At 55.3% G+C, this 67,837-nt stretch overlaps 4 protein-coding genes across 11 annotated transcripts; 3 read left to right on the top strand and 1 right to left on the bottom strand.

Annotated features, from left to right (window-relative positions):
• Positions 1-7,305: 7,305 nt before the first annotated feature.
• Positions 7,306-12,838, top strand: FURIN (furin, paired basic amino acid cleaving enzyme; the record flags this gene model as incomplete). 2 transcript variants are annotated; one of them, XM_080693077.1, is made up of 15 exons in its annotated part: positions 7,306-7,482; positions 7,804-7,902; positions 7,979-8,074; positions 8,365-8,493; positions 8,598-8,674; positions 8,926-9,014; positions 9,481-9,653; positions 10,109-10,321; positions 10,626-10,726; positions 10,825-10,928; positions 11,010-11,127; positions 11,209-11,388; positions 11,744-11,868; positions 11,977-12,087; positions 12,258-12,838. In XM_080693077.1, the coding sequence occupies 15 exons, from the start codon at positions 7,306-7,308 to the stop codon at positions 12,836-12,838; spliced, it is 2,373 nt and encodes a 790-aa protein (XP_080549203.1). The 2 variants fall into 2 exon arrangements, with proteins under 2 accessions (XP_080549203.1, XP_080549204.1); XM_080693078.1 differs by having other exon boundaries at positions 11,977-12,083; positions 12,258-12,365.
• Positions 12,839-15,731: 2,893 nt separating this feature from the next.
• On the top strand, positions 15,732-26,285 carry FES (FES proto-oncogene, tyrosine kinase; the record flags this gene model as incomplete). Of its 4 annotated transcripts, XM_080690980.1 has the most annotated exons (18): positions 15,732-15,944; positions 16,070-16,243; positions 18,308-18,404; positions 18,542-18,725; positions 20,293-20,430; positions 20,514-20,633; positions 20,771-20,893; positions 21,012-21,198; positions 21,320-21,403; positions 22,130-22,339; positions 22,647-22,769; positions 23,562-23,615; positions 24,092-24,210; positions 24,454-24,548; positions 24,633-24,756; positions 24,939-25,096; positions 25,191-25,313; positions 26,143-26,285. In XM_080690980.1, the coding sequence occupies 18 exons, from the start codon at positions 15,732-15,734 to the stop codon at positions 26,283-26,285; spliced, it is 2,469 nt and encodes an 822-aa protein (XP_080547106.1). The 4 variants fall into 4 exon arrangements, with proteins under 4 accessions (XP_080547106.1, XP_080547108.1, XP_080547107.1 ...); XM_080690982.1 differs by lacking the exon at positions 22,130-22,339; XM_080690981.1 differs by lacking the exon at positions 16,070-16,243.
• Positions 26,286-38,747: 12,462 nt separating this feature from the next.
• MAN2A2 (mannosidase alpha class 2A member 2) lies at positions 38,748-55,915 on the top strand (the record flags this gene model as incomplete). Of its 2 annotated transcripts, XM_080692432.1 has the most annotated exons (23): positions 38,748-38,888; positions 39,752-40,009; positions 40,080-40,224; positions 40,331-40,502; positions 40,826-40,953; positions 41,022-41,195; positions 41,551-41,737; positions 43,065-43,242; positions 43,464-43,666; positions 43,806-43,988; positions 44,099-44,213; positions 44,410-44,477; positions 44,591-44,756; positions 45,515-45,751; positions 46,442-46,564; positions 46,797-46,911; positions 47,375-47,508; positions 47,621-47,762; positions 48,982-49,115; positions 49,423-49,497; positions 52,568-52,762; positions 52,870-52,980; positions 55,763-55,915. In XM_080692432.1, 23 exons carry the CDS (start codon positions 38,757-38,759, stop codon positions 55,913-55,915), a joined length of 3,528 nt encoding a protein of 1,175 aa, XP_080548558.1. The 2 variants fall into 2 exon arrangements, with proteins under 2 accessions (XP_080548558.1, XP_080548557.1); XM_080692431.1 differs by lacking the exon at positions 49,423-49,497 and having other exon boundaries at positions 38,757-38,888.
• Positions 55,916-63,889: 7,974 nt separating this feature from the next.
• Positions 63,890-65,403, bottom strand: HDDC3 (HD domain containing 3; the record flags this gene model as incomplete). 3 transcript variants are annotated; one of them, XM_080693462.1, is made up of 4 exons in its annotated part: positions 63,890-64,020; positions 64,644-64,809; positions 64,994-65,049; positions 65,292-65,403. In XM_080693462.1, 4 exons carry the CDS (start codon positions 65,401-65,403, stop codon positions 63,890-63,892), a joined length of 465 nt encoding a protein of 154 aa, XP_080549588.1. The 3 variants fall into 3 exon arrangements, with proteins under 3 accessions (XP_080549588.1, XP_080549587.1, XP_080549586.1); XM_080693461.1 differs by having other exon boundaries at positions 64,644-64,884; XM_080693460.1 differs by having other exon boundaries at positions 63,890-64,116; positions 64,644-64,884.
• Positions 65,404-67,837: the final 2,434 nt, after the last annotated feature.

The raw sequence follows: 67,837 nt of genomic DNA on the forward strand, positions 1-67,837 counted from the left end.
TTATTAGGTGCCTAATTGTGGGTAGCTTGCCCGAGTATTAAAAACACTGCAGAAGACACGGAGCTGGCCAAGGAACGCCATTAAACCAACAAGCGCCTGGGATGCGGTGGAGCCAGATGGTGAAAGGTAAGTGCGGACCCACCCCAATAAACGGGCCCTGTTGGGATCCAGTCCCAGCATGACCCAATATGTCACCACCAAATCATTCTGGTCTCCAGCTCCTCCCCCCACCCACAGCCGCCCTGGGTGCCTGTCATATAAAGGAGGCTTTCCTGAAGTCCTTTAGCCAGAACTGGAAGGGACAGGAGTCCGCCAGAGGCACCGTAGCCAGAGGGGGAAGCACGGCGGTCAGGATGGACCCCAGGTGTTCTGGAGCTAGATGGTGACGTATGGACATGCTTTATTCAATTTTCCATGACTTGAAGGCTTGGTTGTCGCATTAAAGAGCTACTGTAGATGTTCCTGGAAATGCAGGTTAGCTGAGAGGAAGACAACACAAAGCTCTCGATGCTCGTCCTCAGAAAAGCACCCTCCAAACTTTGTCCTGCACCCTTCTCTGCCTGCACGGACATTTTGACTAATGCCAAGTGTGCTGCTGCTGCTGCTGAAGGATTTGTTTGAGGTGGGCAAGAGGTTGGAGGGATGGGGGCTGTCACAGCACCCCAAGGGGACAATGCAACTGGGTGAATTTAGGGCCTTGGTTACTCTAAGGAGCCCCATAGATTAGCCCCAAATCAAGGATAAAGAAAAGTCTAGCAGGCTGGTCCCTTCATTCTAGATACCTGTGGGAAAACCAGGGAACCTCCTGCCCAGGCTGTACCCACCAGACTCTGCTTCTCCCATATCCGGCTTCCAGAGTCCCAGGAAAGGCTGAGTACGACTGTTAATGCCCAAGCAGAGGACCCTGGGCAACTAAGGCGCTGGGTCCTCAGAGTCCTGGGCCTCAGAGGTAGTTTAACTTTCTAAGCCCTTAGGCCTCACTTCAATCGTTGTGGAGATAAAGAGGACAATACCTGCCCACAAGACTTGTTTCAAAGAGATAAAGGCTGAAGTCCTGAGCTGGGGCAGTTGGATTCTCTCCAGAGGTGTCTCAGAGAGGAGAGAAAGAGAGAGGCTTCCAAGTTCTTTATAGCAGAACTGTTGCAAATGCAATCTTCTGGGAACCCCATAGTGTGCTGAGGGATGACGCTCTGGGCCAAGCAGACAGGTGCTCACCTGCGTGGCCCCTCCCTTTCCCGCCCCCTCAGTGAGGCACCTCTGAGCACGCAGTTTAAGGAATTCTGCCCTTATTCCAAAGGCTCGATCCTCGTGAGGGGCCGGCTGACGGAATTAGGAAGTTGCACAGCCCCGCCTCCAGCTCCCTCCAAAGCCCCCAGGGGCTCCCCTGGGGCCAGCCTCCAGCCATGGGTGGGTCCGCAGCCTTGCTTTTTTTTTTTTTTTTTTTTTCCTTTTCCTGGGCTGACCTTTCTTCTGGGCCAGAGGACAGGTGGGAGGAGCCACGGGGCTCCAGGCAAGGTGGGGCCAGCCCTGTCCCTATTTCCCCTCAGTGGGTTCTCTTGCTCACAGCCTAGGAAGAGCCCTGACTCACTTCCGGCCTCAGTCTCAGGGCAGTATTGTTCTATACTCCAATGTGGTTGGGACTGTAGGGGCCACCCCGGGAGATACCTCCCAGACCTGGCTCTTTGTGGGGGAAAGTGCCCGGTCTGGGGGTGGCCAGCTCGACTTAATGGACTTACCTCTCAACTTGGAGGACCCCGCATTCTTCCAGCTTCTGCTGGGTTTATAAAGGTCCCCCAAAAGTACTGGATCCCACAAATTGGATATTATCTCCATTTGACACAGAGGTAATGGAGGCTCTGGGACATCAAGGAGGCACGATACAAACAGTGCCGAAGGGGCTTGAATCCAGGCTCGCCGCTGACCTTTCAGAGCCTCTCTGGGCCTGTTTCCTCCTTTGTAAAATATAGACGATGCATAAAAGCTACCTAAATGGCAGCCGGACACAGTGGCACACGCCTGTCATCACAGCTGCTCAAAAGGCCGAGGGAAGAGGATCAAATAAAATAGAAAGGGCTTGGGTGGTAGCTCAGTGGTAGAACTCTTGCCTAGCACGTTCAAGGCCTGGGTTCAATCTCCAGCATTCTTAAACAAAAGCTCCTATTGGAAGACGTCCTGTACCCATCTCACGGGGTCTGTGGTGAGGATGAAATGAGCTAACACACAGACGGGCTCAGGAGGGTGCCCGGGTCCTAGGAAGCACCTAGCGCATTTGTTTTTAATCATTATCCGGGAACCTTTAAGGTGCCGGGATGGCATGACGCTGCCAGGTCTCACGGGGAGCGGGAAGGGACGGGCAGAGGCTGCTCGGCGACCTTGGAATAACCCAGCCTGTGAAGCCCTTGGCCACGTTTTCCCTCTTTTCTTTCTCAGTTGAAGCGGTGACCTCGGCCAAGTAGCACAGACGTTTTCTAGGGCAGGGACCCAGGGAGGGAGAGCGCCTGGGCTGGTACACTGCAAGTAGCTTGGATTCAGCCTCTGCCAAAACCCAGGTCTCTTGCAGGCTCTGAGGCCTGCGACAAATTATTTAAACTTAATGCACCTCAGTTTCCTTATCTGAAAAATGGGATTAAAGATGTTAACCCGAAAGGATTATGTGGCTTAAAAAATGTACGTAAAGGAGGAGATAACGTCGGGCGACCGGCCAGGTGCCTGGCATTTGGTTGGCTCGGGGGAGGGGGGGGGTGCATTTAAGAAATTAAAAGGAGGGGGCTACTTCTGCTGATATATAGCCACCTGTGTCCACGGAAGCAAATAAGACCGAGACTCCTGGCACCCTACAGGAGGCCAGGAGCTTCCCGGCGGCTGTGCCTTGGACCTCGGAGCGGGTACCCCAGGTGGGCCGTCCCAGGGCTCGAAGCCGGCCATGCCCAAACTCGGGCGGCGGGGCGGCGGGGCGGGCTGGGACGCCTCGGGCCGGGCAGGGACGCCTCGGGCCGGGCTGGGACGCCTCGGGCCGGGCAGGGACGCCTCGGGCCTCCCTCCCCCTCCGCGGCGCCCAGGCCAGGCCTCCAGCGCCCGGCGGCCCGGAGCTCGCGGCGCCCGAGCCGAGCCCGGGCCTGCGGCGGCGGCGGCGGCGGCGGCGGGAGGAGGCGCCGGGGGAGGGGCGGCGCGGAGGAGGAGCCGGGCCGGGCGCCGCCGCCGTGACAGCGGCCGAGTAAACAAGCCCGCGCCGCGGCCGGCGCTGCCCCCGCCGCGACAGAGGCCGCGCTCCGCCCGCCGGCCAGGCCGCGGTCCCGCCGGCCAGGCCGCGCCGCCGCCCGGGAAGCGTGGCCGCCGGCCGCTCGGTAAGCGCGGGGCGCGGGCGGCGGGCCGGAAGGGCGCCCCCTGCCCGGCCGGGCGCCCGGCCCGGGGCCGCGGGCGGAGGAGGGGCGCCGGCCGGGTCGGCACCTGCGCGGCGGGCCGGGGAGGCCGGGGCCGGCGGCCGGGGGCGGGGGCGGGAGCGCCGCCCCGGGCCCCGGGCCCGCGCTACCTGCGGCGGAGCGGCGCGGCCGGGCCCACGTGACGTGGCCGGGGCGGCCGCGCTGCCGGCCAGGTGCGGACCGGCGGCCAGGCCCCGCGCCGGCTCTCCGGTCCCGGGGCCTCCACCGAGATCTGCTGTGCTCTGGAAGAGGCTTCTGTGGCGGGGGAAAAAGTTTGCAAACCGCTGGTCTAACAGTTCTGACCACCGAGGAAACTGAGGCCCAGAGAGGAAGTGACTCGTGTAAGATCACACAGCAGATAGTAGCCGAGCAGGAACTAGGAGTCAGAATTTCGTGGGAGCCTCCCAGAGCCTGTAACAGGACCTGGCTTCGGGTCTCTGCCCGAGAGAGAGACCTGGCCGGACTTCCCAGAGGCCCTCAGTGGCTTGCTCTGTGGCTGTCTCAAAGCCCGGCGCGGTGCCCGGGAAAACTGCCTCACCTGGGGTAGGTACAGTTTGGGTGTCATGGGGTGTCTGTGTCCAAAGGGTCTGGGGCTAAAAAAAGAGTTTTGCCCCAGAACTCTGGCAGGAAGAGCACTCAGAGCTCCCTGCCTGGCTGCCGGGAGCCGGGAGCCGAGTCCTGTGTAAGAGCCATCACAGGAGGCTAGAGGTACAGCAAGCCTTGGGGTTTACGACAACTGGGACTCAGAGGGTGAGTCAGAGTCTGGGATGGGGGTGGGGAGAAGCCCATCCCATTCATTCATTGTTCTCCCCTCCTGTTCTTTGTGTGTGTGTGTGGGGGGGTGTTGGGGTGCTCCCTCTGTCCTGGATGCTGAAGCAGAGCTGTCCAAGGGGTATCATGGGGCTCTGGAAGCACCTCTCACCATGGCTTGGGACACTGGGTAGGGGAGGCGGGCCTTCTTTCTTGGGGGACTGTTCTGTTGTGCCTGAAGTCCGCTTTCTTTCTGGGTGCTGCATGGTAATTAAATAGTTGGTTAATCATTTTCAATGCCAGGCAGCTGTGGTTCCATCGAGTGTCTTGGAACCTGGGCTAGACTCAGAGGAAACCTGCCTTGATCTGGAGGCTCAGAGCACTGTGGTCAGGGGCTGTGTGGATAACATCTGAGCCCAGGAGATAGTAGTGTGGCAGGAAGGGGAAGAGATCCCAGCTCTTTGGGGAGCTGAGGCTGAAGGATCACAAGTTTGAAGCCAGCCTGGGCAACTTCGTAAGACTCTATCTCAAAACAAAAATGGCTCAGTGATAGAGCGCCCCTGGGTTCCATCTCTAGTACTGCAAAAAAGAAAAGAAAAGAAAAAGGTGGAGGGGAAGGAGGAGAGGCCCTGTTCCCATATGGCTCTGGGCCCCAAAAGTGGGACTTAGGGTCCCTTTGTCCCCTAGGGCTGGTGCATCTGGCTGCCCATCCCCAGCCGGCCTGGCGCCCCGTGGATCTGCCCATCGGAGCGTGGGGGAGTGGGTGGACGTCTTCGCCATCAGCTGTCAGGTTATTTTGGTGTAAACTGAAAATACTCCAGGAATTATGCCCCCCCCACCGGCTGAAGGGCGGGGCCGGGGCTGCCAAGGAGGCTGGTTGTGGCTGAGGGCATCCTGGAGAAATGAGGGGGGCCTGCACCGGCCTGCCTGCCAGGCAGCCCTGGGCTTAGTAAAATGGGGTGCCTTCATTTTGCCATCAGCACAGTGGCCTCCTCTGAGCCTGGGCCAAGAATATTGGGGGGGTCCTCGGGGCTCTGTGGGCGGCTTGAAAGTGGCTGGAGAAGTTTGGCACGGAGGCAGGATACCTGCAGCACCCAGGCTGGGACACCCCAATACCACCCACTCCAGGTGCTTGGCTTCTGGCTAATCAGGGGCCCTTTGTGGGGACAGTTATGTGGCCCCAGGCAGAGAGGTCTCCGTGTCTGTTTGCTGAAGGAGGAATAACAACACAGACTATTGATTCAGCCTCACCTTGGTGCTCCTGGCTCAGCAGCCCTGTTTGCCCTGGTTGCCCAGCTCAGATTACGAAAGGTGGGCCTGCGAAGAGGGCCTGGGCCCTGACTCTGCAGATGGCAGCTCTACCAGCCCTAGAGGGGGGAAGCCCTGGGTCCACTGTGCTCAGCGCATGGACACCAAGCCGCGGCCGGCTCTTTCCTCCCAGGGCAGCGGGCTTTGCAGATCACTCTGTGTGGCTGAACCTGTTTTGCTGAATCAGGAAACTCCTGAGTTGGGTAGACCCTGCTCACTTGAAAGCCTTTTAAAAAGCCAACATTTAGCCGGGCGTGGTGGCGCAGGCTTGTAATCCCCGCGCTTGGGAGGCTGAGACAGGAGGATCTCACAGGTTCAAAGCCAGCCTCAGCTACTGAGTGAGGCTCTCAGCAACTTAGTGATACCCTGTTTCCAAATAAAGTATAAAAAATAGGTCTGGAAGCCGGGCGTGGTGGCGCACGCTTGTAATTCCCGCGCTTGGGAGGCTGAGACAGGAGGATTGTACGGGTTCGAAGCCAGCCTCAGCTACTTAGTGAGGCTTTCAGCAACTTAGTGAGACCCTGTCTCCAAATAAAATATAAAAAAGGTTTGGGAGTATAGCCCGGAGGTAGAAAGCCTCTGGGTTCCACCCCCAGTACCACAAAAAAAATATATATATACATATATATATATATATATATATATATATATATATATATATATTGGTCTAGGAGTATAGCCTGGAGGTAGAAAAGCCCCTGGGTTCCACCTCAGTAACACACACACAAGCCAACATTTTATTCCTTTATAAAACATACCTAGTATCATAAACAATGTACAATGATACAAAAAAGGAAATAATTACTTGTAACTGTCACTATCTTGAGAGAACCATTGTTAACATTTTAGCGTGTGTCCTTCCAGATTTTGTTTTGGGTTATGTATAAACATACATATGTAAATAGATTTTTTAATGGGACATATATACATACTGTTTTATAATGCTTTTTTTTTACTTTGATGGCAGTGATTTAGATTTGTTGTTTCTGATATGAAGGGGCTCAAGCCTTGAATTTCTTCATCCTATGTCTGTTACACTTGCCTCCCTGGTTGAAGGCTGAGGAGGGAGGTGTCAGGTGTGTGTGTCCATCCATCCTGCTGACTGTGGAGGCTAGACTTTTTTTTTTCTCGATACTGGGGATTTAGCCCAGTGCCTTGTGCTTGCTAGGCAAGTGCTCTACCACTGAGCTACACTCCCAGACTTTTTATTGTTTATTTCAAGTCAGGGCCTCACTGAGTTGCCAAGTTTGGCCTCAAACCTGCAGTCCTCCTACTCAATCTTCTGAGTAGCTGGGATTATAGGCATAGGCCATTATACTTGACCTTATTATTTTTTTGCCTGTGTGTGTGGTACTGGGGATTGAACCCAGGGGCAGACTACCTCTGAGCTATACTCCCAGTTCTATTTTATTTTTTATTTTGAAACAGGGTCTTACTAGGTTGATGAGAGTTTAACTATTCACTGAGGTTGTCCTCAAACCTGAGATCCTCCTGTCTCAGCCTCCCAAGAACTGGGAATATAGGCATGTGCCAGCACTCCCAGCTTTTCCCCCCTTCACTCCCTCCTCAGAGCATCTTTGGGCCCTGACTAAGGGGTGCGGGAAGAAAGGGGCAGCTTCTGCGCATAGCTTGTGGGAGACTGACTCTCCCCGTCTGTTTCCTCTCAGAGCTGGCAGCTCACATTCTCCCTCTCCAGCCCTGCCCGCCTGGCTCCATGCCCCCACCAGTCAGCCCGGGGCCACAGGCGGTGAGCAAGCACGTGGAAGCCGAGGCCCTGTGACAAGGCCAAGGACGCGGGAGCTCCGGGGTCCCGGCTGCCTGCCCCCCCATGGAGCTGAGGCCCTGGTTGCCATGGGTGGTAGCCACAGTGGGGGCCTTGGTCCTGCTGGCAGCTGACGCCTGTGGCCAGAAGGTCTTCACCAACACGTGGGCCGTGCGCATCGCCGGAGGCCCTGCCGTGGCTGACAGCGTGGCCCGAAAGCATGGGTTCCACAACCTGGGCCAGGTATGTGTGCACCCTGGCCGAACCCAGGACATCACCTGGGGCGGGGCCAGCGAGGGCAGGTATTCTGGCACCAGAGAGCAGAAGCTGTTGGGCTGGCCCCCGGGCCTGGGTAGGAAGCAGGTGCTGAGTGGCCAGAGGGACAGGAGTGGTTGGCTTGTCCTGCTCGTTGGCCTGCGGGCGAGTGCCCCTCTGTGCCCATATGTTTCTCTGGGGTGGGAGAAGGAGCAGATGCCCCACCCTGCCGTCAGGAGCCTTCCCTCGTGGCTGGCCTCCCGGGGACCGGCAGGTGGAAAGCCCATCTCTCCTCCTGCTCCATTGCAGATCTTCGGTGACTATTACCACTTTCGGCATCGAGCGGTGACAAAGCGGTCCTTGTCGCCTCACCGCTCGAGGCACAGCCGGCTGCAGAGGGAACCTCAAGTGAGTGTGGCTGTGACCCCATGCCGCTGCCTCCCCTGCCCTCGGGCCCCTCCTGCTCACCTCCCCCTCCCCCCAGGTGCAGTGGCTAGAGCAGCAGGTGGCAAAGCGGCGGACCAAGCGGGACATATACCAGGAGCCTACAGACCCCAAGTTTCCCCAGCAGTGGTACCTGGTATGTGGCCTCTGTGGGCCCAGCTTCCGCTGCACCTGCACCGCCCACTCTGAGGTCCTGCGGGTGGGTGGGTGGGGCTGACTTGGAACCCTTCTCTCCTGCTGAACAGTCTCTACCGTTCTGCCAAGCCCGGGGCTGATCTCCCAGAGGCCTTTACATGTCCACAGAGGCCAGATAACAGTGGTGGCACTTCAAGGGGTGGGATGGGTGGGTGAAGAGCTTTGGGGTGGGGAGGGGTGCCCTAAGCTCGTGCAGCTCGTGATGTGACGCACGGGGTGGTGTGTCTGCAGTCTGGCATCACTCAGCGGGACCTGAATGTGAAGGAGGCCTGGGCCCAGGGCTTCACGGGGCACGGTATCGTGGTCTCCATCCTGGACGACGGCATCGAGAAGAACCACCCGGACTTGGCAGGCAATTATGTGAGGAGGTGGGGGAGGGGCCGTGGCCCCTGGTGTGGGTGTCCAAGGGCCGTCCTGTCCTGCCGGGGTAATGCCACTCCTGACAACGGCCACATTCTTCTCAGGATCCTGGGGCTAGTTTTGATGTCAACGACCAGGACCCTGACCCCCAGCCGCGGTACACACAGATGAATGACAACAGGTAAGAAGTGGGGCCCGGCTGCTTCTCCCTTCCCTCTCTTCCTGCAGGGACACGGGGCTGATCTGGAGGCCCCCAAAGGGATCAGGTCTCTTCCTGCAGTCCTGGTTCGGCTGGACTCAGAGCCGAGCTGGCCGCCAGCCCTGGGGAGTGTGTGCACAGGAGGGGCTCGTGCGTGGGTGGGCCGCTGGGCAGCGTCGGGCGCATCTGCTGGGCTCTGTCCACCCACTGATGCTCTGCTCCTGGTCCTGCAGGCACGGCACACGGTGTGCGGGTGAAGTGGCTGCCGTGGCCAACAACGGCGTCTGTGGCGTGGGCGTGGCCTACAACGCCCGCATTGGAGGTGGGTGTGGCCCTTAGCCCCTCCAGCTGGGGTGGAGTGGGCGCCCCTGGGTGGGGGAGCTCTCCCTACCTGCTTCCCACTGTGTGCCACGAGGATGTTCTGTAGGGTGTCCTTAGCGACTCAGAGGGCTGGCCCCTGGTGCTGACGCCGTGGCGTGGGGTGCGTGTGTCTTAGAGAAGTCTCCCTAAGTCCTACAACCCCGTCCGTGTCCTTGTCTGTGTCTTGACCAGCTCATTCCTTGGGGACCTGAGACTTTCTAGTTCAGGATGTGTGGCTGGGGCAGAAGGTGTTGCCTCTTTTCCCCTCTGGGTCTTGTCCTGGGAAGGCAGAGACAGGCAATACTTAGGGGCTCAGGGTTTCCCTGCACCAGCTTCCACCCTCCCTTGGGGTGCAGGGCTGGGCATGTCCCCAGAAGGGCCCTGGCAGCGGGGCCCATAAGCATCCCTCTTCGGCCCCCTCTGGCCAGGGGTGCGCATGCTGGATGGCGAGGTGACAGATGCGGTGGAGGCACGCTCGCTCGGCCTGAACCCCAACCACATCCACATCTACAGCGCCAGCTGGGGTCCCGAGGACGACGGCAAGACAGTGGACGGGCCAGCCCGCCTCGCGGAGGAGGCCTTCTTCCGGGGCGTTAGTCAGGTGAGGTGGGGGCCTGGCCCAGGCCGGCCTCCGAGGGCTGACTGGTCACTGTCCTCTCCTAGCTCTCTCCCTGGTGTTTTTCTGTTTTATTTGCTCTTGTATTTAATTTTACATAAAGCATGTGTACTAAAACATCAAGGAATGAGGGTTGGGGTGTAGCTCAGCATATGGTTTGCATGAACAAGGCCCTGATTTGATGCCAGCCCCCTCCCCAAAAAAATTAAGGGACAGAAAGAGTAAAATAAAGATTGCCTATAACCTCGCTCCCCAGAGATCACCATTCTGAGCATTTTGGTGGGAGATCCTGACCTATCTTGATTTTGTGCATAGAAATCTAAGAGGCAGACACAGAGTCCCCAGAGAACGAGGCTCCAGGCTTCCCAGTCCGCAGCAGTATCTTCCACTGGGCCTCTCCTGAGTCCCTATCCCGAGTGACCCCAGCCCACTGTCCACAGGGCCGCGGAGGGCTGGGCTCCATCTTTGTCTGGGCCTCAGGGAACGGGGGCCGGGAACATGACAGCTGCAACTGCGACGGCTACACCAACAGCATCTACACGCTGTCCATCAGCAGCGCCACACAGCTCGGCAACGTGCCCTGGTACAGCGAGGCCTGCTCGTCCACGCTGGCCACCACCTACAGCAGCGGCAACCAGAATGAGAAGCAGATTGTGAGTCCCCTGGGGCTGCGCACTGGGGCGGCGATCTCGGGCCTTGTGGAATGCGAGCTGGACGCTAAGACTCCTGAGCCTGGAGAACTCGACTCTCCCTAAAGGCATGCCTTCTCTCCCACCTCTAATCGAAGCCCCTATTCCTTGGGAGGCTGAGGGCCCAAGAGGCTGGGACCCAGGTGTCTGGACCCTGGCTCACCTTGCCATCTGCGGCACCCAGAGCCCGCCGGCCGAGGGACAGCGGAAGGGTTGCCCTCCGGCCCCCTCCCCCGACTCAGGCCTGTGCACCATCATCCCCTGGCAGGTGACCACGGACCTGCGGCAGAAGTGCACGGAGTCTCACACGGGTACCTCGGCCTCTGCCCCCTTGGCAGCCGGCATCATCGCTCTCACCCTGGAGGCCAAGTACGTGGGTGAGGGGCAGCCCCGTGCCCACCAGCACTCTGCAGGGTGGCCCCTCCCCAGAAACATCAAACCCTGGCCTCTCCCTTCCTCCTTGGCAGTAAGAACCTCACCTGGCGAGACATGCAGCATCTGGTGGTGCAGACCTCAAAGCCAGCCCATCTCAATGCCAACGACTGGGCCACCAATGGTGTGGGCCGCAAAGGTGAGGCCGTGGCTGGGCCCTGAGGCGGGCGGGCGGCTCCCCCGCCCCACCCCGCTAACCCTGCCTTCTCCCGACGCACAGTGAGCCACTCCTATGGCTACGGGCTCCTGGATGCAGGGGCCATGGTGGCCCTGGCCCAGAACTGGACCACGGTGGCCCCCCAGCGGAAGTGCATCATCGACGTCCTCACAGAGCCCAGGTGAGGACAGGGCCGGGGCCGCAGGGGGCTGCCGGCTGCTCTGAGCCAGGCTGACGTGCCGACATGATGCTCTCTACCCAGGGACATCGGCAAGCGGCTGGAGGTGCGCAAGACTGTGGCCGCGTGTCTGGGCGAGCCCAGCCACATCACCCGGCTGGAGCACGCTCAGGCACGGCTCACCCTGTCCTACAATCGTCGTGGTGACCTGGCCATCTACCTGGTCAGCCCCATGGGCACTCGTTCCACCCTGCTGGCCGCCAGGTGCTTGCCCTGCCCCCTTTCTGGCCCTCAGCCTACATCATTCTGTCCTTTACCCACACACCCTGACAGTCATCATGGAACACCTCGGAGGCCCTGTTGGTGTTCTTGGAGGGTGGCGTGATCCTGTGGGACTGTTCAGACCGCAGGAATCCCGGCCCCTAGTTTAATGCTGGCAGTGTGTGTCTCTGTGTGAATTACCCTTGTGCCTCTGAGTGCCCTGGTTGGGAATGTTTGTTCCCCTGGGAAACAGCCGAGCCAGTAGGCGTTTCCAGTGCAGCGGGGCCGGGGCTGCGTGGTAGGGAGGGTGTGTGCCTTGTGTCATTGGTCAGCTGGACACGCTTAACCCCTCCCCCAGGCCACACGACTATTCCGCAGATGGGTTTAATGACTGGGCCTTCATGACAACCCATTCCTGGGATGAGGACCCCTCTGGCGAGTGGGTCCTGGAGATTGAAAACACCAGTGAAGCCAACAACTATGGTACCGGGGGTCCTTCAGCGGGGGTGGGTGAGGAAGGCCGCAGGATCTGGGAGGCCAGGTGAAGTGTGGGTGCCCTCTAACACTTGCTCTTCCCCCACTCTGCAACAGGGACGCTGACTAAATTCACCCTTGTTCTATATGGCACTGCCTCTGAGGGGTTCCCCACGCCACCCGAGAGCAGCGGCTGCAAGACCTTGGCATCCAGCCAGGCCTGTGTGGGTCAGTGCACAGTGGGTGCTGTTGGGGCTTGGGGGCGGGGGGCAGTGGGTGCCTGTCTGAAGCCTAGCTCTAGGAGAAAAAGGAGTCTCTGGAGACGTGGGCACTGTGGGCTGCTGCAGACCTGCCGCGGGGCGCTCAGCCCACCCTCGCCCGCCTTTTCCTGCCCACAGTGTGCGAGGAAGGCTTCTCCCTGCACCAGAAGACCTGTGTCCAGCACTGCCCGCCAGGCTTCACGCCCCAAGTCCTCGACACACACTATAGCACCGAGAACGACGTAGAGACCATCCGCGCCAGCGTCTGCGCCCCCTGCCACGCCTCATGTGCCACATGCCAGGGCCCAGCCCCCACAGACTGCCTCAGCTGCCCCAGCCATGCCTCGCTGGACCCCGTGGAGCAGACGTGCTCCCGGCAGAGCCAGAGCAGCCGCGAGTCCCCGGAGCAGCCGCGGCCTGCCCAGGTGGAGGCCGAGCCCCGGCTGCAGGCCGGCCTGCTGCCCTCGCACCTGCCCGAGGTGGTGGCCGGCCTCAGCTGCGCCTTCATTGTGCTAGTCTTTGTCACCGTCTTCCTGGTCCTGCAGCTGCGCTCAGGCTTCAGCTTCCGGGGGGTGAAGGTGTACACCATGGACCGCGGCCTCATCTCCTACAAGGGGCTGCTCCCTGAAGCCTGGCAGGAGGAGTGCCTGTCTGACTCGGAAGAGGACGAGGGCCGGGGCGAGAGGACCGCCTTTATCAAAGACCAGAGCGCCCTTTGATGCGCCCACTGCCCGCCCCACAAGCCAATCCCTTCCTTGGGCACTTTTTAACTCACCAAAGTATTTTTTTATCTCGGGACTGGGTTTGGACCCAGCTGGTGGGTGAGGGGCAGAAACCACTCCCCCCCATCCTTGGGCCCACCTGGCTGCCCGAGGTGGAGCCCCAGGACAGGCAGGGATGGGCCTCACCTCACCAAGCGCCCCTCCACGTGGGGAGGAGTGAGACCTTTAGGGCAGCTACAGCCTCGGCCAGGCCAGTTCCAAGGAGTGAAGAGGGGCAGCCCTGCTCGGTCCCCAGGCCGGCCCGGGTGGCAGCCCTGCCCTGCCCTGTCCCTCTAAAGCAATAATGGCCCCATCAGGCAGCAGGGAGGCTGGCCTCGGCGGCATTCGGAGGCGGCGGCCACCTCACTAAGGGCTTTGGCATTCCTAACCCGGTCCTGCTCCTCTGGGAGCCTTGGCAGAAGTGGCAATCACAGGAAGGACCAAGGCAAGGCAGGTGCCTCCAGGGGCACACGCACCCCTGCCTGCCTCCAGCTGCAGGCCCAGCACAGCCGCTGCCAGGCCCGCCAGGCTGGCACGGCCCAGGCTCTGCGGAGCCCATGCTGGCATCCTGACCACTCCTCTCCAGCACCTCCCCGCCCGCCAGGGCCCAAGTCCCTGTTTTCTGAGCCCGGGGCCGCCTGGGCTGCTGGCGCTCAGTCCCAGAGCCCCTGGGTGGTGGTGGGGGCCACGGCCCGGACAGCCTCTCCCGCCCCCACCCGTGCTGCTTTCCCCTGTGGGGATCTCAGGAGCTGTTTGAGGATATATTTTCACTTTGTGATTATTTCACTTTAGATGCTGGTCTTTGGGTTTTTTTTTTTTTTTTTTTTTGTATTTTTAATGGGGGTAGCAGCTGGACCACTTACCTTCCGACATCCATGTCCACCCTGCTCTTCCCCGGCTGCCCAGCCCTGAGGCGTGGGGCTGCAGTCGTTCTGGAGTGAGAAGTAACTGAGCCCCAGGCCCTCATGAGCCAGCCCAGCCAGGCGGGCTCTAGGAAGGGGGTCACGCTGAGAGGGGCAGGCTGGCATCTGCGTTTCAAATGGGGTTTGTGCCAAGGGCTGATGGGTCTCCAGTTCTCCACATGCCAGGGGTGGGCAGGTGGTGGCACCAAGCCCTTCCAACACTGTGCCCTGGTGGAGAAAGCACTGACCCGTTATGCCCAAGCCCCTCTTCTGACGTGCCTTTGCACCCCTCCCATTAGGACAATCAGTCCCCTCCCACCCGGGAGCCCCCTTCCTTCCCCCTACCCTATCCCTTCCATCCACCGGCCCAGGGGCGCCCCCTCCTCCGCCCCTCCACTTCGTGGCCAGCCCAGCTGGTTTTGTAAGATACTGGGTTGGTACACAGTGAGTTTTTTTTCCTTGTAATTTAAACAGGCCCAGAATTGTTGGTTCTATTTAATGGACACGAGATGATGTTAGAGGTTTTAAAGTGATTAAACGTGCAGACTATGCAAACCAGGCCTGGTCTCCAGTGTGGTGAAACTTCTTGGGAACAGGGGTAGGGACTGGGGCTGGTTAAGCCTGGTTTTGTCCTGGCTGCCTGTCAGAAAGCCAAAGTCAGTGTCCAGGGGTTCTAGGGCCTCCCGCAGGGTGCGCATGCCCCAGCCCCCGTGGAAAAAGACAGCAGCTGCAGACAAGCCCCAGGGTGAGGCGAGTTACCCTGGACCTGAAGCTGACCAGGGTGGACAGTGAGTGAGCCAGTGTCCATTACCCAATCTCTCCCTGGCCTGAAGTGTCCTATGTCCTGACTACCAGCTACAGGACTGAGGCCTAAGGTGGGTCCTGACTGAACCTGGATGACACATGTGCACGCGTGTGTGTGTGTGTGTGTTGGGGGATTATGTCCCACGTAAGAAACGATACCTCCACTCCCAGCCCTGTTCCTTGTCAGCCCTTGCCCAGAGGAAGGGGCTGGAGACCATGAAACCAGGCCTGAGAACAGGCCTCTCAGGACATTTACTTGGGAATTTTATTCAAATGGAGGCTGGTGTGGCTCTCCTTAGGGAATCCGTGGGGTGGGGTGGGCTGTACTGGGCTTTTCCCCCTTCCTCTTGGGGGCCGCCCTGGCCCCCTGGGCTGGACACCTGCCTGGGGTCTCACCCCATGTGCTTCCCAGCTCCAGGCCCCTCCCTGCGCTCCCAGGACTCCGCTGACCCTGGGGAAGCCTGGTGCGCAGGCCGCCCTCCGCACAGCCATTCTTCCCCAGCTCCCCCTCCCTTCCGTTTCCGTGGCCGGAGCCTGCGGCCCAGCGCGAGCAGGGGGCCGTCCTGCCCGCCCCTTCCCCTCTGCGGGCCCGCCCCAGGGCCTGGGCCAACTGAAACCGCGGGAGGAGGAAGCCCGGAATCAGGAACTGGCCGGGGGGCTCAGGGCCTGAGTCGGTCCACGGCCGCCCGTCCCGGGGAGCAGCTACCTGTGCTGGTAACTCGAGGCCCAGGAGGCAACGACCACGCGGGGAGCCGGGGTGCAGTGGGTGGGCCTGGTCTTGGGAGCCCCACACCCGTCCTGGTGGGGAAGGCCACGGTGGAGCAATGGTGGGGGCCCCTGAAGCTCCAGCCTGGGCCTTGGACCCGTCGAGGGCCCTGGCGCACCCTCTAAGGGGTGCTGGGGGAAAGAACCCAGGCCCAGGACTGGAAAGGGGATGTAGAGCACTAGGGCTTGGGCTGGGGCCTGGGACGCTCTGGGGCTCTCATCCAGGGCCAGGCTGCTATCCCGATCCAGTTGCTTTTCCACCGCCTCCCACCAGTGTGCAGCTCCTCCTGCCCTGCAGCCAGCCTCTGCCCCACCCACCCCTCCGCCTCTAGCTGCTGCTTTGCCCCCAGTCATGGGCTCTTCTCTGTCCCCAAGACGCTATGGGCTTCTCTTCGGAGCTGTGTAGCCCCCAGGGCCATGGCGCCCTGCAGCAGATGCAGGAAGCCGAGCTTCGCCTGCTGGAGGGCATGAGGAAGTGGATGGCCCAGCGGGTCAAGAGTGACCGGGAGTACGCAGGGTTGCTTCACCACATGTCCGTGCAGGACAGCAGTGGCCAGAGCCGGAGTGGCGTCCCCGACAGCCCCATCAGCCAGGTGGGCTTCTATGGGGCTCCCGGCCCTTCTCTCCCAAGGCCGTCTGGGCGAGGCTGTAGATTTGGCAGGCCTCGGTGTGGGAGCCACAGACTCCTCTTCCCTGCTTACCCCATCCTGTGCCATAGTCCTGGGTGGAGATCACCAGCCAGACCGAGGGCCTGAGCCGGGTGCTGCGGCAGCACGCAGAAGACCTGAACTCGGGGCCCCTGAGCAAGCTGAGCCTGCTGATCCGGGAGCGGCAGCAGCTGCGCAAGACCTACAGCGAGCAGTGGCAGCAGCTGCAGCAGGAGCTGACGAAGGTGGGTGCGGGCCGAGGGGCGCCGGTCACTTCTGTTGCAATGGGCAGCCTACTAGCGGTGGTTTTGCACAAGAGCCCCTAGGTTCACAGGGGAAGTGGAAGTTCCTGATAGCAGCCTCCCACTGCCACTTCCTCCCGCCCCTCTTGGGCTGGCCTGCAACCGGGCCTGTCCATGCATTGTCTGGGCTGGTCACAGAGTGCAAGGATGGGTGAGGCCCATCATGCCTCCCTGGAGCTCAGGATCTGAGCCCTGCTCCCGCAAAGCAGTGCCTAGCTCTGGGTCTCAGAGACAGCGAGAGGCATGCGCCCCGCCACGGCCCCACCACCTGGCAGCGGTGTGACACCCGACAGGTGAGGTTGGCCGGCCAGGATCTGAATTCCACCAGCTCCTCAGTTAGAGGCTGTGCTATTTGGAGCTGCTATTTCTGCTTCAGCCAGCCTCCTGGCAGCCTTCACCAGTCCCCAGGTGGAAGCCCTAGCCACGGACCCACAGCGACCCCTGGTGGCCAGTCGGCCCTCACTCTCTTAGAAGATAGTTTTACCGGAACACAACCTTACCTATTTGCTGTTATATCATCTAGAACAGCAGTGATTAACTGGGTAGTTGTGACAAAGATCTTGTGGTCTGCAGATCTAAAATGTTTACTATCTGGCCCTTTAAGAAGACTGCTGTAGCCGGGTGTGGTGGCACACGCTTGTAATCCCAGCATTTGGGAGGCTGAGACAGAAGGACTGGGGTTCATGGACAGCCTCAGCTACTTAGTGAGGCCCTTTGCAACTTAGTGAGACCTGTTTCAAAATAAAAAATAAACCTAGGCGTGGTGGCGCACACTTGTAATCCCAGCGCTTGGAAGGCCGAGACAGGAGGATTGCAAAGGTTCAAAGCCAGCCTCAGCTACTTAGTGAGGCTCTCAGCAACTTAGTGAGACCATGTTTCCAAATAAAGTATAAAATAGGTCTGGGAGTATAGCCCGGAGGTAGAAAAGCCCCTGGGTTCCACCCCCAGTATCACCAAAAATAAAAGAATAAAAAATAGGACTGGGGGTGTAGCTTGTTGGTAGAATGCCCCTGGGTTCCATCCCCAGTACTGCAAAAAAAAAAAAAAAAAACAAAAGAAAAGAAAAGAAAAAAGACTGCTGTAGTCTCCACATTTAACTCAGTTTCTGAAGTTCAGAGGAGCAAGATGAAGCTTGCCAGGCACATTCCAGCACCTAAACAGATAAATGGAATGAGAACTCTGGTTTCAGGCTGCCATCTATCCTTCCTGTTGCCAGGAACATAATTTGCCAATTCAGTGCAATATGGAAATGTGGGCCTTTTTTTCAAGTTCAAGGCTGGGCTGTACAACTTAGCAAGACCCTGTTTCCAAATTAATTTTGAAAAAACAAAAAGGAGCCAGTAGTGGTAACACACGCTCATTATCCCAGTACTTGGGAGGCTGAGACAGAGGATACCAGGTTTGTGGACTGCCTCGGTAACTTAGGCCCTCAGCAACCTAGTGAGACCAGTTTCTAAATAAAAAATAAAATTGGGTTGGGGATGTAGCTCAGAGGTAGAGTGCCCTGGATTCAATCCCCAGAACCACAAAAAAGCGAGGCGGGGTCTGCGGATGTAGCTCAGTGGTAGAGCACTTTCCTAGCATGTGCGAGGTCCTAGGTGTCATCCCCAGACTGAAAAAGAAAAGAAAAGGAGTTTCAGAATGGCAGCAGCCAAGTGTGAAACCAAGTACAAGGCCCTTCTGTGTGTGGAGCCCCATGCAACCACACAGGCTGTATGTACCTGAAGTGGCCCCTCCTGCCTCTCCGGGACCACTGTCAGGCTACGGAGAGACACCTGTAGCCCACCCAGGGTACCACTCAGCCTCCCCAGCGGCCTGTCTGTAGCTCAATTCCTCTGAGCCTAACCTGGACAGCCAGCTTCTCCACGAGGCTCCAGATCCTCCCAGGAAGATGGGCTGGAGCGTCCTGTCTGCCTAGACGGGAGGCCCTTCCCAGGGCTTCACCTTGAGCAGCAGTCTCCTGTGCTTGGGGACCTGCCTGCCCATAATGGTCACCTCTCTCCCCAGGCCCACAGCCAGGACATTGAGAAGCTGAAGAGTCAATACCGAACCCTGGCACGGGACAGCGCCCAGGCCAGGCGCAAGTACCAGGAAGCCAGCAAAGGTCTGTGGCTCCCCTTGCTGGCAGGGAGGGAATCCCACACTGGTGCTACCTGCCCGCCCGCATCCAGGGAGTGGGGACTGCCTGCACGCATGTGCCTGGGTGCATACGCACGCACCTCCCTCGCCAACCCCCTGCAGACAAGGACCGTGACAAGGCCAAGGACAAGTATGTGCGCAGCCTCTGGAAGCTCTTCGCGCACCACAACCGCTACGTGCTGGGTGTGCGGGCCGCGCAGCTGCACCACCAGCACCACCATCAGCTCATGCTGCCTGGCCTGCTGCAATCGCTTCAGGACCTGCACGAGGAGATGGCGCGAGTCCTGTAAGCCCCCTGCCCCACCCACAGCATCCCTGACCCCCTCCCCAGGCCCAGAATATTCAGTCCTGTAAGAGGATGAGAATGGCTGGACATGGTGGCACACACCTGTAACCCCAGGACTTAGGAGACTGAGACAGGAGGATAGCAGGTTTGAGGCCAGCCTCAGCAATTTAGGGAGACCATCAGCAAGACTCTGTTTCAGGATACAAAATAAGAGCCAGACGTGGTGGCGCACTTGTAATCCCAGCATTTGGGAGTCTGAGACAGGAGGGTTATGGTTCACAGCCAGCTCAGCTACTTAGTGAGGCCCTTTGCAAATCAGTGAGACTTTGTTTCAAAATAAAGAATAAAAAATAGGGCTGGGGGTATAGGTCAGAGGTAGAATGCTCCTGGGTTCCATCCTCACTACCACACACACACACACACACACCAAAAAAAAAAAAAAATACAAAATACAAAATAAGTACTTTGGAGGCTGAGACAGGAGGATCACAGGTAGCTTCAGCTACTTAGTGAGGTTCTCCACAACTTAGTCAGACCTTGTTTTAAAATAAGTAATAGAGCCGGGCGTGGTGGCGCACGCTTGTAATCCCAGCATTCGGGAGGCTGAGACAGTAGGATCGCGGTTCGCAGACAGCTTCAGCTACTTAGTGAGGCCCTTTGCAACTCAGTGAGACTCTGTTTCAAAATAAAGAATAAAAAACAGGGCCGAAGGTGTAGCTCAGAGGTTGTATGCTCCTGTGTTCCATCCTCAGACCTGCAAAAAAAAAAAAAAAAGTTAATAAAACAAGTAATAAAAAGCCAGGCTTGAAGCCCGGCATGGTGGCGCACGCTTGTAATCCCAGCATTCGGGAGGCTGAGACCAGAGGATCGCGTTTCGTGGACAGCCTCAGCGTGAGGTCCTCTGCAACTCAGTGAGACCTGGTTTCAAAATAAAGAATAAAAAATAGAGCAGGGGCAGGGGGTGTTGCTCTGAGGTCAAATGCCCCTGGGTTCAATCCCCAGACCCGCAAAAAAAAAAAAAAAAAAAAAAGCCAGGCCTGGTGGCGCATGCTTGATATCCCAATACTTGGGAGACTGAGACAGGAGGATCTGGATTCGCAGTCAGCCTCAGGTACTTAGTGAGGCTCTCCGCAACTTAGTAAGACCCTGTTTCGAAATAAAAATAGAGCTGAGGTATAGCTCAGAGGAAGAATGCCCCTGGGTTCAATCCACAGCACCACACACACAACAAAGTAATTAAAAAAAAAATAGTGCTGGGGGTATATAGCTCAGAGGTAGTATTCCCCTAGGTTCAATTCCCAGTACTGGGTGGGGGGGAGCCTGCCACTGGGTTTAACCCCTAGTAACCCAGCCCATTAAAACAGAAATAATTGCCAGCATGGCCGGCTGGCACACATACCAGGAAGTAAAGGGTCAGGAAGAGGTTAAACAATTTCCCTAAGTTCACACAGGAGATGAGGTGGAGGCCAGCTTGGCACTGCCCCAAACCTAGTATCCTAGGTCAGCTGCTTGCCCTGCCCTGCCTGGTCAGCCTAAGGTCTCCATGACGGGGGACTCCTCTGGGCAGGAAGGAGATTCTGCAGGAGTACCTGGAGATTAGCAGCCTAGTCCAGGAGGAGGTGCTAGCCATTCACCGGGAGATGGCTGCAGCTGCTGCCCGCATTCAGCCCAAGGCCGAGTACCAGGGCTTCCTGCGACAGTATGGGTAAGCCCGTCCCCACACCTGCTGGGCGCCGGGACCTGTTCCAGGGTGCTGGCCTGTGCTGACAGCGCCCTGCCCACCTGCAGGTCTGCCCCGGATGTCCCACCCTGTGTCTCCTTTGATGAGTCGCTGCTTGAGGAGGGTGAACAGCTGGAGCCCGGAGAGCTGCAGCTGAACGAGCTCACGGTGGAGAGCGTGCAGCACACGTGTGTGGTGGCGTGGCATGGGGCCAGGCGGGCTGTGGCAGATCTCGGGTGTCTATGTGGGCAGGGTGGGCTTGCTCGGCTCTGCAGGGATGCCTATGGTGGGCATGGCTCTCATAGGGCCCTTTTCTTGGGTGCAGGCTGACCTCTGTGACAGACGAACTGGCAGTGGCCACCGAAGCCGTCCTGAGCCGGCAGGAGGTGGTCTGTCAGCTGCAGCAGGAGCTCCAGAGTGAGGAGCAGAGCACCCACCCCCGGGAGCGGTGAGTGGGCCCACCCATCGCGGCCTCGGGGGCCCGCTCTGATCTGCCCGTCCTGTCCCGTGGCAGGAAAGTGAGTCCAGGTGTCTCTCCCGCCCTCCTCCGTGCCTCCTGCCCGCAGGGTGCAGCTGCTGGGCAAGAGGCAGGAACTGCAGGAGGCGCTGCAGGGGCTGCAGGTGGCACTGTGCAGCCAGGCCAAGCTGCACGCCCAGCAGGAGCTGCTGCAGACCAAGCTGGAGCAGCTGGGCCCCGGCGAGCCCCCAGCCGTGCGGCTCCTGCAGGACGACCGGCACTCCACGTCGTCCTCAGTGAGCCGCCCCCCGCTGCCCCTGCCCGCCAGCAGTGCCCGCCCGCAGGGGCTGTGCTCCTCATTTTCGCCCTCCCCCTCCCCAAGCCTGGCCACCTGCTGACGTCTGTCCCTGGCCTCAGGAGCAGGAGCGAGAGGGGGGAAGGACGCCCACGCTGGAGCTCCTCAAGAGCCACTTCTCTGGAATCTTCCGCCCCAAGTTCTCGGTAAGTGGCGCTCAGCCTAGGCATGTCGCGGATAGGTACCCACACCAGGGGCCCAGCTATGCTCCCCAGGCCCCATTTTTGTGCTCCGGGCCAGTCTCTGAGGGAGGAAGCCCTGCTCAGCTTGCTTTCATTGGGGTGTCCCTCTTTTCTGTAGGATTCCAGGATGCAGATGCCCCCAGACTTTGCAGTGCCCCTCTGCCCCCTACCTGCTACAGCTTTGGCCACTCTGTGGCTTGTCCTGTTCCAGAAGTAGTTAGGGGCCGGGCGTGGTGGCGCATGCTTGTAATCCCAGCATTTGGGAAGCTGAGACCAGAGGATCGCGGTCCGTGGGCAGCCTTAACTACTACTTAGGCCCTTTGCAACTCAGTGAGACCCTGTTTCAAAATAAAGAATAAAAAATAGGGCTAAGGGTGTCACTTAGAGATGGAATGCTCCAGGGTTCCATCTCCAATACTAAAAAAAAAAAAAAAAAGAAGAAGAAGAAGAAGTAGTTAGGGGCCTGGAGCCTGCAGGAGAGAGCACTAGCCTGGTTGGGTCGGCCAGCCCAGGATCCCCATCTCAGCTCTGCCCAGAGGGAGCCCGGCCAGTCCACTGCCCGGCTTGGGCCCCTAGGTGCTGCTAGGTGCCTGTCTGGTGGTTTTGAGGACTGAGAGCCGAAGGGGGGAGCCTGGTGGCCTCCCCCAGGAGCCTCTGAGTGACCTGCTTGTCCCTTCCTGCCCTGCCCAGCTCCCCCCGCCGCTGCAGCTAGTCCCCGAGGTGCAGAAGCCCCTGCACGAGCAGCTGTGGTACCACGGGGCCATCCCGCGGGCAGAGGTGGCCGAGCTGCTGACGCACTCGGGAGACTTCCTGGTGCGGGAGAGCCAGGGCAAGCAGGAGTACGTGCTGTCGGTGCTGTGGGACGGCCAGCCACGCCACTTCATCATCCAGTCCCTGGACGTGAGTGGGCCAGGACCCAAGCCTCCCCTCCATTCCTGCCCCTTCTCCCAGGGGGAGAACCTAGAGATGGTGACCTCAGGTTAGGAAGTGGCTGCCCTGTCATGGATGCCTTCCAAGTCAGCTGGAAGCAGCCAGAGATCACCTACGTCCCCCCAGCTCCCTGGAGGTGCCCTGTGCCACACACGGTGCCTTTTCTCCAGATCTCCCTCCTCTCTGCCCCTGCTGCTCCTCCTGTCCTCCCAGGCCCAGGTCCCCCACCCCCACCCCCGGCATGGAGGAGGCTGATCCTAGTCCTGCTCCCCTGCAGAACCTGTACCGGCTAGAAGGGGACGGCTTTCCCAGCATCCCCCTCCTCATCGACCACCTGCTGTGCTCCCAGCAGCCTCTCACCAGGAAGAGCGGTGTAGTCCTGTATAGGGCCGTGCCCAAGGTGAGCCTGTGGGCACCGAGGGTCGGCCCCCTGAATCGGAGCAGGAAAGGCTTCCTGTGACCCCTGTCCATGTGCAGAGCCTGGGGTGCGCCCTTGCAACACCTCCTTCAGGGTTTGGAACATCAAAGCCACTCTGGTTCCATGGGCTGTGCACACAGGGCTGGGGCTCACCCAGCCAGGGCACCTGCCTGTCATTGAACAGTGACCCCGATATCACCCAATCCCATGAGATGGACTGACACACTGAGACTCCAAGAAAAGACAGGATGGTGGTGGCGGATGCTTGTAATCCCAGTACTTGGGAGGCTGAGACAGGAGGGTCACAGGTTCCCAGCCAGCCTCTGCTACTTAGCGAGGCCCTTTGCAACTCAGTGAGACCCTGTTTCAAAAGAAAGAATAAGCAGGGAGTGGTGGCACACGCTTGTAAACCCAGCATTTGGGAGGCTGAGACCCGGAGGATCGCAGTTCGCGGACAGCCTCAGCTACTTAGTGAGGCCCTCTGCAACTCAGTGAGACCCGGTTCAAAATAATGAATAAAAAAATAGGGCAGGGGGTGTAGCTCGGAGGTCAAATGCCTCTGGGTTTCATCCCCAGACCCGCAAAAAAAAAAAAAAAAAAAAAAAAAAAAGAATAAAAAATAGGGCTGTGGTGTAGCTTGGAGGTAGAATGCCCCTGGGTTTCATCCCCAGACGCCCCCACACACAAAAAAAGCATCCATCATGGGAGAGCCATTTATCCCTCCCCGGGTGTGGTGACCAGTGACCCTTCTCTTCACTGGTTTCTCTTCCCTAGGACAAGTGGGTGCTGAATCACGAGGACCTAGTGCTGGGCGAGCAGATTGGGCGGGTGAGTGTGGCCTCCCCCAGGCGGAGGCCCAGCCAGCCTCCCCCGCACCTACCCGTTCTGCCTCTCCAATTCCCAGCTCTACCCAATTCCTTGCCCAGCCTCTGCCAGGCACTGTCCTCCAGGAAACAGAGGACTCTGCGCTCTGCTCCCCAGGAGACAGTTCTGCCACCGGCACCCCCTTGCCCCAGCTCCTGCCCCCTCAGAGGGCTCTTGGGTGTATTTGAAGAGGCACCCCATTACTGTGAGCTGTGAAATGCCTGCTGGGGAAGGAAGTCACATGCCTAGAAATCAGAATGCTTTTCACACCCAAAGAAAAGTAGCTTTGGATTCTCCATGTCACTTTCCCTGCCCATCCTCTTGCTTCCCTAACTAGGGGGCAAGCTCCCAGAGAGCAAGGGTGCTGTGCCTGGGGGTGGGGACAAGGTGGGCCGTCTCTGAGTAGGGGAAGCTCTGGTTGGAGCCCAGGACCATTTCAGGGGAACTTTGGCGAAGTGTTCAGCGGCCGCCTGCGAGCCGACAACACCCTGGTGGCTGTGAAATCCTGTCGAGAGACACTTCCACCTGATCTCAAGGCCAAGTTTCTGCAAGAAGCAAGGTGGGTGGCATAATAATAAAGGTGACATGTAAACGGTCCCCTGTCCTTGAATCTTCCGGGGGTCCTCATACCAGGGCAGCACCTCTCTCCACAGCACCAAGGGGCAGAGGCTGGCTGCCAGGTCACACATCGGGGCTGCTGGCCTCTGAAGGCCAAGCTCTCCTCTTCTGTCTTCCCTGGGGCTCCTGGAGGGAGGAGGGAGGTGGGTCCGGGCCCTGGAGCCTGAGCAGCAGCGCCCCTCAGGATCCTGAAGCAGTACAGCCACCCCAACATTGTGCGTCTCATCGGCGTGTGCACGCAGAAGCAGCCCATCTACATCGTCATGGAGCTGGTGCAGGGTGAGCGAGGTGCAGCCCCCGGGGGGACCCAGCCTGGCCCCGGCGGCCTCCACCCAGGAGGCTCCAATCTGCCCCCACCTCCAGGCGGCGACTTCCTGACCTTCCTGCGAACGGAAGGAGCCCGGCTGCGGGTGAAGACCCTGCTGCAGATGGTGGGGGACGCGGCCGCCGGCATGGAGTACCTGGAAAGCAAGTGCTGTATCCATCGGTGGGTGAGCCGGGTGCAGCCGCAGTCAGGGGCGCTGGCCCGTAGGCCTCTCCTGCCAGCCGGCAGTGGGGAGCAGGCATGCCCGGGGCAAGGGCACTGTTGGTGGCTTTGTGTGGAGTGCTTGGCAGAGGCCGGGTAGGTGACATTGGCTGAAGGAGACCCCTGCCCTGCTGCCCCCCCAGCGACCTGGCTGCTCGGAACTGCCTGGTGACGGAGAAGAACGTGCTGAAGATCAGCGACTTCGGAATGTCCCGGGAGGAAGCCGATGGCATCTACGCAGCCTCCGGGGGCCTCAGACAGGTCCCCGTCAAGTGGACCGCACCCGAGGCCCTCAACTACGGTACCTGGTCCTCGCTGAGCCGGGGTGCGGGGCCGGGGGGCTTTCGCTCTAGGGCCAGGGCCAGTTCTCTTCCATTACCTCGCCGCCTCTGCAGGCCGCTACTCCTCTGAGAGTGACGTGTGGAGCTTTGGCATCTTGCTCTGGGAGACCTTCAGCCTGGGAGCCTCACCCTACCCCAACCTCAGCAACCAGCAGACAAGGGAGTTCGTGGAAAAGGGTGAGTGTCCTGCAAGTTATCTCTTCCCAGGGCCCCTCTCTCAACCTCCCAGCCATCCCACGAGCAAAACAAGGTTAACCCCAGCTGGGCATGATGGCTCACGCCTGTAAGCCCAGTATTGGAGGCCGAAACAGGAGGAGAAGCCCTCCGCAAAATAGTGTGACCCTGTTTCAAAATAAAAAATAAGCCAGGCGCCGGGCGTGGTGGCGCACGCTTGTAATCCCCGCGCTTGGGAGGCAGAGACAGGAGGATCGCGCAGGTTCGAAGCCAGCTGCGCGCGCTGGCTTAGGAGACCCTGTTTCAAAAATATAAAATAGGTCTGGGAGTGTAGCCCGGAGGTAGAAGGGCTTCCAGGAACCCCAGTACCACCAAAAAAAAAAAAAAAAAAAAAGCCAGGCGTTGTGGCGCACTCTTGTAATCCCAGCATTCGGGAGGCTGAGTCAGGAGAATCGTAGTTCACGGCCAGCCTCAGCTACTTAGTGAGGCCCTCTGCAACTCAGTGAGACCCTGTTTCAAAATAAAGAATGCAAAAATCGGGCTGGGGGTATAGCTCAGAGGTAGAATGCCCCTGTTTTCTATCCCCAGTACCATACTGCAAATAAATAAGTAAATAAATAAAATTTTAAAAATAGGGTTGGAGGTGTAGCTCAGATATAAAATACCCCTGGGTTCAATCCCCAGTACTGCAAAAAAAAAAAAAAAAAAAGTGTCTTGGGTCCTGGGTGAACGAGCGTGGATCCCGGGACAGTACATCTTAGGCAGCGCCCATTGCTCAGTCAGCCCAAGGGGACCCCCTCCTCATTGGCGCCCCTCGTGCTGTGCCTCGCAGGGGGCCGCCTGCCCTGCCCGGAGCTGTGCCCTGACGCTGTGTTCCGGCTCATGGAGCAATGCTGGGCCTACGAGCCAGGGCAGCGGCCCAACTTTGGCGCCATCTCCCAGGAACTGCAAAGCATCCGGAAGCGCCATCGGTGAGGCTGGGAGCTGCCCTGAGGCCCCAAGAGCGCGCCTCCTCTGCGCCCTTCACACTGCTGGATGGCGCTCCCCAGCCCCAGGCTCCGTCACCAGCCCTGTCACCTCTGTGTCTCTGCTCCTGCAGGGCTTCCTCTCCCTGGCAGGAATAATAAAACACTTGTGCCTCTCCAGTGCTCCTGATACGTGTGTGCCTCCGAAGGGCTGGTCCTGGAAGGCCTGTGGGGCCTACGGAGTCGCCATGGGAAGGGGGAGGACAGGCCCATGGAGCAGAGCTGGCATTTGGTAGCAGCCGAATCAGCCGAATATGGGACGCAGCGCAGGGTGATATACAAGCTTTAAGCTGGACGATGGCGTTGTTTTCCCCAACAGGGTCACAGCAAGAGGAGCTGTGAAGATAGAGGGTTAGAGATGTTTGTTCAAGAAGTCCGTGGAGATGAAAAGTGTGCGGATCTGGAAGCCCAAATGGCTAGCCCCTAAGGCTGGTGACAGGTGTGAAAGTCACCCACTTACAAATGGGAGAGTAAGCCGGGCGGGGTGGCGCACGCTTGTAACCCCAGTTCTTGGGAGGCCGAGATGGGAGGCTCGCAGGTTCACAGTCAGCCTCAGCTACTTGGTGTGGCTCTCCGCAACTTAGTGAGATCCTGTTTCAAAAATAAAGAATATCGGGAGTCTGAGATGGGAGGATCGCGGTTCGTGGCCAGCCTCAGCTACTACTTAGGCCCTTTGCAACTCAGTGAGGCCCTGTTTCAAAATAAAGAATAAAAAAATAGGGCTGGGGGTATAGCTCAGAAACAGAATGCACCTGGGTTCCATCACCAGTAGCACAAAAGAAAAAATAAAAGCGAGCAAGCAAGCAAGCAAGAAAACCGGGCTGGGGGTAGAGCTTGGCAGTAGAATGTCCCTGTGTTCAATCCCCAGTACTTTAAAAAAAAAAGGGAGAGTGGCTGACACTGGGGTTGTGTGCAGCAGTCACAGGTCAGGAGGGGAGGAGAGGGGAGGGGAGGTTAGGGTCCCGCTTGGAAGAAAGTGCTTTTCTTTTTTTTTCTTTTTTTTAAATTTATTTATTTTTTTATTGGTGCACTGTATTCATACATCATAATGGTATAAAGAAAATACTTTTGTAGTCCTCGCTTCGGCAGCACATATACTAAAATTGGAACGATACAGAGAAGATTAGCATGGCCCCTGCGCAAGGATGACACGCAAATTCGTGAAGCGTTCCATATTTTTCCAACTTTTTGTCCCCCAACTTGAGATGTATGAAGGCTTTTGGTTTCCCTGGGAGTGGGCTGAGGTGTGGAGGCAGCCAGGGCTTACCTGTTACACTGACTTGAGACCAGTTCAATAAAGTGCACACCTTAAAAAAAAAAAAAAAAGAAAATACTTTTGTAGACATACATGCACACATCGCCCAGTTAGCCCCTACCCAATCCCCACCCCGTTCCCTCCCCATCCCTCCTTCCCATGCTTGGCTTAGTGGTTGACATCTAGTTTTATAGCAATTTATCCAATGTTAACGATGATAATCTCACATAACAGTTTCATTTGTCTGATACCAAGCTTTTGATGACTTAAAGATAACATTTCAATATTTCTTTTTGCTTTCTTTCTTAACAGAATATTTTTTTCTTTTTTTTCTTTTTTAGGTGAAACTATCATACATTTATTTATTTATAGAAAGTGCTTTTCTAAGCCAGGTGCAGTGGCCACACCTGTAATCTCAGTACTTGGGAGGCTAAGACAGAAAAGTCACAGGTTTGAGTCCAGCCTCAGCAAATAGGGAGACTCTCACCAACCTAGTGAAACCCTGTTTCAAAACAAAAACAGGGCTGGAGGTGGAGCTCAGAGGTAGAATGCCCCTAGGTTCAATTCGAAGAAATGAAAAAAGGGAGAGGGGATGGAGGTATGGAGGGGAAAAGGAAAGGGCTTTTCCAAGGAGTTTGGTCCATAAATTGAGTTTCCTGTGCAATATGCTGAGAGGTAGGGGAGTCCTCACTTCCTTCCCTAAGCCTCACTGTATCTGTGGTTATCTGAGACATTCCCAGCAGAAACAGCCAAGGCCGAGAAGATAAGAGAGCCGCGTGTGGTGGCGCACGCTTGTAATCCCAGCATTCGGAAGGATGAGACAGGAGGATCCGGTTCATGGACAGCCTCAGCTACTTAGAGAGGCCCTCTGCAACTCAGTGAGACCCTGTTTCAAAATAAAGAATAAAAAATAGGGCTGGGGGTATAGTTCGGAGGTAGAATGCCCCTGAGTTCCATCCCCAGTAAAACATACACACATACACACACACACACCCGCGTGCGTGCACACACACACACACACACACACACACACACACACAGAACCAGTAGGGCTGGGGGTGTAGCTCAGTGGTAGAGGACTGGCTTAGTGTGCACACGGCCCTGGGTTCCATCCCCAGCACTGCAAGAACCAAGAAGTAAAACAGCCATCCTCAATGAAGTTCAGGAAATTGTTGATGTTAGGTTTCAAAGAAAGTCCTATAACTTGTTTAAAAAGAGGAAATTAAAAAAAAATTTAAAAGTTAAAAATAAAAAGAGGAAATTGGGGGCTGAGGGTGTAGCTCAATAATATAAATAAAAAATAAGAGATTGAATAATAAACTGGACATGGTGGTGCATGCTTGTAATCCCAGCACTTGGAAAGCTGAGACAAGAGGATTGAAGGTTCGAAGGTTTGAGGCCAGCATCAATTTAGCAAGTTCTCTCAGCAACATAGTGAGATCCTGTTTCAAAATTAGAGATGGGGGCCAGATGTGGTGGTACACCCTTGTAATCCCAGTACTTGGAAGGCTGAGACAGGAGGATCGCACGTTCAAGGACAGCCTCAGCAAATAGACTCTCAGCAACCAAGCAAAACTGTGTTTTTTTTTTTTGTTGTTGTTGTTTTTGTTTGTTTGTTTTGCAGTATTGGGGATGGAATCCAGCCAGGGGCATTCTACCTCCAAGCTACACCCCTAGCCCTATTTTTTTTATTCATTATTTTGAAACAGGGTTTTATTGAGTTGCAAAAAGCCTCACTAAGTAGCTGAGGCTGTCTGCCAACCTGCATCCTCCTGTCTCAGCCTCCTAAGTGCTGGGATTACAAGCGTGCACCACCAAGCCAGGCTAAAACCCTGTATTTATTTATTTATTTATTTTTATTTTTTTGGTGGTACTGGGGTTCCTGGAAGCCCTTCTACCTCCAGGCTACACTCCCAGACCTATTTTTACATTTTTATTTGGAAACAGGGTCTCCTAAGCCAGCGCATGGCTGGCTTCGAACCTGCGTGATCCTCCTGTCTCTGTCTCCCAAGCGCTGGAATTACCAGCGTGCGCCACCACGCCCGGCTAAAACCCTGTTTTAAAATAAAAACAAAATAAGGCTGGAGAGTTGGGCATGGTGGCGGTACTTGGAAGGCTGAGACAGGAAGATCACACAGGTTCAAAATCAGCCTCAGTAACTTAGTGAGACCCCGTTTCAAAATAAAATAGGTCGGGGGTGTAGCATGGAGATAGAGGCCCCTGGGTTCCATCCCAAGACCACAAAAACAAACAAACAAACAAACAAACAAACAAATAGGCCAGGCGTGGTGGTGCACACTGGTAATCCCCGCGCTTGGGAGGCAGAGACAGGAGGATCACGCAGGTTCAAAGCCAGCCGCACGCGCTGGCTTAGGAGACCCTGTTTCCAAATAAAAATGTAAAAATAGGTCTGGGAGTGTAGCCCGGAGGTAGAAGGGCTTCCAGGAACCCCAGTATCACCAAAATAATAAATAAATAAATAAATAAATAAATAAATAATCCTGGAGGTGTAGCTCAGAGGTAAAATGCCCCTGGGTTCAATTCCCAGTACCACAGAATACACACACACACATACACAGGGCTGGGGTTGCTACTTGGAAGTAGAATATTCCTGGTTCAACCTCTGATGAAGGAAGGAAGGAGAAAGGAAAAAAAAGTTGAGTGTGATTAAATTAAAATATTAAGTGAAGCTGGGCATGCATGCTTGTAATCCCAGTACTTGGGAGGCTGAAACAGGAGGATCACAGGTTCAAGAACAGCCTTAGCAAGTAGTGAGACTCTCACCAACCTGGTGAGACCCTGTTTAAAAAAAAATAAAATTGGGCTGGGGGTATAGCTCAGAGGTAGAATGCTCCCCTCGATTCAATCACCAATGTAAAAATAAAAAGGAAAATACTAATTTCCCAATGAAGTGGTTAAAAAAACAGAACTAAAGAACTTCTGTCTCTGGGTAGGCCGTGGTAGGTCTCTGCGGGCCAACCCACATCCCATTGCAACAGCTGGGGGGAAAAAACAGATAAAGTGAGATAAAATGGTGGTAATCTTGTTTTTATTTATTTTTATTTAATTTATATATATATATTTATTTATTTATTTTGAGGTACTGTGAATGGAACCCAGGGACATTCTTCCTTTGAGCTGCACCTCCAGCCCTATTTTTTAGTCTTTATTTTGAAACAGGGTCTCACTGAGTTGCAGAGGCCCTCACTAGTGCACCACCACGCCCTGTGGTAATTTTTTTTTTTCAGTACTGTGACTGGAACCCAGGAGCATTCTACCTCCAAGATATACCACCAGCCTTATTTTTTTTTTAATTATTCTTTATTTTGAAACAGAATCTCACTAGTAGCTGAGGCTGTCTGCGAACCGCGGTCCTCCTGTCTCAGCCTCCCAAATGCTGGGATTACAAGCATATGCCACCCACGCCTGGCTTATTCCTTATTTTTGAAACAGGGTCTCACTAAGTTGCTGAGGGCCTCACTGAGTAGCTGAGGCTGGTCCTCCTTCTCATTCTCGTGAATGTTAGGATTCCAAGCGTGCGCCGCCACGCCGGCATGAGGGCCATTCTTAGAGACAAAATAATCCATGGCAATCACTCAGAAATGTGGTGAGACAGGCTCTTATAGGAAGCGGGGAGGGAGGGTGAGAGAAAGCCTTAAGCCTGCCTCATCTGATTGACAGATGGGGAGTTCTTCCAGATCTGCTGAACCAGAAGTAACAGAAGTCACTTGTTTGCTTTAGGACTCACCCACGCTCCAGGCCACAGCAATGGCAGAGAGACAGGAGGAAAACAGAGAAAACCAGGCTCGTAGCAGTTGGGCTTCACAGCTGTCATGGAATCAGGGCCTCTCTGCGCGCTCTAGGACAGCGCAGGGGGAGGCTGTTGCTATCTGGCCACCATGACCTCAGCCTCCTCGTAGTGGAGGTCAGGAGGGCCGGGTGATTAAACCGTTGCCCTGCTAGACCGCACATTTGATGGAGACGTCAGGCTGTGCATGCTGGTAATTTCGTGAAAATGATTCAGCTTTTGGCAATACATTCCCCACAATGGAAGCCCCAGCAAAGGCCAAGATAAAAGCCTACCAGCCAAGGCAACGGGAGAAGCCAGCTAATAGGCCCCGTGGGCCTGGCTGATGCCTGGTGACCCCCAAAGACAGAAGCGATGGTCTGTCCACGAAGTCTCTTGTAGGGCCTTGGCAGGGTCATAGGACTTACAGACTGGGCTGCTGCTGGGCCAGCTGTGGTGTCGCTGGTGAGCAGATGGAGGGGCCCCAAGCAGCCTCGACCTCCCAGCTGAGGCATGTGCTGTTAGGGCCACCGTGTGACCCAGCACTTTGGGTGTCATCCTGTCTCCTTGTGGCAGGCAGGCTGGGCTGGTGGCCTAGGTCCCTGGAGCAGTAATTAGCATAGCTACCTCTCCAGGCCCAGCCTAGTGGCACTGCAAAGCAATACTGGATGGGGTGGGAGGGGCCAGAGTGAGCCCGGTAATTAATTGGGAGGCTGAGGCAGGAGATGGCAGGTCCAGAGTAAAGGCACCGTGGGCTTTAGGGCGCATAGCCCGTCTGTCAACTCTGAGACGTAGACCCCTTTTGAGTTGTCTTGCTAATGGTGGTCACTGAGAAATGGGGGTGCTTCTATACTCCAGCATCTTCCTTTTGGGATGAAATGGGAATAAAAACACTGGTAAAACGGACTTTGCCCAACTTGCCCAACAAGCGCTCTTCTTCCTCCTCCTCTTCCTCCCTCTCCTCCTCCTCTTTCTTCTTCCTTCTTTTAGCTACTCAGCAGAGTTGGTACTAAGGTGCAGAGGGCCTCACTGACTAGCTGAGGCTGCCAGGAACCTGCGATCTTCCTGTCTCGGCCTCCTAAGTACTGGGATTACAAGTGTGTGCCATACCCAGCTGTGTGTGTGTGTGTGTGTGTGTGTGTGTGTGTGTGTGTGTGTGTGTGTGTGTGTTACTAGAGATTGAATCCAGGGGCATTCTACCTCTGTGCTACACTCCCGGTCTTTTTTTATTTTTATTTATTTATTTATTTATTTATTTATTTATTTATTATTTGCACTGCTTGGGCTGGAACCAGGGGCATTCCACCTCTGAACTATACCTCCAGCCCTATTTTTTTTTATTCTTTATTTTGAAACAGGTTCTCACTGAGTTGCAGAGGGCCTCACTATGTAGCTGAGACTGTCCACGAATTGTGATCCTCCTGTCTCTGCCTCTCAATGCTGGGATTACAGTATTTTTAGGGTTTTTTTTTTCTTTTTTTTTTTTGCAGGTTTGGGGATGGAACCCAGGGGCATCTGACCTCCAAGCTACACTCCCTGCCCCATTTTTTATTCTTTTTATTTTGAAACAGGGTCTCACTAAGTTGCAGAGGGCCTCACTAAGTAGCTGAGGCTGTCTGCGAACTATGATCCTCTGGGTCTCAGCCTCCCGAATGCTGGGATTACAAGCATGTGCCACCACACCTGGCTTATTTTTAGTTTTTGAAACAGGGCCTCACTAAGTTGCTGAGAGTGTTACTACTTGTTGAGGCTGTCCTCGAACCTGCAATTCTCCTGTCTCAGGCCTGGCTGCTGCTTATTATTTGCTGGGGATTGAGCCAGGACCTCATACATGCTGGGCCGGTGCTCCATCACTGAGTCTTATCCCAAGCCCTTTTTATTTATTTATTTTGAGACAGAGTCTCCACTGAGATTCAGGCTAGCTTCATATTTGCTATCCTTCTACCTCAGCCTCCTGAGTCCCTGGGATTAAAGGCACGAACCACCACTCCCAGCTGCCCACCAACATTTATCCTTAAAGAGAAATTACAGCATTTGGGAGGCTGAGACAGGAGGATTGCGGATCACAAACAGCCTCAGCTACTTAGTGAGGCCCTTTGAAACTCAGTGAGACCCTGTTTTAAAAAAAAAAAATGGCTGGGGGTGTAGCTTGGAGGTAGAATGCCCCTGGGTTCCATCCTCAGTACCGAAAAAAAAAAAAAAATTCTGTCCAATAGGCAGAGATGTGGGCCATGGTCAGTGAGCACTGCTACACTTTCATTGACGTGTGTGAGCCGTAGAGGGTGGGCGCCGCCTGACCCCTGATAATCAGGTCTCAGCTCTGGTAGGAAGAATTGGGAGTTATGGTCACCCAACCCAGGGGACAGCCACCGGGACATGACAGTCTTTCCAGGTTGAGGGCCTCACGGCGTGCTGAGCTTGGCGAGTGCTTGGACATTAGCCACGCAGCGGAGTGGCGCAGCACCCGGAGCACTAACCCAGCTGGTCCTGATGGGAGGGGAGATGGGCGTCCCGGTCCCTCTGGAGTGGACCTCTGGGTATTGACCCCAGTAGATAGCTTGCCCTGGGTATGGCACGGCAATTCCTGAGTGGCAGTGAATATAAGCCATGTTCTACAAAGAGCTTCACACAAACCACATCCAATCAGACAGGGCTGCTGCGGGGACATCAGAACCAAGCACACTCAGCAGAGCCGGGCGCGGTGGCGCACACCTCTAAACCCAGTACATGGGAAGCCGAGACAGGAGGATGTGCAGGTTCAAAACCAGCTTCATCCAATTATACCACTCCTGAGCCGGGCGTGGTGGCGCACACTTGTACGCGTGTAATCCCAGCATTCGGGAGGTTGAGACAGGAGGATCGGGGTTCAAAGACAGCCTCTCCTCCTACTTAGTGAGGCCCTTTGCAACTCAGTGAAACCCTGTTTCAAAAAATAAGGAATAAGCCGGGCGTGGTGGCGCACGCTTGTAATCCCCTCGCTTGGGAGGCGGAGACAGGAGGATTGCGCAGGTTGGAAGCCAGCTGCGCTGGCTTAAGAGACCCTGTTTCCAAATAAAAAAGTATAAAAATGGGTCTGGCAGTGTAGCCCAGAGGCAGAAGGGTTTCCAGGAACCCCAGTACCACACACACAAAAATAATAATAATAATAAAATAGGGCTGGGGGTGTAGCTCCGAGGTAGAATGCCCCTGGGTTCTATCTCCAGTAACACACACACACACAAATTATACCACTCCTGTGTAGTTTCCAAATGAACTAAAATCAGAAAATTACAGTAGTATATGCATATCCATATTCATAGCAGCACAATTCACAACAGCCAAATTGTGGAACCAACCTAGGTGCCCATGATCAGATGAGTGGATTACAGAATCGTGGGATACACACAATGGAATTCTGCTCAGCAAACAAGAAGAACCAAATCGAACGAAATCATGTCATTTGCAGGAAAATGGAAGGACCTGGAGACCATTATGCTAAAAGAGATTAACCAGTCACAGAACGTGCAGGGACATATGCTTTCTCTAACACGCAGAAGCTAGGGAGTGATCAGGATACCAGAGTGGCTCCAGATAACGGAGGAGAAACTCCAGCGGAGCCAGGGAGGTGGTGGAGGGCTGGGGCTGGGGCAGGGGGGAGGCTCGAGGAAGGGGTGGCTTCCAGTGACAGCATGCGTGGGAGAATACCAGTGTCAATCTCAGCACCTTGTATGGGGCAGGGGGGACTGGGGAGGGATCTGGGAGAAGGCCAGCAAGCGCTGTGTGCATGTATGTCTACTTCACTATGAATTACATTATTATGTGAGACTACAGTGCACCAATAAAAGTATATAAAATAAAAAACAAAGCCAGCTTCAGCAATTTACGCTCTCAGTAACGTAGTGGGCTCCTGTTTCCAAATAAAAAGAGTAGGGCTGGGACATAGCCCAGGGAAGGCCCCTGGGTTCCATCCCCAGCACCACATACACACAAGAGCTACTTGGGACATTAACTGGACAGATCATGTGTCACCAACAGGTGGCGCCACCTGGACACCTTATGTCCCATGTCACCAAAGAGTGTGCTCCAACCATCAGGCCCAGCAGTCTATATTCTAAATGTGGAAATTCACTAGGCATGGTAGTGCCTGCTTGTCATCCCAGTACTTGAGAGGCTGAGACTGGAAGATCACAGGTTTGTGGCCAGCCTCAGCAATTTAGGCCTTCTGGAACTTATTAAGACCCTGTTTAAAAATTAAATAAAATAGGACTGGAGATGTAGCTCAGAGGTAAAGGCCCTTGGGTTCCATTTTCAGTAGCACAAAAATAAATAATAAATAAATGTGGAAATTCTCAGGATAGGTAGTTCTCATTTAAACATGTTTACCTGAGCTAGGCATGGTGGCACAGGCTTGTAATCCAGGGGTTCCTCCTGACTCAGTCTCCCAAACACTGGTATTATAAGCATGCACCACCACGCCTGGCTGAGACAGGAGGATCGTACAGGTTCGAAGCCAGCCTCAGCTACTTAGTGAGGCTCTCAGCAGGTTAGTGAGACCCTGTTTCTAAATAAATTATAAAATAGGGCAGGAGGTGTAGCTCAGAGGTAGAATGCCCTGGGTTCCATCCCCAGACACACACACACACACACACACACACACACACACACAGTGTGTGTGTGTGTGTGTGTGTGTGTGTGTGTTGAAATAGGATCCCACTAAGTTGCTTAGAGTTCTGTTAAATTGCCGAGGCTGGCCTATAACCCGTGACTCTCCTATCTCAGTCTCCCAGGTACCGGGCATCCATTGCCCCACCCAGTCAGCCATTACTTAAGTAGAGATCTGTCAAAACTCATCAAGCTGTACACTTAAGATCTGTGCCACATACTATAAATTATGCCTGAATTTAAAAAAAGAACTTCCAGAGAACAAGCTCTTGAAAGTTAAAATGCTTGCCAGGCACTGCGACACACACCTGTGATCTCAATACTTGGAAGTTTGAGACAGGAGGATCACAGGTCCAAGGCTAGCCTCAGCAACTTAGCCAGACCCTGTGTGAAAATTAAAAATAAAAATAGGTCAGGGTGTGGTCGCCCACGCTTATAATCCCAGTGATTGGATGACTAAGACAGGAGGATCACGGGTTTGAGGCCAGCCTCAGTTACTTAGGCCTTCCACAACTTAGCAAGATCCTGTTTCCAAATAAGAAATAAAATCAGGAGCCGGGTTTGGTGGCGCACGCTTGTAATCCCAGCATTAGGGAGGCTGAGACCAGAGGATCACAGTTTGCAGACAGCTTCAGCTACTTAGGCCCTCTGCAACTCAGTGAGACCCTGTCTCAAAATAAAGAATAAAAAATAGGGCAGGGGGTTGTAGCTCGGAGGTCGAATGCTCCTGGGTTCCATCCCCAGACCCGCAAAAAAAAAAAAAAAAAAAAAAAAAAAAAGCAAGCTGGGGGTATAGCTCGGAGGTAGAATGCCTCTGGGTTTAATCCCCAGTACCGCAAATAAATAGGATTCTCACCAAAATGAAAAAAATTCAATAGAAGGCTTGAAAAACAAATCTCCCAAAACACAAGGTAAAACAGGAAAAGATAAAGCTGGGTGTGGTGGACCACGCGTGTACGCCCAGTACTTGGGAAGCTGAGACAGGAGGATAGGAGGACCTCAGGTTCAATACCAGCCCAGCAACTTACTGAGACCCTGTTTCAGAAGAAAAAGAAAAAAGGGTTGAGGATGTAGCTGGGAGGCAGAAGGCCCCTGGGCTCAACTCCCCAGTACCAGAGGAGGAGGAAGAGAATGAGAAGGTTCGTGAAGATGTCCACCCCAGTACCGTTTATTGCGCTGCAAAATTACGTAAACATCCTAGATGCTCGGAAGCGGCGCGCCCCTCCCCCGCGGGCAGCCGGTCCCGCTGGGGGGCGGGCAGAGCCGCTCCGGGGGGCGGCGGGGCGCCCGCGGGTCGGGATGCTTCCGCCGCCGCCGGGTCACGCGCTTCCGCAGCCGCCCGCGCCCCCCGCCCACCCGCGCGGCTGCGGCTGCGCAGTGCTGCGCGGGGCTGCGGCCGAGCGCGGCGGAGGCGGCGGGCGCCGGGGCCGGCCCCACGCGGCCCGGCCGGAGCGCGGAGCCTCCCGCCAGCGCGGCGCGGGCCGGGATGCGAGGCGCGCGGGCCGGCGGCTGCGGTAACGGCGGGCGGGCGGGCGGGCGGGGGCCGGGCCGGGCGGCGGGCTGGGCGGGGGTCGCCCCGGCGCAGGGCGGCCTCGCGGGCTCCCCCACTGCACCCGCTGCGGCCTGGACGCAGCCTCCGGGGGCTAAAAATAATTGTTTGCCCGGGGCCCTGAGCGCGATCGGGTCCGCTGAGCGGCCGGGAGGGAGCCCGCCCGCCTCCCTCCCGCGCCCCGCCCTGGCCGGGACGGCTGCAGCCCCCCCCCTCCCGCTGGAGTGGCCAGGCCCCGCCCGGCGCGGGTCTCCCACCCCGGGGACCTCGGCGCCGCTGCCGGCTTCCAGGGGTCCCCGAAGTTCTCCGCCAGCTGGGGCCGAAAGTTTTGCTTTGCAGCAGTCAGTCCAGAGACGGGTAGACTTTATCTTACAAACATAAACATTCTCCTTTAACTTCTCGTTCTGTGTTAAGGAGGATCGTGTCGGGCACCAGTGCCAGTGTGATCCAGGACGACAGGGAAAAAGGCTTTCCTGTTTCTTAGCCTGTGGCTCTACTTTTATGTCAAGCAAACGAGACGCCAACTTATTTATCATAAAAGAGAAGCAGCACGGGGCCAAAGAGCCCACCGGCACCACCACCACCGTGGGCAGGCCCCAGAGGAAGTTGTTTGCAGTTGGGAGTTTGGGTGTGAGCTGTGGGGTCAGAGCTGGGACTTTGTCCTTGACCCAGGTTTTCCAGCTTGGGCTGGAGGAGGCATTATCTCCAGGGTGTGGGCGGAGCTGCTTCCAGGACCCGGCAGGACTGCGCCACTTGTCTCCAACTCTCCCCAAGAGAATGGAGCCAGGGTTGGGTCAGGATCCACAGCTTGTTTGCATTAGGATTTGGAGCTTAGACACTTTTTTTTTTTTTTTTTTTTTTTAGGTACTGAGGACTGGTGAACCCTGAGGCTTTCTACCTCCAAGGTATACCCGCAGCCATCTTTTTCATTCTTTTATTTTGAGACAGGGTCTCACTAAGTAGCCGAGGCTGGCCTCGAACCTGCAATCCTCCTGTCTCAACCTCCCAAATACAGGGATTACAAGCGTGCACTAACACGCCCGGCTAAGAAGCTTGCTTTTTATGGACTGGGGCAAATAGGTGTTCCTTGGGAGCATACTGGCGCATTTGGTGGGAAGAGCAGCAGAGGGATTTTGCACATCAGAGCTATGGATCTTGTCTCTCCTGCCAGGAGTGTGTGGAGGGCAGTATGAAGCTGAAGAAGCAGGTGACCGTGTGCGGGGCCGCTATCTTCTGTGTGGCCGTCTTCTCGCTCTATCTCATGCTGGACCGCGTGCAGCACGATCCCACCCGGCACCAGAATGGTGGGAACTTTCCCCGGGTGAGTCAGGTCTGGTTGCTAATCTCTTCACATACAAATCTCCTGGGCTCAGGTTTGGCTCTGGCTGGAGCGTGCGCCACCACGCCCGGCTACCTATTTTGTACTTTTTATTTTGAAACAGGGTCTCACTAAATTGCTGAGAGCCTCACTAAGTAGCTGAGGCTGGCTTCGAACCTGTGTGATCTTCCTGTCGCGGGGATTTCAAGTGTGCGCCACCACGGCCTGCTAAAGACGACTGAAGGACACCCCTAGCCCCAATAGGAATTAAAAAACAGTGATGAAAGTGCGTCGTGGGTGGTGCACGCTTGTAATCACAGCATTCAGGAGGCTGAGACCTGAGGATTGTGGTTCACAGACAGCCTCACCTACTTAGTGAGGCCCTCCGCAACTTAGACCCTGTTTCAAAATAAAGAATAAAAAACAGGGCAGGGGGTATAGCTTGGAGGTTGAATGCTGCTGGGTTCCATCCCCAGATCCCCCCCCCCAAAAAAAAAAGTGATGGAAGAAAGAAAGAAAGAAAAAATAGTGACATGTAATGCCACTCTGTGCTCCTGAATTCTTGGAAGACATTGCTAATTGATTGCAGCATTCTTTCCATGGATGCAGTCCTTAGCACCCTGCTCCAGGCAGCAACACGGATTGTTGAGCACGGGCATGTGAGATGAAACTTGTGCCATCTGTGAGCTAGAAAGTGAAGGGACTTCCAATCCTAGAGGATCTCATTCATTGGCAGTTGATGGACACAAAGCTGTTTGTCCTCACAGGCTCCTGGTCCGGCTCTGTCTGAGGAGAGAAGGATCTTAGGCCTCAGGTGGTAGACCCTAAGCAGAGACCTGAGCTGTGGCTTTGTTTTTTTTTGGCAGAGCCAAATTTCTGTGCTGCAGAACCGCATCGAGCAGCTGGAGCAGCTGTTGGAAGAGAACCATGAGATTATCAGCCACATCAAAGAGTCCGTGCTGGAGCTGACGGCCAACGCGGAGGGCCCACCCGCCCTGCTGCCCTACCACACGGCCAATGGTTCCTGGGTGGTGCCCCCAGAGCCCCGGCCCAGTTTCTTATCCATTTCCCCCCAGGACTGCCAGTTTGCTTTGGGGGACCGGGGCCAGAAGCCAGAGCTGCAGGTAAGAGTGAGAGCTGGCAGGGACCCCGGTGGCCACGGGTAGGGCACTGAGCCGCCTTCCTGCCTGGCAGATGTTAACCGTGTCAGAGGAGTTGCCGTTTGACAATGTGGATGGTGGTGTGTGGAGGCAGGGCTTCGACATATCCTACAGCCCGCACGACTGGGACTCTGAAGACCTGCAGGTGTTTGTGGTGCCCCACTCTCACAACGACCCAGGTGAGGGCCCAGTGGGCGCGGGAGCTGGGTGCAGAGTGGGCTTTCCATGATGGACGCAGGCGGGAGGAGACAGCGGTATCCTCAGGGTCCTGCCTTGACTCTCCAGGCTGGATCAAGACCTTTGACAAGTACTACACGGAGCAGACCCAGCACATCCTCAACAGCATGGTGTCCAAGCTTCAGGAGGACCCCCGGCGGCGCTTCCTCTGGGCAGAGGTCTCCTTCTTTGCCAAGTGGTGGGACAACATCAATGCCCAGAAGAGAGCAGCGGTCCGAAGGCCAGTGGGAGGCGGGGGAGGCTGTCCGGCAGCCCTGGGCTGTGGGGGAAGGCTTGCCACAGCAGTGTGTGCTGCGGGGGAGCTGAGGGGTGATGGTCTGAGGGCTACAGGTGCTAGGAGCCCTCAGAGGGGGCTGAGTGAAGAGGAAGCCTGGGCCTTCCCCAGCGCACGGAAAGGAGTCCTGATGGGCAGGCCCAGGATGCGCTGGCGGAGGGAGGGCGCACTTGTCCTCTTGCTCCTGGCTTTGGGTCGACTGGCATTGTCCGGCCAGCAGGACTGGGCACGAGTCCCTGTCCCCTCCTGAGTGTGAGTCTTACCTTCAGGCTGGTGGGAAATGGGCAGCTGGAAATTGCCACCGGAGGCTGGGTGATGCCAGACGAGGCCAACTCCCACTACTTTGCCCTGATTGACCAGCTCATCGAGGGGCACCAGTGGCTGGAGAGAAACCTTGGTAAGTCCGAGCCAGGCGTGGGCTGTGACGCTGTCGGGCCGGGGCCTCTGACTCCTGTCCCTGCTCAGGTGCCACCCCCCGCTCTGGCTGGGCCGTGGACCCATTTGGACACAGCTCCACGATGCCTTACCTGCTGCGCCGTGCCAACCTGACCAGCATGCTGATCCAGAGGGTGCACTATGCCATCAAGAAGCACTTTGCCGCCACCCACAGCTTGGAGTTCATGTGGAGGCAGACATGGGGTGAGGCCAGGCAGGGAGAAGGGTCCACGCAGTGTCGTCTTGCTGGGGAAGAACGGGGCATCGGAAGTAAGACCCCGCTGTCCTTGGGTCCAGCTGCCAGAAGTGGCTAGGGGAGGGTCACATTGACCTCTGGCCTCTATGGGGCCTCCTGTTTGCCCCAAAGCCTGAGGGGTGTTTGTGCATCTCCCCCAAGGAGCCCTGGGCTCTGGCCTGAATGTCCTCTTTAGCCTAAGTCCAGCTGGAGATTCATCTGTCAGGGCTGCCCTAGCCTGTGCAGGTCCACGGCCTTTCAGTGCCCCATGCCCAGCTGCTGAGACTGCCTGCCAGTGGTTGGCCATGTGTGTGTCTTCTGCAGACTCGGACTCTAGCACAGACATCTTCTGCCACATGATGCCCTTCTACAGCTACGACGTCCCCCATACCTGTGGCCCGGATCCCAAGATCTGCTGCCAGTTTGATTTCAAACGCCTGCCTGGTGGACGCATTAACTGCCCTTGGAAGGTGCCGCCCCGCGCCATCACAGACGCCAACGTGGCCGAGAGGTATCTGCGTGGCCTGGGTGTGGTGTTGGCCTTTTGCTTCACAGGTCTCTGGCCTGGGGTCTGCTGAGAGGGGCACTAGGAAGTGGAGGGTGGGACCAGCTGGTAAGATCCTCTCCAAGTCTCCCTGGAAAACAGTGTGTGATAAGAAAGCACCTTTCCCAGAATGCTCCTGTTTCCCCAGATGCACATTGTTTCTGGTGTCCTAGCTGAGTGCCAGAGCCAGCTGACTGACTCGGTGAATGCTTCCTAAACTGGTACAGTTTCTCACCACCTTGAGGTTAATGGACCTTTATTTGGCTCAGACGCTCCTATTTGGCTGGAAGTGTGCCAGGGTCCTCAGTGTCCAGTGGACCTGAAGCCCGTTCACATCCACATTCCGTCCTGCCAGAAAGTCTCCAGCCGCCGAGAAAACAGACCTGTCCCCGTGAGAGAATAGCTAGGGGTCCCCAGAGATGCTGCTGTAGCTGAAATCAGCCCCCCAGGAAAGCACTGGCTAATGTGATCTCAGCTGCGATTTATCTGGAACTTTTAAGAATAGAACAAGCCCAACTGGTTTTCATGTTGCATTTGCCACAGTTTCTGTGATGTCCAAGAGGTGAAACATGTGACCAGACTAGAAGGAAAGTGGCCTTCAGCTTTTAGGCCTCTAGATGCTGATCACAGGCAGGAGCCAGGGCTGTTAGCGCCTGAGGCAGCGGCTGCAGCCCGTGGCCTCACAGGTTCCCAGAGCACAGGCCAGGGAGACAGAATGCCTTTCCTCCTTCCAAGGCTTGCTGAGCTGCAGGAGTCCCACGTGAGCACAGAGTAGAGCAGGACAAGCCAGACCAGCACAGTTAAGTAGATGAGTGACTGTTGGAACTGATATCTACAACATGTCATTAGCGGGTTGGTCTAAAAACAGGAAGGAATCAGGCGTGGTGGCACATGCCAACAGGAGGAATCGGGCGTGGTGGCATGTGCCTGTAATCCCAGCAACTTGAGAGGCTGAGACAGGAGGATCACAGGTTCAGAGTCAGACTCAGCAACTTAGTGAGACTGAGCAACTTAGCAAGACTACTTCAAAATAAAATAAAATAAAATAGAGCTGGGAGTATAGCACGGAGGCAGAGTACCATCAAAAAAAAAAAAAAAAAAGAAATAAAAATAAAAAGTGGAAGGATGCCAGGCGTGGTGGCGCACGTAATCCCCACGCTGGGGAGGCTGAGACAGGAGGATCGTGCAGGTTCGAAGCCAGCCTCAACTGGTTTAAGAGACCCTGTTTCCAAATAAAATAGGCGATCTTTCACCCTGGGACTTCACACTGGGCCCTTATCCTTTCCTGCTTCAGGGCGGCCCTGCTCTTGGACCAGTACCGGAAGAAGTCCCGGCTGTTCCGAAGCAACGTCCTCCTGGTGCCGCTGGGCGATGACTTCCGATACGACAAGCCCCAGGAGTGGGATGCCCAGTTCTTCAACTACCAGCGGCTCTTCGACTTCCTCAACAGCAAGCCTGATCTCCATGTGCAGGTAGGGGTGGCACCCCCGCAGTGCTGCTCCAGTTAGCAGGGCTTCCTCCTGGCTCCTGGGAAGGTGCCCTTTTATGTCAGAACTCATGCCCGGGCGCCACAGCTTTCTGTCAGGCCCAGCAAGGTAGGAGGGACAGTCACTACCCTCTTGTGGGGGAGACTGCATCCCTGTGGCCAGAACCCTCTGGAACTGATGAGAGCCCATTTCTGGGGTTCCCGCAGGCCCAGTTTGGCACCCTCTCTGACTATTTTGATGCACTATACAAGAAGACAGGGGTGGAGCCGGGGGCCCGGCCACCAGGGTTTCCTGTGCTGAGCGGAGATTTCTTCTCCTACGCGGACCGGGAGGACCATTACTGGACAGGCTATTACACTTCCCGGCCTTTCTACAAGAGCTTGGACCGGGTCCTGGAGGCCCACCTGCGGTGAGACCCGCTCCTCCCAGGGTTGAGCAGGGCTGGGCTGGCAGGAGGCGCAGGCGGTGGTGAGGTGGAAGGGCACAGGGGCAGGCCTGCAGTACGTGTGGCCAGGAGGGAGCAGGCGGCTGACTTCTGCCTCGGGCAGGGGGGCCGAGGTTCTGTACAGCCTGGCCATGGCCCACGCCCGTCACTCTGGACTGGCTGGCCAGTACCCGTCGCCTGACTTCTCCCTTCTGACGGAGGCCCGGAGGACACTCGGGCTTTTCCAGCACCATGACGCCATTACCGGCACCGCCAAGGAGGTGGTGGTGGCCGACTATGGGGCCAGGTAGGATCCCCTTCCCCACCCGCCCAGTGACCGTCCCAGAGGGGATGTGGGTGCTGGGGGGCAGGCTGCCTCCTGTGGGCTCGTTCTCCCTGCCCCTTCCCGCCCCACAGGCTTCTGCGCTCCCTTGTCGGCCTGAAGCAGGTCATCATCAACGCGGCTCACTACCTGGTGCTGGGGGACAAGGAGACCTACCACTATGATCCCGAGACACCCTTCCTGCAGATGGTGAGCCCCTCCTAATCTGCGTGGGGGCCCTCCGGTGCGTGCAGGTGCTGTCCCCAGGGCTGTCATCTGAGAGTGTTGCCCCACTTTTTCCTGCCCCGCAGGGAGATGAGAGTGGCAGCTGGTGGTCCACACCGAGGAGGGCCAGGGTGGGGGCGGCCGAGCCATGATGCTGCTTCCCTTCTTGCCCACCTTGCAGGATGACACCCGCTCACACCACGACGCCCTGCCAGAGCGCACAGTGATCCGGCTGGATTCCTCACCCAGGTGCGCCAGGCGCGGTGCCGCAGCACCCTCCCTGCCTGCCCTTGCTGAGTGCGCAGGCCTTGTCCTGGCGGCTGCTCCTGCCCTGGCCTCTGCTCAGCCCACCTCCTCCACAGGTTTGTGGTGCTCTTCAACCCGCTGGAACAGGAGCGGCTCAGCGTGGTGTCCCTGCTGGTCAGCACGCTCCGGCTGCGTGTCCTTTCAGAAGAGGGCCAGCCCCTGGCTGTGCAAGTGGGCGCGCACTGGAGCTCTGCCACAGACATGGTCCCTGATGTCTACCAGGTGAGGTGTAGGTGAGGTGGGCGGGCCCTGCCCCGGCCCTCTCTGCCATCGTGGCCTCTCCCTGGGCCTCGCTCTGCCTGCCCACTTCCCGCCCCTGCTGCACCCTGCTTGCTCCCCAGGTTGGGGCAGCAGTCTTGGGGGGAGGGGATTTGAGTCTGTCCTGAAAAGGAAGGTGAAGGTTGGCGTGGTAACGGTAGTAAAAAAGGCAGTTGGTGCCCCATCATTTGCCTGTTCATTCAACAAATGTCCGGTTCTGTATGTCCTGTATTTATTTGGGAGTCCTGCTATGTTGCCTAGGCTGGGCTCAGGTGATCCTCTTGCCTCAGTCTCCCAAGTGTTGGGACTACGAGCACATCAGATATTTATTGTAAGCTTCATGTGGTTACCACTTGATAGTTTTCAAAGTATTGCTTGAAGGCCGGGCGTGGTGGCTCATGCTTGTAATCCCCGTGCTTGGGAGGCTGAGACAGGAGGATTGCACAGGTTCGAAGCCAGCCTCAGCTACTTAGTGAGGCTCTCAGCAACTTAGTGAGACCCTGTTTCCAAATAAAATATAAAATAGGTTTGGGAGTATAGCCCGGAGTTAGAAAGCCTCTGGGTTCCACCCCTAGTACCACAAAAAAAAAAAAAAAAAAAAAGTATTATTTGAGACTGATAAAGTCTGACAAGCAGGGAGGGGCCCTTTCAGAGGAGGGCGGAGGCCTGCGTCTGGATGGTGCTTGTCTGTGTCCTAGGCCTCACCTGCACTGTGCCCACAGGTGTCCGTGCCCATCCGCCTGCCCGCTCTGGGCCTGAGCGTGCTGCAGCTGCAGCCGGGGCTGGACGGGCAGCGCGTGCTGCCAGCCTCTGTGCGTGTCTACTTGCACGGCCGGCAGCTGTCTGTCGCCAGACACGAAGCCTTCCCTCTCCACGTCATCGACTCGGGTGGCAGTGACTTTGCACTCAGCAACCGCTACATGCAGGTCTGGTTCTCAGGCCTTACCGGGCTCCTCAAGGTAAAGGGCCGGGGGTGGCGGGGAGGGCCAGGGACCAGAGGGCATGGACATCGGCAGGGTTGTGCAGAGCGGCCTCCCAGCCGGGTGCCTGCTGCCAGCTGACTGACAGTGACCTGGATGCGGGCCATCTGGGCTCCTAGCCGAGAACACGAGGAAGCTGGGTGTGTCAGCCAGCTTATGTTGCTCTAACAAATACCCGAGGTAGCTGGGGACGCAGCTCCGTGGTAGAGAGTTTGCCTAGCGTGGACGAGGCCTTGGGTTTGATCCACAGCACCCCCAACACACACAAAATGTACACAGATACCCGAGATAACCACCTTACATAGAAAACTTTGGCTCGCGGTTAGAGGTTTCAAGTGGGCAGACCTGTTGCTTTGGGCTCTGGTGAGGCAGCCGTCACGGCGAGGAGCTTGCAGAGCTGCAGAGCTGCTCGCCACGAGGCTGCGGTGCAGAAGGGCAGGGTCCCATGTCCCCTCCAGGGCACGTCTCCAGTGACTAAACCTCCTAAGGTTCCCACCACCTCCTAATAGCTCTGCTCTGGGGAGCAGGCCCTTAGTGACGGGCCTCTGAGGACACGTGTCCGAGCTGTAGCCCCTGGCTTGGCTCCTTGGGGAAGTTAGTCCGTGCCCTCCCTGAGGAGACCTGATGCGCTGGTGTGGGGCCAGGGGTCAGGGCTATGTTTCTTGGCAGAGTATCCGAAGGGTGGACGAAGAGCAGGAGCATCAGGTAGACATGGACTTCTTCATCTACGGCACCCGCACATCCAAAGACAAGAGCGGAGCCTACCTCTTCCTGCCTGACGGCGAGGCCAAGGTACCTGAAAGCTGTCTCCACGACCCGGCAGGCCCGGTGGGTTTCCCTGACTGGGCGGGTGTGAGGGGGTCACTGCCTGCTGGGGGCCTTGTTAGTCTGGGCAGCTCTGACTGGCTTCAGGGTCTGCCCAGCCCAGGGCCTGTGGGGTAAGAACATCTCTGCCCGGCCCTGGGCTAGCAGCCCCGCTTGCCCTCTGTCCTGGGCGCTCAGGAGTCACCTGTTCTCTATCCAGCCCTACGTCCCCAAGGACCTCCCTGTGCTGCGGGTCACTGAAGGCCCTTTCTTCTCAGAGGTGGCTGCGTACTACGAGCACGTTCACCAGGTGGTCCGGCTCTATAATGTGCCTGGTGAGCGCCACAGCGAGGAAGGGGCCGGAGGGAGGCGCGGGCCCCCTGAGCTGTGGCACGCCCCTCCCTGCCCCTCGGTTGATGCGTTCCCAGCAGATATGTCCTGTGAGGTGGCTGTGCTTAATTCTCTTGAAGAAAAGATCACCCAAAAGTGTCCTGGGGAGCCAGGTGTGGTGGCGCACGCTTGTCATCCCAGCATTTGGGATTCGTGGTTAGGGAACAGGCTCAGATACTTAGTGAGGTCCTCTGCAACTCTTGAGACCCTGTTTCAAAATAAAGAATAAAAAATAGGGCTGGGGGTGTAGCTCTGAGGTAGAATGTCCCTGGGTTCCATTCCCAGTACTGCAAAAGAAAAAAAAAAGCCCTGGGGTTGCCTGGGAGCTGGGCACAGCCTCTCCCCGCCCAGCCTCTCTGCTGCGGCCCCTCCTCGCTCCTCTCAATGCTCCTTTGTCCCTGAGTGCAGGGGTGGAGGGGCTGTCTCTGGAAGTGTCATCCGTGGTGGACATCCGGGACTATGTCAACAAGGAGCTGGCCCTACGCATCCGCACGGACATTGACAGCCAGGGCACCTTCTTCACGGACCTCAATGGTTTTCAGGTGATGGCGGGGGCTGTGGTGGAGGATGAGGAATTGGAGGCAGGAGTGATCAGGGCCGCCTTCTGATAATGGTGCCCATATGCCCTTGACTGGCTGGCCGTGCCCCCCACAGGTGCAGCCCCGGCGGTATCTCAAGAAGCTGCCCCTGCAGGCCAACTTCTACCCCATGCCGGTTATGGCCTACATCCAGGACACGCAGAAGCGCCTCACACTCCACACTGCCCAGGCCCTGGGCGTGTCCAGCCTCGGTGACGGTGAGCAGGGCCAGGAGCTCTGCAGGGCGGAGCAGGCAGCTGCAGCTCCTTACTCTTTGCCCCGCCCTGCTGGCCTGGCTCGCCTGTGCTCGCAGGGGCCAGCGTAGGAGGAAGAGGGAGCTGGGTGTCAGGGTCCTATTGGACCCAAGAAGCATCAGGTTACTAAGCAGTGGCCCTCAGCTGAGGTAGGTGCCCTTCTGGCCAGAGATGAGAGTAAAGACAGCTGGGAAGGCTACTTGATGTTAGGTTGAGATATTTAGGAAAGGGGAAAAATTAATATTGTTCTCTTGATGATCAGTAAAAGAGAAGATGACTTTTTTCCCCCCACTTTTCTCTCCTTGGTAGTACTAGGGATTAAACCCAGGGGTGCTCTGTGCTCTGTTACTGAGCTCTACCCCAGCCCTTTTTAGTTTTTAATTTTACTTTGTTGCCCTGGCTGGCCTCAAACTTGGAATCCTCTTGCTGTAGCTGGGATTATAGGTATGCACCAAAGAGAATGACATTTCTAAGAATCAAAGTCTGAGCTGGGAGTGTAGCTCAGTGATAGTGTGCTGGCTTAACGTGTGCCAGGTAAGTCAGGCGTGGTGGCGCACGCTTGTAATCCCAGAACTTGGGAGACTGAGACAGGAGATCCTAGGTTGGCAGCCAGCCTCAGCTACTTAGTGATGCCCTCTGTAACTTAGTGAGGCTTGTTTCAAAATAAAGATTAAAAAGTAGGGCTGGGGGTGTAGCTTGGAGCTAGAATGCCCCTGGGTTCAATCCCCAGTACCAAAAAAAAAAAAAAGTACAGTTCCCACAGAAAGAAAGAGATCAAAGAAAGCACACAAGCCCTGGCCTGGAGCCAGCTGGCCACAGGACGAGCCCCAGGTGGCCTCTGAGAAGGCATAGGAGCCCTGGCCTGGAGTCAGCTGGCCACAGGACGAGCCCCAGGTGGCCTCTGAGAAGGCATAGGAGCCCTGGCCTGGAGTCAGCTGGCCACTGGAGGGGTACCTCTGGCCCTGGAGGTTCCCTCTGTGAGCGATCCTTTATGGAGTTAACTGAGAGGGGATGGAGGCTGCAGGTGTGGAGTGGGGAGGCGGGTGGCTCCTCCTGCCCACCCAGCAGCTCCAAGCAGAGGCAGGGTGCCGCCAGCTCGTGACCCTGCCTGCAGCCTAGAGGCAGGCCAGCGTCTGCGTACGGGTGGGCGTCCAGGCTGGGGCTCACTGTTAACTTCCCCCAGGCCAGCTGGAGGTGATCTTGGACCGGCGGCTGATGCAGGACGACAACCGGGGCCTGGGCCAAGGGCTCAAGGACAATAAGAGGACCTGCAACCGTTTCCGCCTCCTGTTGGAACAGCGAACCAAGGGCACCGTGGTAAAGTCCAGTTCCATGCTCAGGGCGCCAGAGCGGCTCATCCCTGTGGGTGGCCCTGGGGGCTCCGGCCTAGGGTCTGGGGAGCTTAGCTGGAGGGCAAGGGATAGAGAGTAGGGCGTAACTCCTGGGCCATGGCGGGGGCCATCTCTGTGATCCATCTCATGCAGCCCAGCGCACCCTGTCGCCTGTGTCCTCCTTGTGTTCTTCTGCCACCCCATCTGTGTCCCTTGTCTGCCCTCCCTGGCCCCAGCATCTTCTAACCTGGCTCTAGCCCTGCTCATCTCATGGCTTTCTTTGCCCCCACCAGCCTGGCTTTTTCTCCACACTGGCAGCCATGTTTAGGGACTTGATCTTTCACAACAGCAGGAGCAGTGACCAAGAGGTAAGGGGCACAGGGGAGTGGAGGCCCGCTCCCCAGTGCCGTCACTAGGCGGTCACGTAGGTGGTCAGTAGCTAGTCCCACGCGCACAGGCATGCTGCCTCCGCTAGCGGTTCCCTGCAGGCAGGGCGGGTCAGCTCTGGGAGTGAAAGTGCAAGCAGAGTGGGTGTGCCCCTGGTCCCCAGGAGACCAAGAACAGCTTCCCAGAGGAGGGGCCATTCAAGCTCGGCTTTGATGGGTAGGGGGGTTAAACCAGGGCCAGAGGGCAGGCAGGAGGCACGGCCTGAATGGCCACAGTGGCACTTTACCCAGTTAGACTAGAGCTACGCTGGTTAGCTCTGTGGCAGCCACCAGCCATGGGGCTGCTGAAAGAAAACGAAGTTAAGGTTTTCCACCTGAAATCCTAGTATATGGGAGGCTGAGGCAGGAAGAACACGGGTTCAAAGCCAGCCTCAGCAATGTAGGCCCTTAACAACTATTGAGATTGCTTGAAATTTTTAAAAAATGCCAGGCGTGGTGGCACATGCCTTTGATTCTAGTACTTGGGAGGCTGAGACGGGTATTGCAGATTCAAGGCAACCTCAGCAAGTAGTGAAGACCCATCATACTAGTGAGACCCTGTTCCAAAATAAAAATAGGGAGCCGGGCATGGTGGCGCACGCTTGTAGTCCTAGCATTCGGGAGGCTGAGACAGGAAGATCACGGTTTGCAGACAGCCTCAGGCCCTTTGCAACTCAGTGAGACCCTGTTTCAAAATAAAGAATAAAAAAAATAGGGCTGGGGGTATAGCTGGGACGACGTAGAATGCCCCTGGGTTCCATCTTCAGGACTGCAAAAATTTTTAAAACAATAAAAATAATAAAATAGGGCTATGGAGGTGAATGCCCCTGTTTTCAATTCCAGCAAAAACACACACACACACACACACACACACACACACACACACACACACACACACACACACACGAGAAGGTCTAGGGGTATAGTTTGGTGGTAGACTGCTCCTGGATTTAATCTGTTACCACAAAAAAATAGTTTTTCATTCACACTTCTATCACAGTTCAAGTCTTCAGTGGTCCTGAGTGGTAGAGAGCCCTGTGGGCAGTGCTAGCTGGAGCATAGTGGGCATCCAGAGACCAGGGATGCCCAGCCGGAGCCTGGAAGCCAGGCAGGGTGGCTGCGGGGCTGCCTCAAGGTCACTGCAGCAGCAGGGAGTGGGTGGCTCTGGGAAGAAAGACAGGTGGAGTGATGGTTTATTTCGTGTTTTTTTTTTTGTTTTTTTTTTTCTTTCAGGTCTGGGGATGGAACCCAGGGGCATTCAACTTCTGAGCTACACCCCCTGCCCTATTTTTGATTCTTTATTTTGAAACAGGGTCTCACTAAGTTGTAGAGGGCCTAAGTAGCTGAGGCAGTCCACAAACTATGATCCTCCTGTCTCAGCCTCCCAAATGCTGGGATTACAAGCGTGCGCCACCATGCCCAGCTATTTATTTAGTTATTTGGTTACTTATTTTGGTACTGGGGATTGAACCCAGGGGTATTTTACCTCCAAGGTACCCCACCTTTTTTTTTTTTTTTTTTTTTTTTTTTTAGTGCTGGGATTGAGCACAGGGACATTCTACCTCTGAGCTACAGGCTGGGTCCTGTTTCTCCTCCTCCTCCTGCTCCTCCTTCTCTTCCTCCTCCTTTTTTCTTCTTCCATCTCCTTCTACTTCTTTCTATGTTGGGGATTGAACTGAGGGGCATTCTACCTTAGAGCTACATCACCAGCCCCCTTTTTTTTTTTTTTTTTTTGGCGGTACTGGGGATGGAATCCAGTGGCATTCTTCCTCTAAGCTGCACCCCTAGCCCTAAGTTTTAGTATATATATATTTTTTTTTTCGGGGGGGTAGTACTGGTGTTCCTGGAAACCCTTCTACCTCTGGGTTACACTGCCAGACCTATTTTATACTTTTTTATTTGGAAACAGGGTCTCTTAAGCCAGCGTGGCTGGCTTTGAACCTGCGCAGTCCTCCTGCGCAGGCCTGGCTCTATATTTTTTGAAATGGTCTCACTGAGTTGCAAAGGGCCTCGCTAATTAGCTGAGGCTGTCCGCGAACTGCGATCCTTTGGTCTTGGCCTGAATGCTGGGATTACAAGTGTGCGCCACCACGCCCAGCTCCTATTTTTTTTTATTATTTATTTTGAAACAGGGTGTCACTTAATTGCATAGGGCCTCACTAAGTAGCTGAGGCTGTCCTTGAACCTCCTGTCTTAGCCTCCCAAATGCTGAGATTGCAAGCATGTGCCACCATGCTTGGCTTTATTTTTTGAAACAGGGTCTCACTAAATTGTGAAGGGCCTCACTAAGTAGTTGAGGCTAGCTGGGAACCTGCGATCCTCCTATCTCAGTCTCCTGGTCCCTGGGATCACAAGCGTGCGCCACCACACCTGGCGGCATGATGGTTTATAGGCAGTTCACATAGAGTGTTGAGCTTGAGCTGAGCCAGGGTGGGAGAAGGAAGTTGGGTGGCCCTGAGGACACTGCTGAGTTGGGGTGGAGAGGCATTTGGCAGCCGCCTGGGATGTGAAGTTCTGAGCTGGTAGAGGGAGAGGTGCTACGCAGAAGTCCAGACACAGGAAAGCAGTGACTTGGGGAAGACTGCGCAGGCCTGCGGGGTGCCCAGGGGAGGGACTGCCTGAGCAGTGGTCTTCAGTCAGTGGATCCACAGGGCCCGGCCAGGTGTCAGGCTGGCAGGGCTTGGTCTTCCAGGAGACCTCAGGCTGGCTGGGAGCACGTCCCCATCACAGGCCCATCCTGCATGGTGGAGTGCGTGTCTGTCTGCGTCCCCTGCCCTGAGGAGCGCTGGTGGGAGGTGTCACCCGTGAGATGGTGTCGCTCATGATAGTGTTATGGAAGAAATGACGTAGAGAGGAAATGGCCCCGGCGAAACTTCCCTCCCTTGATTTGGGAAGCAGCGCAGGGGAAGGGTTGGCAGCGCCCATGTCCGCTATGCCAGGAAAGCTCTTTCCAGAGCAGGTGGCCACCGTCAGCCCGGCTTCATCCCTCACCCACTCCTGGCCCATCTTGCAGGTCCAGGATGGCCGCTCCACCAGCTACCCATCCCTCCTCAGCCACCTGACCTCCATGTACCTGAACACCCCGGTGCTCGCCCTGCCTGTGGCCCAGCGGCAGCTCCCGGGCTCCGGGCTGCGCTCCTTCCACCCTCTGGCTTCCTCGCTGCCCTGCGACTTCCACCTGCTTAACCTGCGGACGCTCCCGGCTGAGGTGAGTGCTCCCGGCTGAGGTGGGTGCTCCTCGGCTTGCGACCTCCAGGACCAGCCTGCCCTGCCGCTCCCCGGGCTCAGCGGCTGCCCTTTCTCGCTGTCGCCCAGGAGGATTCCATGCCCTCGGCAGACACTGCACTCATCTTACACCGCAAGGGCTTTGACTGCGGCCTCGAGGCCAAGAACTTGGGCTTCAACTGCACCACGAGCCAAGGCAGGGTGAGTCCGGTGTGGGAGGCCCAGGCCCTGCTGGGGGACGGGCAGGGCCACAGCCTGGGCGAGGCTTGGGCAGCAGGAGGGAGAAGAAAGTGTCACACCAGGGCTTTCTGGGAAGGGGGAGGTTGTTGACATTTTTTGTATATATGTGTTTTTTTGTTTGTTTTTGTTACTGGAGATTAAACCCCGAGGCATTCTGCCTTTGAGTTATACCCCCAGCTTGATTTTTTTTTTTTTTTTTTGTGGGTCTGGGATGGAACCCAGGGGCATTCAAGCTCCAAGCTACACCCCCTGCCCTGTTTTTTATTCCTTATTTTGAAACTGGGTCTCACTAAGTTGCAGAGGGCCTCACTAAGTAGCTGAGGCTGTCCGCGAACCACGATCCTCCGGTCTCAGCCTCCCGATCCCCCAGTTTGATTTATTTCCTATTTGGAAATGGTCTCACTAAGTTGATGAGAGTCTCACTTCTTGCTGTGGCTGTCCTCAAACCTGTGATCTTCCTGTCTCAGCCTCCCGAGTACTAGGATTACAGGCGTGCGCCCCCACACTGGCTCTCACATGTGTGTTCAGTAACCGACGGGGCGGAGGCAGCTGCAGACATGGCATAGAGCTGGAGCACTTCTGTTCCCTGAGGACGGGTTGTGTTGAGCAGAGTGGAAAATACCACACCTCTGAGCTGGGCACGGTGGCACTCGCCTGTGATCCCAGTACTTGAGAAGCTGAGGCAGGAGGGTCAGGGTTCAAGGCTAGCCTCAGCCACGTAGCAGACCCTCAGCAACTTAGTGAGGCCTTGTTTCAGAATTTTAAATAAAGTAGGGCTGAGGGTGTAGCTTGGAGGTAGAATGCCCCTGGATTCCATCTCCAGTATAAAAGGAGGGGAGAGCCTGGCGTGGTGGCACATGCTTGTAATCCCAGCATTCGGGAGGTGGAGACCAGAGGTTCATGGTTCATGGACAGCCTCAGCTCCTTAGCGAGGCCCCTTGCAACTCAGTGAGACCCTGTTTCTTTCTTTCCTTTTTTTTTATTTTTTAACTGGGTCTGGGGATGGAACCCAGGGAGGGGCATTCAACTTCCAAGCTACACCCCCTGCCCTATTTTTTATTCTTTGATTTGAAACAGGGCCTCACTAGGTTGCGGAGAGCCTCACTAAGTAGCTGAAGCTGTCCGCAAACTGCAATCCTCCTATCTCAGCATCCCAAATGCTGGGATTACAAGCGTGCGCCACCACGCCCGGCTTGAGACCCTGTTTCAAAAATAAAGAGTAGCCGGGCGTGAGGCCCTCTGCAACTCAGTGAGATCTGGTTTCAAAAGAAAGAATAAAAAATTGGGCAAGGGGTTTAGCTCGGAGGTCAAATGCCCCTGGGTTCCATCCCCAGACCTGCCAAAAAACAAACAAACAAACAAACAATTAGGGCTGGGGTGTCGCTCAGAGGTAGATACCCCTGGGTTCCATCCCCAGTACTGCAAAGAAAATAAAGGAGGGTGGGGGAGAGAAAAAAAGAAAAAACACCATGCCTACAAACTCAAAACTGTCTCACTGTGTAAGCTGTAGCATGGTTTCAGCTGGCATTGAAAAGTGCCCTCGTACGCCAGATCCCTCGCTGGGCCCAGTGATTCGGAAGCGAACCAAGAGATGGTTCCTGTCCTTGATGAACTCTCAGCTCAGTGGATGGTTCCCACCCGGAGATCACGGACAGGTTTTGGGGTTGAGTGAATCTCACTGAGCCTGAGGAGATACATGAGGCAAATAGCTTTTGATTTTTTTGGTACTGAGGATCAAACCTAGGGCCTTGCACATGCTAGGCCAGTTCTCCACCACTGAATCACACTCCCAGCTGTGTCAAGATTCTTAGAGGCAACAATTCATGTGTGTTGGGCATTGAACCCAGTGATTCTATCTCTGAGCTACACCTCCAGCTTTCTTTTTTCTTTTTTTTTTTTTTTTTTTTGGTGGTACTGGGGTTCCTGAAAGCCCTTCTACCTCTGGGATACACTCCCATGGGCTACACTCCCAGACCTATTATTTTACTTTTTTATGTGGAAACAGGGTCTCTTAAGCCAGCGAGGCTGGTTTCAAACCTGTGCGATCCTCCTGTCTCCGCCTCCCAAGCACGGGGATTACAAGCGTGCGCCACCACTCCCGGCCAGCTTTCTTATTTTAAATTTTTAAAATTTTTTGTGATACTGGAGATGGAACCAAGGGGCTTTCTACCTTGGGGCTATACTCCCAGACCTATTTTTATTTTATTTGGAAACAGGGTCAGCCGGGCGTGGTGGCGCACGCTTGTAAATCCCCCGCTTGGTAGGCTGAGACAGGAGGATCGCATGGGTTCGAAACCAGCCTCAGCTACTTAGTGAGGCTCTCAGCAACTTAGTGAGACCCTGTTTCCAAATAAAATGTAAAAAAGGGTCTGGGAGTATAGCCCGGAGGTAGAAAGCCCCTGGGTTCCACCCCCAGTACCACCAAAAAAAAAAAAAAAAGAAAAGAAAGAAACAGGGTCTCGCTAAGTTGCTGAGAGCCTCACTAAGTAGCTGAGGCTGGCTTTGAACCTGTGCGATCCTCCTGTCTCAGCTTCCCAAGTACGGGGATTACAAGTGTGCGCCACCACACCTTCTTTTTATATTTTGAAACAGATCTTGCTGAGTGGCTGAGACTGGCCTTGAATCTGCAGTCATCCTGTCTCAGCCTCCCAAGTATTGTGATTAGCAGTGCGCGATCTTGCCCCATGAAAAGCAATATATTTAGGGTAGCGACACTCAGCACAACCCTGCACCTTCTCCACAGGTGGCCTTGGGGAGCCTTTTCCGTGGCCTGGACGTGGGGTTCCTGCAGCCAACCTCCTTGACACTGTTGTACCCTCTGGCCTCACCCTCCAACAGCACTGACATCTACGTGGAGCCCATGGAGATCGCCACCTTTCGCCTCCGCTTGGGTTAGGGCTTCTTGTGGCCTGAGAGAGTTCACCCACAGAGACTGCCTCTTCCCGCTAGGAACAGGTTGGACACACCGCACTGGGTATCCGTCCCAGTCTGCCTCATAGAACCGTGTCAGACTGGGCTCCACCCTCATCTGTTTATTGTTGCTTCTGTTCGGGGCAACCCTCCTGCCCAGCGGTGGGCAGACGCTGGTGAGATGAGGGCAAGGAGGCTGTCGGTCAGGGCTGGCAGTGCCAGGCTCTGCTTTGGTTTGTGAATGGCCATGCTCCTAGGCACAGGTTCAGGCACCCATCCTTTTCCCAAAATGGGATGTAGGAGGAGCAGGGGCAGACAGAACAGGTCTGGGGCGCTCAGTGGGCAAGGCCTGGTTCAAGTGGCTGCAGGCCAGATCTTGCTCGAGGGGTCCTGCGACGGGGAGACCACGTGTCCTGGTGTGAGCGGCAGCAGTGGTGTGGAAGAGGGCCGGGACCGCAGTTGGCAGTGGGCAGAGCAGGAGGAATCCCCGTTTCTCCCAAGAGCCCGAAGGCCTCGCTGCTTTCTCTGGAGGCTCCTCTCTCAGTGCCACCTGGCCTGCAGGGTGGCAGGAAGGACTTACTAGAGACTGTCATGGCCAGGGGTCACAGGATACTTTAGGTACCAAAACCTCCAGCTCCAACTGGGCCCTCGGCCTGTGCAGTGATTGGTGGGATGGTGGCAGGGCTTGGGGGCCTCCGCCTGCCTGACTTCTTTGACTCCATGCGCCACGTCCCCTTTACCAGGGAAGAAAGTGAAACCTCCAAGCCCCTGTGCCGGGCAGCCTAAGAAGGCTTTTGGTGCCATGCCTAGAGGTCGCCTCAAGCCACACCCTCAGCTTCTACAGTGTATTCAGCTCCTGGCACGGGGGGCAAGGGACATGTAGACTAAATTAGGAGGCAGTAGGGCTGTTCATGGGCCTTTATTTCAGCTTCGATTAATAGAGAAAAGTTTAATCTCTATAGATGCTGAAGATATTTGGTAAAATTTTAAATCCATCCTTTATTAAAACTCTTAGTAAGTTAAGACTAGAAAGAAACATCCTAATCTAGATAAAGGCCTCCATCAGCAACCAACCATTAATGGCGTTCTAAATAGAACGCCACGTGCGTTCCCACGAGGGTCAGAGACTAGCCACAGGCATGCTATTACTTAGCAGTGTCCTGGCACTTCTTGCCCCAGCAATAAGGCAGATGAAAGATCAAGAATGATAATTGCCACTATTTGTAGACCATAAAGCCGCCTCCCTGCAGCGTCTGAGCAGATCTACTGAAGGCCTAGTGAGCGTGCTGCAAGTGAGTCAGTGCAACATACGTTCCTGTTGAGATTTTGGTTCTTCCCAAATCAACCCATAAATTCAATGTAATCCCAGCGAGATTGGCTACTTCTTGGAATTCAGCGGGCTCTGAAATTGATTTGGAAGAGTAAAAGACATAAGAACACAGACAGTGCTGAATGGCGACCAAGAGTCGGGTGGCAGTGCCCAGGCGGGTAGAAGGCACTGGTTCTACCCGATTTCCCCGAGGGCTGTCCTGCTAGCCTGTATTTAATCTCGAGTGGCAGACAGGTCGGTGGGACAACGCTGAGAGTCCACACACAGACCCAGGTCCGTGGGGACTTAGCGTATGGTAAAAGAGGAGTATTTGAAGTAGGAGAGAAGATGGGTTGTGTAACAAATAGACTTTGAGACAGCTAACTCCTAGAGTTAGAGCTCTACCTCACTCCACAAAAATTAGTTCTAGAGAGGAAAAAACTACAAAATCACTCAATATATTTTTATACCTCTGTGGGGAAGGTCTTTTTTTTTCTAAACACAAAATCTAAAAGATACAATAAGGGGGAAGATAAACATTTTATCAGACACACAAAAAATTGCAAGTTTCTCTGCTATGGGAAATATCAAGGTTGAAATACAAATGTCAGATATGGGAGGAAATATTTGTGGCACATAAAAAAAATCAAGTACAGTTACTTTAGGAGAAAAGCCCACTTTGGGGTCTTCAAAGTCATCAGACCCGCTGAGTCTTGCGGGTCCTTCCAAGTCTACAGCCCGTATCAGACCACAACTCCCGGGATCTGTCCGTACCAGACAGAAGAACCGAGATCGTTAACGTGAAGTGCTTAGCACAGCCGGCACAGAAGAGCTCCGCAAACACGAGTTACAACCCTATTAGTAAAAGGCCCTAAGCAATCATAGCAGGTGTTATTTACTAGGGTATGATTTGTAATCAAATGATAGGGGAGAATCTGTGAACCCCTAAGAAATTAGCGGAATAAATGATATTATCTTTGAGGTCTTAGATGTGCAATGAAATTATTTGTCTTGAGAGGAACTGTTTAATCTACGCGAGCCTTTCCAGATGACTCAGGCAGCAGGGTCCAGGATCACCAGAGTTGCCTGCTGAAAGTTCAAGTTCTGTCCTTGCTGAATAGGGTTTCTTCAGCCTGGTTGTTGGAATTACATGGGGCAGAGCCATAGCTGTCTTGAGAGTCACACGTCACAGGAGCAAGAAGCCATGGTGGCTTTGAGCAGACTTCTGGCCAGGTTCAGCCTTTGAACCAGTCTCTAGGAACTGGGGCCAAAGAGTAAGTGTCCAGGAAGTTTTTGTGAGCACATACTTTGGAATTGGGCCTCCCTATTTCGAAGCCAAGCAGCAACCTTTAACCCGGAGCTCTGCTACTGAGGCCCACAGTTGTACGGGTTACAGCCAAACCTGGAACCCGGACACAGCAGAAGCAATTTCAGCCAGACAGTGGATAAAATGCGGCTCCTCCCTGTAGCCCGCTGTCTACAGAGATGAGCCATCCAGGTTCCAAGACGAGAAAAGGGCAGTATGGCGAGTTGGAAGCATGGAGAGAGGCAGACACCAGCCGTTTTAAGAGCCTGAGTCCTTTGTGCAGGGTGAGCCAGGCGTAAAGTGTGGCTTGCCTGGGGTGTGCTGTGACCCTGAGCACCTGTGCAGAGCGCAGAATCTTTAACCTGAACTTACCTTGCTGCTACTGCAGCTAGCAAAAAGACCAAGCACTCATGGGGTGGAGGATCAGTCTAGGGTGGTAGGAATGAGGCGTTACCATCCAGAGATATCTGAACAGTCTTTGTTCTCTGACAAAAATGTGTGCAAAGAAGCCGGGCATGGGAGCGCACGCTTGTAATCCCAGCATTTGGGAGGCAGTTTGTGGACAGTCTCAGCTAATCAGGATCTTTGCAATTTAGTAAGACCCTTTTTCAAAATAGAGGATAAAAAATGGGGCTGGGGGTATAGCTCGGAGGTAGAATACCCGCTGCGTTCCATCCCCTGAATCCCCAAAAAAAAGTACAAAGGAGAAACATCAAGGGGCAAGTCTCAGAAGAGATGACAGGAAGGAAGGAGACCAGATTCTTCACAACAATTAGCGTGAGTGGGTAATAAGGTCAGAACGTAACAACCAGGACCAACGAGGTCTACAAAGCGCACCCATTTTGGTTCCGCCTTGGACGTCTAGCCAATGAGCCTGAACTCCAAGTGAGCTCCATGTAAGTAGAGAAGCTTGGACACAGGAGCCTCAGTGAGCAGATGGTGAGGACCCGCAGGCACACGGAACGTGTCAGGTTTGGGACGTGTCAGGGTTGAAGATCCGCGGTGCGGCACTGGGCGTGGAGGCCTCCAGAGCTTCCTTGGAGGCGGCACCGCGGGGCGATGGGTCCAGTGTTTGTGACCCCGCAAAGTTCATACTGAACAGTGGGGCCTTGGGGGTTGATCAGATCACAAGGGCTTCTCCTTGGTGACTGGGATTAAGGCCCCTATAAAAGAAGCTTCATGCCCTATCATACAATGGAGCATGATTCAGCCTTAAAAAGGGATTTTATTTCTTTAAGGTACTAGGGACTAAGCCCAGGGACATTTTTTTTTTTTTTTTTTTTTTTTTTTTGGTGGTACTGGGGTTCCTGGAAGCCCTTCTACCTCCGGGCTACACTCCCAGACCTATTTTATACTTTTTATTTGGAAACAGGGTATCCTAAGCCAGCCTGTGGGGCTGGCTTCGAACCTGCATGATCCTCCTGTCTCCGCCTCCCAAGCTTGGGGATTACAAGCGTGCGCCACCACGCTCAGCCTATTTTTCTTTTCTTTTTTCTTTTTTTTGTAGTACTGAGGTTTGAACCCCAGGGGCATTCGACCTCCAAGCTATACCTCCAGCCCTATTTTTTATTCTTTACTTTGAAACAAGGTCTCACTGAGTTGCAAAGGGCCTCACTAAGTAGCTGAGGCTGTCCGCAAATCATGATTCTCCTGCCTCAGCCTCCCAAATGCTGGGATTACAAAAGTGCGCCAACACGCCCAGCCCCAGTCCTATTTTTCTGTGTGTGTGTGTGTGTGTGTGTGTGTGTGTGTGTGTGTGTGTGTTTTTCCTGGGAATGGCACCCAGTAGCCTTCTATTCCCAGGCTACACCTCAGCTCAATTTTAATTTTGAAACAAGAGTCTCACTACGTGCTGAGGCTGTCCTAGAATCTGTGATCCTCCTGTCCAAGCCTCCCATGTATAAGGACTACAGGTGTGTGCCACTGTGCCCTGGCTAAATAAATTCTTTTACTGGACATGGTGGTCATCCCTGTGCTTAGGAGGCTGAGACAGGACGATCGCAGGCTGGAGGCCAGCCTCAGCAACTTAGACCCTGTTTCAAAAGAAAAAGGACAGGGGATGTAGCTCAGAGGTATAGTGCCCCATACCAAAAACAACAACAAAAAAGGAATTTTTGACTCCTATGACATGGGTAAACTCAAGACATTATGATCAATTAAATAAACCAACCGCACATAAGAAAACCAAACAGGACTTAATTCAGTTTATATGTGGTACCTATGTAGTCAGAATCACACAGTGAGTAGCCTAGTGGCTGCCAGGGGTCGGGGTGGGTGGAATGGGAAAGCGTTGTTTAAGGGGTACAGAGTTCTAGCTCTCCAAGACACGAGTTCTGAAGCTCAAGAGTGGTGGTGATCACACCACTGAGATGCACTTAATGCCACTCGGTGTCCACTTTTTAAAGGGTCTCAATAGGTTGCCGAGAGTCTCACTACTTGCTGAGGCTGTCCTCAAACTCGTGATCCTCCTGTCTCAGCCTCCCAAGTACCAGGATTACAAGCGTACACCACCATGCCCGGCTTACAAATTTCTTAAGTATACTTAAATTTTTCTTATATGCATTTTATATACATTTGCCATAACTTAAAATTCTCTTAAGGGGTAGGGATGTATCTCAGTGGTAGAGTGTGTGCTTGGCATGCACGAGGCCCTGAGTTTGATCCCCAGTACCAAAAAAAATAAATTCTTTTTTCCCTCTTTCAGTGAACATCTATAGTCCTAGCTATTTTCAAGACTGAGGCAGGAGAATCACTTGAGACCAGTTTAAAGGCTGCCTGGGCAACATAGCAAAACACCCGCCCCTTCTCTTAAGTATTTTTATTTTCTGATGCCTATCTCATCAGATTATTATAAATAGCACATGAGGCAACACTTGAAAGGGCTTTCTGGGGGTGGTGGCACAATCTTGTAATCCCAGTACTTTGAGATAGGAGGATTGCAGGTTCACGGCCAGCCCCAGTTACTTAGACCGACTGAACTTAGCAAGACCTTGTTTCAAAATGAAGAATAAAGACCAGGGGTGGTGGAACACGCTTGTATTCCCAGTACTTGGGAGGCTGAGACAGGAGGATCTGGGTTTGCGCTAGCCTCAGCTACTTAGTGAGGCCCTCCGCAACTTAGACCCTGTTTCAAAATAAAATATAGGGCAGTGGGTGTAGCTTAGAGGTAGAATGCCCCTGGCTTCCATCCCCAGACCTAAAAATAATAATAATAATAATAGGGCTGAGAGAGTGTAGCTCAGAGGTAGAATGCCTCTGGGTTCAATCCTTAGTAACACACACACACACACACACACACACACACACACACACACACACACAGAGTTTTGTTAGACATTGACACTCTTAAAATCTTTTTTTTTTTTTTTTTTTTGCGGTACCAGGGATGGAACCCAGGGGCATTCTACCTCCCAGATACACCTACACCCCCAGTCCTACTTTTGTGTCCTTTTATTTTTGAAACAGGGTCTCACTGAGTTGCAGAGGGCCTCACTAAGTAGCTGATGCTGTCCATGAACCGTGATCCTCCAGTCTCAGCCTCCGGAATGCTGGGATTGCAAGCGTGCGCCACCACACCCTGTGTGACACTCATCTTTACATTCTTTTTTTGTAGGTTACTGGGGATTGAACCCAGGGCATTGAGCCTCAAACCTGCAGTCCTCCTGTCTCAGCCTCCCAAGTACTGGGATCACAGGCATGCACCACCACATCCCCCGCATCTTTGCATTCTGAGGATACAGAAGGAATCGCTGTCAAATGTCCTCAACCCTTAAAACTGCAGACTTGCCGGGCGTGGCAGCTCGCGCTTGTAATCCCGGTACTCAGAGGCTTAGGCAGGAGGACTGCAGGTTCCCGGCCAGCCTCAGCTACTCAGTAAGACCTCTGCAAGTCAGTGGACCCCTGTTTCAAAATAAAGAATAAAACATAGGGCTGGGGGTGTAGCTCCGAGGTAGAATACCCCTGGGTTCCATTCCCTGTATCACAAAAACAACAACAAACAAACCGCAGGCTGGTTTACTATATTAATCTTTAATTGTAGGAAAGTTAAAAAAAAACAATCTTGTAGCCCCACTCCTGCCAAATGCACCACATTCGGGTCAGTCTTAGGGGATGGCCCTGGAAGGCTCATCCTCCCTGGGACTGTCCTGAAACTCCTCTTCTTTCAAAGCCCCTTTTTTGTGTGTGGTTGCCATTGGCAGAAGCCTACTTTGAGACCTTCATCTGGGCATAAGCACGGTGGTCCCACAAGAAGCGGCCTCTGGCCTCACAATCCTCCCCGTCCCCAAGCCTGCCCGGCAAGGCCGCTTTGACCTCTGCGGCTTAGCGTCCTCTCAAACGCCAGGGGGGAGGGGGCTCCCCACGGACACTGCCCCGGCCACTTCCTGGGTCGCCCGGAAGTCCCCGTCGCTTAGCAACCGCAGGCACCCGCCGCCCTAGGGCGCAGGTTTGGGGTGGAGGCGATCCGAAGTCCCCCAGCCCCCGCAGCCCTCTCCTGTGGCCGCTGTGGCCTCTCCCGTGCAGACCTTGCCAGTAAGCAGCGGCCCTTCTTCCCAGTTTTGACTCTTATGATGGTGTGACTGGGACTTGAACCTGGGTGCTTTCTACCTTTGAGCTACACCCTCAGCCCTGTTTTACTTTTTGTTTTGAAACAAGGCCTCCCTAAGTTGTTGAGCCTGTCCTTCAACCTGCGATCCTCCTGTCTCAGCTTCCCAAGTACTGGGATTACAAGGCAGGCGTGCTACCCCAGCCCTGTTTTTTTATTCCTTATTTTGAGACAGGTCTCAGTTGCAAAGGACCTAAGTAGCTGAGGCTGTCGGTGAACCCTGATCCCCCTTTTTCAGCCTCCCAAATGCTGGGATTACAAGCCTGCATCACAACGCCCGGCTTCTCCAGCTGCCATAATGGAGCCCATTTCTTGAGCACCCTGGTGTCAGGATCCCTCTGACCACCCTGTAATCTGACCCCATAATTACACAACCCCGAGGTTGTGGGTGGGAGGTCCCTGCCTTGCTGGAGGACAGGTATCCAGGTTTATGGACTTACTGGGTGGGAGAAGGAGGAGAGCAGCAACTTAAACCTCTACCCAACATGCTTTATTTCCCATAATGATTTATAAACCACCGTTTATACAAACGCAAGGCCCTGAGAGGCCAGAGATCCCACCACGCACGTTAGCAACAGTCGGGACTCGGACAACAGCAGTGAGTGCATTAGAAATGGACGGGGACATCTGATTCCACTTCCAGGGTGAGAACACAAGTGTGTTTAGCCTTCCCAAGCCCAGCCGAGGGGAGGGGGAGGCGCTGGAAAGCTGCAGGCTGGAGCCAGCTGGCTACAGACACTTCTCAGAGAGTCAGGCCGCGCTCCCTGAAAAGCTGCTTTAACGCCTCTTCCAGGTGCTGGTTAGTCCCCTGCAGCCCCTTGACCACCTGTGCTGCCCACTCGAAGTACTCCTGGACCCGATGTTCCGACCACCCTGCATAAGAGTGGACAGACACCTCACCACGTGCTGTTGGGGACCACGTGTGGGGCTTGGTGCGGGAGCGTGAGATGGACAGGTCTCTCTCAGAAACTTCCTCTTGGCCCAGCGATTGTTTTCACTATATGAAAGAAAACCATTCTGGAAGGATTAGCTTGGGGAGTTAAGAATTCCTAGGCTGCTGCTGCGGCGGCGGCGGCGGCTTTTCTTTAACTAGAACTGATTAACCTGTGCCTTTGGTAGGGGGACCCCGTCTGTAATCCCAGTACTCGGGAGGCTAAAATAGGAGGAGTACAAGTTTGGAGCCACCTTGGACAACTCGATAAGACCCTCAGGAACGAAGCAAGACCCTGTTTCAAAATAAAAAGGGGCTGGGGCTGGGCATGGTGGTGCACACTTGTAATCCAGGCCTGGGAGGCTGAGACAGGAGGATCGAAGCTTCCAAGACAGCCTCGACAACTCAGCGAGGCCCTCTGCAACGCAGTGAGACCCTGCTTCCAAATAAGAAATAAAATCGGACTGGGGGTTTAGCTCAGAGGCAGGATGCCTCTGGGTTCAATCCCCGGTACCAACAATGGGGACCTCTTTCCATTTCTCTCAGAGCCAGTGGGAGGACGTACCCTCAGGGGTGCAGCGGTTGAGGTCCCTCAGGTTGTACAGCTTGTCTGCCAGCTTCACCAGCTTGGCCCCTGGGCTGCTGTGGGGCGCCCGCTCCACCTGCTGCCGCTTCCTCTCCAGCTTGGGCAGAGTCTTGTCATCGGTGACCTCCTCCACCAAGCGCCGCACCTGCGCCCCAAAGTGCAGCTCCACCTCCTCCAGGGTGGTGTCTGTGTCTTCCACCGTGTCGTGGAGCAGGGCCGCCTGGGGACAGGCTGCCTTTCAGCCCCCGATGCCAGCCCAGGGGTGCCCATTGCTGAGCGGGGCTTCCAATCCCCACGCCCGCCTCTTGGCAGAGGAGGGGTAAAGTTACCTGCAACACCACAATGTCAGTGACTCCGGCCTCGTGGGTCAGGATCCGGGCCACACCTGGCGGGGCAAAGCGGGGAGTCAGACCCGAGGGGGCAGCGGCGGCGCGGGCTGGGGCCAGCCCTACCGTCCTGGGATGTTCACCTTCCCAAGGGAACCGCCATGCCTACCGCCCCGGGTGGTTGTGTTAAACGGATCCCGCAGGAACGTCGCCCCGCACAAAGCTCGGGGCAAAGCAGGTGCTCAGCGAGGCGCGCGCCCTTCGCGTCCTCCCCGACCCCCACCCGCCAGGCGGCGCCCACCGATGGGGTGGTTGATGTAGGGCGTGCCCTCGGGATCCTTCCGCCGCTGCTGTCGGTGCTTGCGAGCCGCGAAGTCCGCAGCCTCCAGCAGCTGCGCTGCCTCCGAGTCCATCGCGCGGGTGGCGCGGGGGGCCGCGGCCGGGGAGTGAGGCGCGTCTGCAGCGCCCCCTGGCGCCTCGGAGGCCGGGCTTGGGGAGGCCCTAATTTTTTTTTTTTCCTTTTTTTTGGTGGTACTGGGGGTGGAACCCAGAGGCTTTCTACCTCCGGGCTATACTCCCAGACCTATTTTCTATTTTATTTGGAAACAGGGTTTCACCAAGTTGCTGAGAGCCTCACTAAGTAGCTGAGGCTGGTTTCGAACCTGTGCGATCCTCCTGGCTCAGCCTCCCAAGTGTGGGGATTACAAACTGCCCCACCACGCCCGCCCGGCAGGCCCTAATTCTTAACAAGCTGCAACTCAAGAGAACCAGGGCTGTGGGGAGCCGCATCTAGCATCGCAGGCCCTAGTTCGGTGTCCTTTATTGGGGTTACAAGAACAACAACCTAGTTTTCTTTCTTTCTTTCTTTCTCTCGGTGGTACTGGGGTTCCTGGAAACCCTTCTATCTCTGGGCTACACTCCCAGACCTAAATATATATATATATATATATATATATATATATATATATATATATATATATATATTTTTTTTTTTTTTTTTTTTTTTTTGCGGGTCTGGGGATGGAACCCAGGGGCATTCGACCGCCAAGCTACAACCTCTGCCCTATTTTTCATTCTTTATTTGGAAACCAGGTCTCACTGAGTTGCAGAGGATTTCACTAAGTAGCTGAGGCTGCCCGTGAACCGAGATCCTCCTGTCTCAGCCTCCCGAATGCTGGTGGGTGTCCCACCACGCCCGGCAACAACCTGGTTTTCTGGGAGCCCACAGTCTGTGGAGACGGGGGAGGACAGACAAGAAGTAAGGCAGCATCCTCACAGTGTGCTGAGTCCAGGGCTCAGAGGTGCAAGGGACTATTGGTTTATGGAGGAAGAATGATACACTAGCCTCAGAGTCAGAGACAGCTTCTTTCCTGAGGAAAAAGCAATTTTCAGCGCACTGAAAACTTTCAAAGTGCTCTAACACAGCTCTCCCTGCAGGGATGAGTCCTGTCAGGTCTGGACACTAGAGCCTCACCCTTGTGCCCAGGAGGCCCTAGGACCCCACCGTCGGAAAATTAGACCCCAAACGGGGAGCCCTGCCTCACGGCTCCACATTTAGGGCCCCAGGCAGCAGTAATGATTTTTGCAGAAAGTGACGTTTCTGATCTCGGTGCTGGGACAAAATTTGAATTGCTGTGTGTGTGTGTGTGTGTGTGTGTGTGTGTGTGTGTGTGTGCGCGCGCCAAAAGTGCTTCTGCTTGAGTCCCCAGGCACCTGCTGTGAGCCCTGGGTGTTGAGTCTTATCCCTGCCAGTCTAGGAGCCGAGTGTTTTCTGGCCTGGGTAGAGAGTTTCAGGTTTGTGTTAATGATGCCTGAGGGTCTTGGGCTTTTATTTATTTATTTATTTATTTGCAGCACTAGGGATTGAACCCACAGCTGAGTGCATGCACTGGAATAACTTTTAACTCGGCTGGCTGGTGGCCTTGGGCCTTCTGGAGAAACTCCCTGTTTTAGGGATGGTAGCTTATGAGGTATGAGGGGTAAGAAACCCAGGGATCTCCCCAAGGACTTCCCTGAGAGATGGAGTTGGCCAGGTAGTTGCTAAGTATACTCCAATCAGACAGGCAGCTCTTGTGTTTGGGCTGGTAGCCAGGGGAGATGGGACTCAGGGGGAAATTAGTGAGAGGTCTCGTCCCTGGTTTGCAGCTGGGCTTGGTGGTTGCCGTGTTGCGGTCGTTAGGGAGGGATGCTCCACGCTGGATTGAGGTCTCTCTGTTCCGAAATGGAATTGTCAGAACCTGCAGGGCTTCCACAGCAGCCTAGGCGTCAGATGCTAGGTGGAGAGCAACATATCTGGCTCTAAATGTTTGTCTGTCTTCAGGCCAGTGTCTCAGCTTCCATCTCGCCCCTCATTCTGGCCCTTATTCCTTTTAGCCTTTTCTCCTTCTGCTCAGAAAACCTCAGGCCCTTTGGAGCCACAGGCCTCACGCTTTTCAGCAGAAGACAGAAACAGAGTGGCTTTCATCTCTAGAAGCCTGGGTGGAGAGTTTCGGGTTCGTGTTAATGATGCCTGAGGGTCTTGGGGCTTTTATTTATTTATTTATTTGCTGCACTACGGATTGAACCCACGGCTTAGTGCATGCTAGGCAAATGTTCTTCCATTGAGCTACATCCTCATCCCTTTGATTTTTAATTCTTTGCTGTCTGCAGCCATGACTTAGGGAGATGTTGGGGTTCCTAGGACAGGACTGAGCAGAGGCGCTGGCTCATGGGCTTGCAGGGAAGGCGGCCAGGCCCCTTGCTGACAGGCCTGTCCGGGGGGCTGCTACTCTTCAGCTGGATGACCCTGGCCCAGCCACCTGCGCACTCAGGTACAGCACTCCCCTGCCTCGCAGGTGACGCGGGACA

The sequence above is a fragment of the Muscardinus avellanarius genome, assembly GCF_963383645.1.
Source record: "Muscardinus avellanarius genome assembly, chromosome: 3".
In the NCBI taxonomy this organism is placed as follows: domain Eukaryota; kingdom Metazoa; phylum Chordata; class Mammalia; order Rodentia; family Gliridae; genus Muscardinus; species Muscardinus avellanarius.